The sequence below is a fragment of the Arachis hypogaea genome, chromosome 4 (genome assembly GCF_003086295.3).
Source record: "Arachis hypogaea cultivar Tifrunner chromosome 4, arahy.Tifrunner.gnm2.J5K5, whole genome shotgun sequence".
In the NCBI taxonomy this organism is placed as follows: domain Eukaryota; kingdom Viridiplantae; phylum Streptophyta; class Magnoliopsida; order Fabales; family Fabaceae; genus Arachis; species Arachis hypogaea.
The window spans coordinates 105,866,149-105,927,096 of NC_092039.1; the positions used below are offsets into that span (position 1 = coordinate 105,866,149).

Consider the following 60,948-nt stretch of genomic DNA (forward strand, 5'->3'; position numbering starts at 1 on the left):
GCGTGATCGATGCGATCGCGTCGATTGCACAAACGGCCATCCACGCGTTAGCGTGAATGACGCGAACGTGTCGTATGAAAATTTGGCTCCCAAGCCATGCGAACAGAAAGTCGCGCGGGCGCGCGGCTGGCTTCGCGCGAATAGCATAAAATCCAGGGCACGCGATCGCGTGCCTGACGCTTCCGCGTCGTTTTGGAAAGGTGCGACCCGCGCGACCGCTTGCTTGACGCGTTCGCGTCGCTTGCGCCACACTAGTTCGCCGCCAAGTTTTCTTTTTCTCTCTCTCCTAATCCTAATTCTCTTTTATTCTTTTATCCTTTTATTTTTCTCTCCTCATAATATTTGTCTCTTCTATTTTCAGTTCTTATTTGCTTGAGGACAAGCAAACCTTTAAGTTTGGTGTTGACGCTGCGCTTATTGGTTTTCTGGCATAAAAGGGAGGCGAATCATCTTCATTGAGAAGCACAACCTGAAGAATTGAGCGACAGCTAGGATAACTAAGGTGGTTGAGTTCCTTTCATTTTTATTCCTCCCCTCTTTTTCTATGTTATGTTCCAGTTTTCTGCTATTTTACTTTGTCTGTTGCATGATCTTTTATTAGTTAGAATCATAGGATTAGTTTTCTTTTAATTTCTTTAATGCTGAAAAGGTGTTTCATGTACCACTCACTAAACTTGAATCTAAAAAGAAAAGAAAAAGAAGTGATGTATTGCATGAGAAATTGAGTTTAATTCTAAGAATAGTCTTATTTACTTAAATGTGGTGGTATTTTCTGTGATTTTTGAATGCATGATATGAACAGTGTATATTTGAATTTGAATCAAGGGATGTTAATGTATAATGAACAGGAATTTAGAGAATTATTATGACTTCTCTAAAATAAACAAAAATTTAATCCTTGAAGCAAAAAGAAACAGCAAAAAAAATAATTAATAAATAAAAACAAGGTCCAAGGCTCTGAGCATCAATGACTAGGGAGGTCAGACATGATTAAAAGCTCAAAGAGTTGTTTCCCTAGTCATATACTTGTGGTGTGATTGTGTCAAATAATCCTTGAGACAGAACACTTAGAGTCGAGATCAATTGCATTTAACAGAGTATGCCAAAGGCTTTGAGCACCACTGTCTGGGAGTAATTAAAAGAAAAATCAGAACTCAAAGAGAGTTCCCCAGTTAAGTGCTTGTGGTGTTTCTGTGTCAAGTAACTCTTGAGAGAAAACATTTAAAGTCACGGCTAGGCTCAAGGTGCAAAGCACCAAAGAAAAATAAATTAAAGTAATTTTTGCTGTGTTCAAGGATTAAACTGAAATGTAAAGATCAGAGAATTCATAATATCATCCGAATTCTAATTCTTAATGACAATAACATTCTTGATTTAAAGGAGAGTGAGATGCCAAACCTATTCAGGATTACAGTTATAAACCCCACTATAAAAAGAGACATGAGCTTAATCGAACTCTCACTCTCATGCAAATTCACATCATAAGCTTATATTAGTTTTGGTTGCTTGAGAACAAGCAACAGTTTAAGTTTGGTGTTGTGATGCGTGAGCATCTTATCTATCTTTTCCTAGTAAATTTGCATCTAAATTGTTGAGTTTAATTTAGAATTAATTATATTTTAGCCACTATGGATGCTATTTTGAGTTTTGTGCAATTTTATTTATTTTACGTAGCATTCGGAGGGATTTGATGAAGTTTCTGCAGAGAAAAAGAAGAAACCAAAGAGATGACCAGCGAAGATCGACGCGGACGCATGGCTCACGCGACCGCGCGGAATGCAGGAAAGCGCAATGACGCGATCGCGTGGACTGGAATCTGCACAAATGACGCGAACGCATGGATGACGCGGACGCGTCACATGCGCGATCTGCAAAAATACGAATGACGCTGGTCACGAATTTTGGGCTGTTTTGACCCACTTTCCAGCCCAGAAAACACAGATTAGAAGTTGCAGAATGGACAAATCAAGTGGTCCCCAACCATCAACTGAAGATCTGTTAATTAATTCGAATTCAAATTCAAATCTTATCTTGGAGGAAAAGATATTATTTTTAATTTTTGATTTCAAACCTACTAGGATTAGTAATAAATAGAAACTCTGTACATTTAGACAAGTATCAGATTGTTACCACAATCCTTATTTTCTACTCTGAACCATGAGCAACTAATCCTCCATTGTTAAGGTTAGGAGCTCTGTCTATTTGTAATGGATTAATTCATTTGATCTTTCTAATTTATTCCATGCTTTGATTTATATTTCAATAATTGTTTTCGCTCCTTATTTTATGAACATGGGTGGAATGGAAGTATGACCCATGTTCTAATTGAGTTCTTGTAAAACTTGGAAAAGCTCTTTACTTGAACAACAGCTTGGAAACATATTATCCTAAATTTTAATTATTTGGATTTAATGGGATACGTGACATATAATCCCCTTATTTTTGGGTAATTAGAATTTTTGTGGCATATAAACTGAAAATTAATTTTTACCCTCTAATTGGAATTAACTGACCAAGGAATTGGTAGTTAATGAATTTTAGAGGAGACTAGGAAGGTCTAAGGAATTAGGGCTAGTCACATATAGTTTGCCATGAAATTATATCTTGCATGATTAAATTAGTTAGTAATAAAAATTAATCGAAAAAATAGATAACTCTGAAACCTTAACTATTTTCTACATATTTTATTCCCAACGCATTGCTGCTTTTGCTTTCTGAAAGTCTAACATTACTGTTTAATACTTTTGAACTTCCAACATCCTTTTCTGCTTGCCTAACTAATTCTATCAAATATTATTGTTGCTTAATCCATCAATCCTCGTGGGATCGACCCTTACTCACGTAAGGTATTACTTGGTACGACCCGGTGCACTTGCCGGTTAGTAAGTGTGGGTAAAAAATTCCGCACCAGCTAGCAACAATAGTAAAAAATATTTATGATTATGAATAAAATTTTGTCGAAACGGACCTGATGAGCGGATAATTTGTATGCTTTTTGGCATTGTTTTTAGTATGTTTTTAGTATAATCTAGTTAGTTTTTAGTATATTTTTATTAGTTTTTAGCTAAAATTCACTTTTCTGGACTTTACTATGAGTTTGTGTGTTTTTTTGTGATTTCAGGTATTTTCTGGCTGAAATTGAGGGTCCTGAGCAAAAATCTGATTCCGAGACCAAAAAGGACTGCAGATGCTGTTGGATTCTGACCTCCCTGCACTCGAAGCAGATTTTCTGGAGCTACAGAAGCCCAATTGGCGCGCTCTCAATGGCGTTGGAAAGTATACATCCTGGGCTTTCCAGCAATATATAATAGTCCATACTTTGCGCAAGATTTGATGGCCCAAACCGGCGCTCAAAGTCACCTACAGAAATTCCAGCGTTAAACGCCGGAACTGGCATAAAATTTGGAGTTAAACGCCCAAACTGGCATGAGAACTCGCGTTTAACTCCAGAAAAGGTCTCTACACGAAATTCCTTCATTGCTCAGCCCAAGCACACACCAAGTGGGCCCGGAAGTGGATTTTTCTGTCATTTACTCATTTCTGTAAACCTTAGGACACTAGTTTACTATTAATAGGATCTTTTGACATTGTATCAGTACCTTTTGATGACCTTAAGACATTTTTACACATTTTCTTCCACAGCATGAGTCTCTAAACCCCATGGTTGGGAGTGAGGAGCTCTGCTGTGTCTTGATGGATTAATGCAATTACTACTGTTTCTCATTCAATCATGCTTGCTTCCATTCTAAGATAATACTTGTTCTTAATACGGATGAATGTGATGATCCGTGACAATCATCATCATTCTCAACTATGAACGTGTGACTGACAACCACCTCCGTTCTACCTTAGATTAAGTAGTTATCTCTTGGGTTCTTTAACCGGAATCTTCGTGGTATAAGCTAGACTGATGGCGGCATTCAAGAGAATCCGGAAGGTCTAAACCTTGTCTGTGGTATTCTGAGTAGGATTCAATGATTGAATGACTGTGACGTGCTTCAATCTCCTGAAGGCGGGGCGTTAGTGACAGACGCAAAAGAATCGCTGGATTCTATTCCGGCCTGATTGAGAACCGACAGATGAATTCCGCTATGCTGTGACAGAGCATATGCAATCGCTTTCACTGAGAGGATGGGAGGTAGCCACTGACAACGGTGAAACCCTACACACAGCTTGCCATGGAAGGAGACTGGCGTGTTTGAAGAAGAAGACAGTAGGAAAGCAGAGATTCAGAAGATGGAGCATCTCCAAACCTCAACCTATTCTCCATTACTGCAAAACAAGTAATCATTTCATGTTCTTTCGCTTTTCACAATCAATCCTGATAGTTTCTAATATCCTGACTAAGATTTACAAGATAACCATAGCTTGCTTCAAGCCGACAATCTCTGTGGGATCGACCCTTGCTCACGCAAGGTATTACTTGGACGACCCAGTACACTTGCTGGTTAGTTGTGCGGGATTGCAAAAGTGTTATTGCAATTTCGTGCACCAAGTTTTTGGCGCCGTTGCCGGGGATTGTTGAGTTTGGACAACTGACGGCTTATCTTGTTGCTTAGATTAGGACTGTTTTATTTTTGTTGGTTTAGAGTCTTTTCGTTGAGTCTAGTTTCATATTCTAAGTTTGGTGTCAATTGCATGCTTTTGTTTTTCTTTTAATTTTCGATTTTTGCATGTTCTTAGTCCCTTTTTGATTTATAAAAATTCTAAGTTTGGTGTCCTCTTTGTGTTTTTCCCTTAAAAATTTTCGAAAATATTGTGTTTGATTTTCTAAAAGTTTTAAGTTTGGTGTCTTTTGTGTTTTTCTCTTTCTTCTTTTTAAAAATCAAATCTTCTTCATAAAAATTTTTCAATCATATCCTTTTAATTGCTGTTTTCAAATCTTTTTAATTAACTAATTGATTCGGTTTTCAATTTGCTTTGATCTTATTCTCTTTTTGATTTTCGAATTTTTATTTTAATTTTCTTTTATTTCATTTTATTTTTCGTTAAATAAAAAAAAACAACAAAATTTATCTCTTTGCAATCATTATCATTTTCCTCTTGTCCATTATGGACTTAAGTGGGATTAATCAGTCCAAAAGGACTCTGGGGTCATATGCTAACCCCATTACAGCTGCATATGGGAGTAGCATCTGTACACCTCCCATCAAAGCAAGCAGCTTTGAACTAAATCCTCAACTCATTATCATAGTGCAGCAAAACTGCCAGTATTCCGGTCTTCCACAGGAAGAACCTACTGAGTTTCTGGCACAGTTTTTACAAATTGCTGACACAGTACATGATAAAGAGGTAGATCAGGATGTCTACAGACTATTACTGTTTCCATTTGCTGTAAAAGATCAAGCTAAAAGGTGGTTGAACAACCAACCTACAGCAAGCATAAAGACATGGAAACAGTTGTCAGACAAGTTCCTGAATCATTTTTACCCTCCTAAGAGGATGACACAGCTAAGGCTGGACATCCAAGGCTTTAAACAAGAGGATAATGAATCCCTTTATAATGCCTGGGAGAGGTATAGAGGTATGTTAAGGAAATGTCCCTCTGAAATGTTTTCAGAGTGGGTACAGTTAGACATTTTCTACTATGGGCTTACAGAAAAAGCTCAGATGTCTTTAGACCACTCAGCTGGTGGATCTATACACATGAGGAAAATAATTGAAGAAGCTCAAGAGCTTATAGACACTGTTGCTAGAAACCAATATTTGTACTCTAGCAATGAGTTCTCTCCAAAAGAGGAAGTCATGGCAGTAGTCACTGACCCTAGTCCTCAAGAACAGATAACTGAGCTTAATCAGCAATTGCTCCTGATGACAGAACAATTAGCAGACTTTAAAGAGATGCTCCATGAAACTAAAGTTGCTAACAAGAGCATAGAACTGCAGTTGAATCAAGCAAAACAGGAAATATCTAAACAGATAACAGAGGAATGTCAAGCAGTTCAATTGAGGAGTGGGAAGACCCTGAATAACACTGCTCAAAAGAGTAAAAAGCCAAACAAGGAACAATTGACAGAGGACAACCAAACCACTGTTCAAAATCCCTCTGAGGACAGTAAGAGCCCAGAGAGGAATGTTATTGGCGTTCAAACGCCAGAAAGGGAAGGAAAGCTGGTGTTAAACGCCCATTCCTTGCCCAATTCTGGCGTTCAAACGCCAGAAAAGGGAGAGAAGTTGGCGTTTAACGCCCAAACTTCACCCATTCCTGGCGTTCAAACGCCAAGGGAAGATCAGACACCTGAGAGTGCTGACAGTAATCCCTCTAACAAGGCTTCTTCAACCACTTCTGTAAGGAATAAACCTGCAGCATCTAAGGTTGAAGAATATAAAGCCAAGATGCCTTATCCTCAAAAACTCCGCCAAGCGGAGCAGGATAAGCAATTTGCCCGCTTTGCAGACTATCTAAGGACTCTTGAAATAAAGATTCCGTTTGCAGAGGCACTTGAGCAAATACCTTCTTATGCTAAGTTCATGAAAGAGATCTTAAGTCATAAGAAGGATTGGAGAGAAACTGAAAAAGTGTTTCTCACTGAAGAATGCAGTGCAGTCATATTAAAGAGCTTACCAGAAAAGCTTCAAGATCCAGGAAGCTTTATGATACCATGCACATTGGAAGGTGCCTGCACCAAGACAGCTCTATGTGATCTTGGGGCAAGCATCAATCTAATACCTGCATCCACTATCAGAAAGCTTGGGTTGACTGGAGAAGTCAAACCAACCCGGATATGCCTCCAACTTGCTGATGGTTCCATTAAATACCCATCAGGCATAATTGAGGACATGATTGTCAAGGTTGGGCCATTTGCCTTTCCCACTGACTTTGTGGTGCTGGAAATGGAAGAGCACAAGAGTGCAACTCTCATTCTAGGAAGACCCTTCCTAGCAACTGGACGAACTCTCATTGATGTACAAAAAGGGGAAGTAACCTTGAGGGTCAATGAGGATGAGTTCAAGTTGAATGCTGTAAAAGCCATGCAGCATCCAGACACACCAAATGACTGCATGGGCGCTGACATTATTGACTCTCTGGTAGAAGAGATCAATATGGCTGAGAGCCTAGAATCAGAGCTTGAGGACATCTTCAAAGATGCTCAGCCTGATCAAGAAGAGCTAGAGGAGGCAAAGGAATTTTCGAAAATTCCTCAAGAGGAGGATAAGCCTCCCAAGCCTGAACTCAAACCACTACCACCATCCCTGAAATATGCATTTCTGGGAGAGGGTGATACTTTTCCAGTGATTATAAGCTCTGCTTTAAATCCACAGGAAGAGGAAGCACTGATTCAAGTGTTAAGGACACACAAGACAGCTCTTGGGTGGTCCATAAGTGATCTTAAGGGTATTAGCCCAGCTAGATGCATGCACAAGATCCTATTGGAGGATAATGCCAAACCAGTGGTTCAACCACAGAGGAGGCTAAATCCTGCCATGAAGGAGGTGGTGCAGAAAGAGGTCACTAAATTACTAGAGGCTGGGATTATTTATCCTATTTCTGATAGCCCCTGGGTGAGCCCTGTCCAAGTTGTTCCCAAAAAGGGAGGCATGACAGTAGTTCATAATGAAAAAAATGAACTGGTTCCTACAAGGACAGTCACAGGGTGGCGCATGTGTATTGACTACAGAAGGCTCAATACAGCCACCAGAAAGGATCACTTTCCTTTACCATTCATAGACCAAATGCTAGAAAGACTAGCTGGTCATGACTACTACTGCTTTTTGGATGGCTATTCAGGCTACAACCAAATTGCAGTAGATCCTCAGGACCAAGAGAAAACAGCATTCACTTGTCCTTCTGGCGTGTTTGCCTATAGGAGGATGCCTTTTGGTCTGTGCAATGCACCTGCAACCTTTCAGAGGTGCATGCTCTCTATCTTTTCAGATATGGTAGAGAAATTTCTGGAAGTCTTCATGGATGACTTTTCAGTATATGGAGACTCATTTAACTCCTGTCTTAATCACCTAGCACTTGTCTTGAAAAGATGCCAAGAGACCAACCTGGTTTTAAACTGGGAGAAATGTCACTTTATGGTGACTGAAGGAATTGTCCTTGGGCACAAAATTTCAAACAAGGGAATAGAGGTGGATAAGGCAAAGGTAGAGGTAATTGAAAAATTACCACCACCTGCCAATGTTAAGGCAATCAGAAGCTTTCTGGGGCATGCAGGGTTCTACAGAAGGTTTATAAAGGATTTTTCAAAAATTGCAAAACCTCTGAGTAACCTGCTAGCTGCTGACACACCATTTGTGTTTGACACACAATGTCTGCAGGCATTTGAGACCCTGAAAGCTAAGTTGGTCACAGCACCAGTCATCTCTGCACCAGACTGGACATTGCCATTTGAACTAATGTGTGATGCCAGTGACCATGCCATTGGTGCAGTGTTGGGACAGAGGCATAACAAGCTTCTGCACGTCATTTACTATGCCAGCCGTGTTCTAAATGACGCACAGAAGAACTACACAACAACAGAAAAAGAGTTACTTGCAGTGGTTTATGCCATTGACAAGTTTAGATCCTATCTAGTGGGATCCAAAGTGGTTGTGTACACTGACCATGCTGCTCTTAAATATCTACTCACAAAGCAGGATTCAAAACCCAGGCTCATCAGATGGGTGTTGCTTCTGCAAGAGTTTGATATAGAAATAAGAGACAGAAAAGGGACAGAGAACCAAGTAGCAGATCATCTGTCCCGAATAGAACCAGTAGCTGGGGCGTCCCTCCCTTCTACTGAGATCTCAGAGACTTTCCCAGATGAGCAACTATTTGCCATTCAGGAAGCTCCATGGTTTGCAGATATTGCAAATTTTAAAGCTGTGAGGTTCATACCCAAGGAGTACAGTTACATGCAGAGAAAGAAATTAATTTCAGATGCCAAGTACTACCTCTGGGATGAACCATATCTCTTTAAGAGATGTGCTGACGGAGTGATCCGCAGGTGTGTACCCAGAGAAAAAGCACAAAGGATCCTATGGCACTGCCATGGATCACAGTATGGAGGACATTTTGGAAGTGAGCGAACAGCCACTAAAGTCCTCCAATGTGGCTTCTACTGGCCTACTCTCTATAAAGATTCCCGAGAGTTTGTGCGTAACTGTGACAGTTGCCAAAGAGCTGGTAACCTGCCTCATGGATATGCCATGCCTCAACAAGGGATATTAGAGATAGAACTGTTTGATGTATGGGGAATTGACTTCATGGGGCCATTCCCATCATCATACTCAAACACTTACATTCTGGTGGCAGTGGACTATGTGTCTAAGTGGGTAGATGCGATTGCTACACCCACCAATGATACTAAGACCGTACTGAAATTCCTCCAGAAAAACATCTTCAGCAGATTTGGCGTTCCCAGAGTGCTAATCAGTGATGGGGGCACTCATTTCTGCAATAAACAGCTGCACCTTGCTATGGTTAGATATGGAATTAGCCACAAGGTGGCAACTCCGTATCATCCACAGACAAATGGGCAAGCTGAGGTCTCTAACAGAGAGCTAAAGAGAATCCTGGAACGGACTGTGATGGCCCGAAGAAAGGATTGGGCAAAGAGCTTGGATGATGCTCTGTGGGCATACAGAACAGCATTCAAGACTCCTATAGGAACCTCTCCATACCAATTGGTGTATGGGAAGGCCTGTCATTTGCCTGTGGAACTGGAACATAAAGCCTATTGGGCAACCAGATTCCTAAACATGGATGCACAGTTAGCTGGTGAAAAAAGACTGCTCCAGCTAAATGAGCTAGAGGAGTTCAGACTCAATGCCTTTGAAAATGCAAAAATCTATAAGGAAAAGGCAAAGAAATGGCATGACAAGAAGTTGTCAACCAGAGTCTTTGAGCCAGGACAAAAAGTTCTGCTCTTCAACTCTAGGCTCAGACTGTTTCCAGGAAAACTCAAATCCCGTTTGAGGGGTCCGTATGTGATTACAGGAGTGTCACCATATGGATATGTTGAGCTTTAAGATATTGATTCTGACAAGAAGTTCATTGTTAATGGACAGAGAATCAAGCATTATCTTGAAGGAAATTTTGAGCAGGAATGCTCAAAACTGAGACTTGAGTGATTCTCAGTGAAAGTCCAGCTAAAGACAGTAAAGAAGCGCTTGCTGGGAGGCAACCCAGTCATTAGTAGGTTGTATGATTGGTTCTTACAGAGGCAAATATCAAAAATGAAGGAATTCACAGAGTTACAGAAGGATTCAGCTCAAAAAGCAGAGAAAATGAGCTTACTGGCGAAAAAATGCCAGTAAGGTGCATTTTGGGCGTTAAACGCCAGAATGGGTACCATTCTGGGCGTTTAACGCCAGGAATGGTGCCATTTTGGGCGTTAAACGCCAGAATGGGCACCATTCTGGGCGTTTAACGCCAGGTGTGCAGCATCCTGGGCGTTCAGAAAAACGCCCAGTGAGGAAGGTTTTCTGGCGTTTAACGCCAGCCAGGGTACCTGGCTGGGCGTTAAACGCCCAAAAGGGGTGCCAAGTGGGCGTTAAACGCCAGAATGGGTGCCATTCTGGGCGTTTAACGCCAGAAAGGTGGGGGGACCACATTTTTGTTTTAAACTCAAATTTTTTCAAACTTTCCTCTTTTTACCCATACTCTTCCACATAAATGCACTTCAACCCTTCATCATTCACTTTCAAATCTTCACAAATCAAAACCATTCTTCAAATCTATTTCAAAATAATCCCAAATCTTCTTCAAAAACTCACCCTTTTCTCAATTTCTTTCCATATCTTTTCAAATTTCCTTTCAAATCTCTCTTTTGTTTTCGAAATTCTCCTCCCCCCACTCTATAAATGAACGTTCCTCACCCCTCCTTCCTCACACCATTCGAATTTCCTCTTCCTCTCTCTCTCTCTTCTCTTCTTTCTTTTCTTTTTGCTTGAGGACAAGCAAAACCTCTAAGTTTGGTGTGCTTTTCCGTGATCACTAAGCCAAGATTCATCAAGATCATGGCTCCCAAGGGAAAACAAACCAACTCAAGAGGAAAGAAAGAGACTAATCCAAAGAATCTTTGGAATCAAGAGAAGTTCTTAACCAAAGAACATGAAGACCATTATCACAAAATAATGGGTCTGAGGTCAGTGATCCCGGAAGTTAAATTTGATCTGAAAGAAGATGAATATCCGGAGATCCAAGAGCAAATTCGAAACAGAGGATGGGAAGTTCTAACCAATCCTGAAATAAAGGTTGGAAGGAACATGGTTCAGGAATTCTACTCAAATCTATGGTTAACAGATAAGCAGAGAATGACTGGAACTGCTTACCATACCTACAGAACCATGGTCAGAGGGCAAGTTATGTACTTCCATCTGGACAAAATAAGAGAAATCTTCAAACTACCTCAACTGCAAGATGATCCTGATTCCTTCAATAGGAGGATGGTGAGAGTAGATAAAGGGTTGGATCAAGTTCTAGAGGACATATGCCTCCCTGGGACTAAGTGGATAACCAATTCAAAGGGTGTCCCAAACCAACTCAAGAGGGGAGACCTCAAGCCAATTGCAAGAGGTTGGCTAGACTTTATTGGGCGTTCCATATTGCCCACTAGCAACCGTTCTGAGGTCACCATCAAGAGAGCAGTGATGATTCATTGCATTATGCTTGGAAAAGAAGTGGAGATTCATCATGTGATTGCCTGTGAGATCTACACCATTGCAAATAAGAATTCCACTGAGGCCAAACTGGCTTACCCAAGCTTGATTTCCTTGCTCTGTAAAGAGGCTGGGGTGAAGATGGGAGTAGATGAGTTCATACCCATTGAACACCCAATCACCAAGAAGTCAATGGAAGGACAAGTGCAAGACAACTCTATCAAGAGGAGGGCGCAGGAATTCCTCCCTGAGTTCCCAAGAATTGACTACTGGACCAGCCTAGAAGCATCTATTAACAAGCTGCAAGAGACTATGGAGCAACTGAAGGAAGAACAGCAGAATCAGAACTGCATGCTCTGCAAATTGCTGAAGGAACAAGAGAAGCAGGGGCGTGAAATCCAAGAGTTGAAACGCCAAAAGTTCTCCTCTCAAGCTGAGGGAGCATCCACTTCTCAAAATCAAGGTTGTTGAGTCCTAACTCTGTGAAAACCTCTATCATTAGGAGCCTCTGTTTTTCGTTTTTTTTATTGAGTTTTGTTTCTATTTTTCGTTTTTTTTGTCTTATTCTATATCTATTTTTGAGTCTTGTTTTAATTCATAATTAATAAAATATAAATTTTATGCCTTAAAGATATGAATGTCCTATGAATCCATCACCTCTCTTAAATGAAAAATGCTTTAATCACAAAAGAACAAGAAGTACAGGATTTCAAAATTTATCATTGAAACTAGTTGAATTAGCTTGATGTGGTGACATTACTTTTTGCTTTCTGAATGAATGCTTGAACAGTGCATATGTCTCTTGAATTTGTTGTTTTTGAGGATGTTAAAAATTGTTGGCTCTTGAAAGAATGAGGAGAAAGAGAACTGTTATTGAGGATCTAAAAATTATTAGAATGATTCTTGAAGCAAGAAAAAGCAGTGATACAAAAAAAAATTTCGAAAAAAAAAAGAAAAAGAAAGAAATAAAGTTGTGATCCAAGGCAACAAGAGTGTGCTTAAGAACCTTGGACACCTCTAATTGGGGACTTTAGCAAAGCTGAGTCACAATCTAAAAAGGTTCACCCAATTATGTGTCTGTGGCATGTATGTATCCGGTGGTAATACTGGAAGACAGAGTGCTTTAGGCCACAGCCAAGACTCATACACTAGCTATGTTCAAGAATCATTATGCTTAACTAAGAGAATCAATAACACTATCTGAGTTCTGAGTTCTTATAGATGCCAATCATTCTGAACTTCAAGGGATAGAGTGAGATGCCAAAACTGTTCGGAGGCAAAAAGCTACTAGTCCCGCTCATCTAGTTGGAGCTATGTTTCCTTGATATTTTGGAGTCTATAGTATATTCTCTTCTTTTTATCCTATTTTGATTTTCAGTTGCTTGGGGACAAGCAACAATTTAAGTTTGGTGTTGTGATGAGCGGATAATTTGTATGCTTTTTGGCATTGTTTTTAGTATGTTTTTAGTATAATCTAGTTAGTTTTTAGTATATTTTTATTAGTTTTTAGCTAAAATTCACTTTTCTGGACTTTACTATGAGTTTGTGTGTTTTTCTGTGATTTCAGGTATTTTCTGGCTGAAATTGAGGGTCCTGAGCAAAAATCTGATCCCGAGACCAAAAAGGACTGCAGATGCTGTTGGATTCTGACCTCCCTGCACTCGAAGCAGATTTTCTGGAGCTACAGAAGCCCAATTGGCGCGCTCTCAACGGCGTTGGAAAGTAGACATCCTGGGCTTTCCAGCAATATATAATAGTCCATACTTTGCCCAAGATTTGATGGCCCAAACCGGCGCTCAAAGTCACCTACAGAAATTCCAGCGTTAAACGCCGGAACTGGCATAAAATTTGGAGTTAAACGCCCAAACTGGCATGAGAACTGGCGTTTAACTCCAGAAAAGGTCTCTACACGAAATTCCTTCATTGCTCAGCCCAAGCACACACCAAGTGGGCCCGGAAGTGGATTTTTCTGTCATTTACTCATTTCTGTAAACCTTAGGACACTAGTTTACTATTAATAGGATCTTTTGACATTGTATCAGTACCTTTTGATGACCTTATGACATTTTTACACGTTTTCTTCCACAGCATGAGTCTCTAAACCCCATGGTTGGGGGTGAGGAGCTCTGCTGTGTCTTGATGGATTAATGCAATTACTACTGTTTCTCATTCAATCATGCTTGCTTCCATTCTAAGATAATACTTGTTCTTAATCCGGATGAATGTGATGATCCGTGACAATCATCATCATTCTCAACTATGAACGTGTGACTGACAACCACCTCCGTTCTACCTTAGATTAAGTAGTTATCTCTTGGGTTCTTTAACCGGAATCTTCGTGGTATAAGCTAGATTGATGGCGGCATTCAAGAGAATCCGGAAGGTCTAAACCTTGTCTGTGGTATTCTGAGTAGGATTCAATGATTGAATGACTGTGACGTGCTTCAATCTCCTGAAGGCGGGGCGTTAGTGACAGACGCAAAAGAATCGCTGGATTCTATTCCGGCCTGATTGAGAACCGACAGATGAATTCCGCTATGCTGTGACAGAGCATATGCAATCGCTTTCACTGAGAGGATGGGAGGTAGCCACTGACAACGGTGAAACCCTACACACAGCTTGCCATGGAAGGAGACTGGCGTGTTTGAAGAAGAAGACAGTAGGAAAGCAGAGATTCAGAAGATGGAGCATCTCCAAACCTCAACCTATTCTCCATTACTGCAAAACAAGTAATCATTTCATGTTCTTTCGCTTTTCACAATCAATCCTGATAGTTTCTGATATCCTGACTAAGATTTACAAGATAACCATAGCTTGCTTCAAGCCGACAATCTCTGTGGGATCGACCCTTGCTCACGCAAGGTATTACTTGGACGACCCAGTACACTTGTTGGTTAGTTGTGCGGGATTGCAAAAGTGTTATTGCAATTTCGTGCACCAGGACCCCAGATATCAAAATGTAATAAATCAAAACTTGCATTGGCTTTGTTAAAACTTTGAGAAAATGAAAGTTTCTTTTGCTTAGAAATATGACAAATGTCACAAGCCTCATCATGATGCATAGAGATAAAAGGAAATTGTTTATGTAAATGATTAAGTCTTTGCCCAGAAAGGTGTCCTAAACGAAAATGCCATATATTGAAAGGTGTAAAATGGGTGGAGATTGGATGGAATTTATGGAGTATGTAGTGGATAAATTTTTACCGAAATTGGGTTCAAAGACATATAATCCCTCTCTCATTCTGGCCAAATCAATCGTTCCCAAATTGTTGCTCTGGAAAGTGCAAGAAGAAGATGAAAAAGTGAGTTCACATGTGAGTGCTGAAGTAATTTTTGAAACAGAGATAATATTAAAGTTGAAATGAGGTAAATAAAGAACATCATGAAGAACCAAGGATGGTGAAAATTGAATGATGCCTTTATAAGAAACAGTAGTTTGAGAACCATTTGGTAAATAAACAATAATAGGAGAAATTTGTGTGTAAGAAATAAACCAAGACAAATTTGATGCAATGTGATCTATGGCACCAGAATCAATGATCCAAGTATTCAAGAATGAATCTCGATTTGAAGAATTGTTAACAATACAAAAAGTATTGAAAGAGCAAAGATAATGAGTATTTGAACTTGACAAAAGTTCAAGTTGGTTTGAAGGACGAGATTCTTCATTGAAAGGAAGTGCCATAAAAGAAAAGTGTTGGGCTGACGAAAGGTCCAAAAGAGGCTCCGGATGAAGTTGCTAGTGTGCCCTTTCTCCTTGATCCATGGATGTCAGCAGAGCTCAAGAGGAGCTCTGATACCATAATAAAACGGAAAGAGTACGCAAAGATAATAAAATTGTGAAAGGATAATAATGAAAGAAAAGAAAAGATGAAATTTTTATTGATTGTTGATTGATTGAATTGTTCACTATGAAGGTAAAACTAAGTATGTATAGAGCATTGGCCTATGAAAGATAAAAGTAAATAAAGATAAGATAAAGATAAGATAGAGATAAAGATAAAGATAACTATAAGATAAGATAAAGACTAAAATTATGATTGAATTTGTGTATTCTGTTGGGCTGAATTTGTGGGCTGTGAGACATCTTTATTGTTGTCATGGGCTAAGGTGGAAGAGTGATTTAATAATTTTGATTTTAAAATTATAAAATAAACTTTAAACCATCTAATTATTAACTAAACTCGTACAAAACACTCAAAGAAATCATCCTCGGCGCACATGAAAAACCTCAGAGGCGCACATCGAGAAGTCATCCTCCGCCGTGGTTCATCCGCGCCACCTTCCTCTTCCGCGCTCATCCTCGACGCTGCCTTCCTCCTTCTCGGTACTCATTCACAACGCCACAGTCCCCTTCGTTAACACTCATCTTCGTCGCCGCCTTCCTCCTCCTCGTCACCGTTCGTCCGCATCAACGTCGCCACGCCGAAAACTTACCTAAGGTTTGGATGGGTCTGTGACACCATTACTTTTTTTTATTATTCTGTATAAGTTTTTTGTTTTTTTTGAAATAAAAAATCAAATAAGATGGCCTGAAGAGCTTTTTATATATATTGCAATGTTAAATTATTTTTGCATGTACAATCTTTGTATTTTAGAAGTGTTTTAAAAATATTTTCTGTATAACTTTATAGTTTTAGATATGTTATAATTACTTTTTAATGTTTAAATTCAAATTTTAGATTTATGATTTTGGATGTGTTTGAAAAATATTTTTTGTATAACTTTATAATTTTAGATGTGTTACAATCATTTTTTAATGTTTAAATTTAAATTTTAAATTTATGATTTTGGATGTGTTTTAAAAATATTTTTTGTATAACTTAAAATTTTAGATGTGTTACAATTAAAAAAAAACTACAATTGAACATATTTTAGTTTGTGTATATAATTATATTCGATCATTCATCACTAGAAAGTCGTAGAACAGATCTTGCATTTTATCAAAGGTGCAATAAGTAAGGGATTAATTTTTTTCTAAATGCACTGACTTTGAATTTTTTTTCTGTAGATACAAATTGAAATATTGTAGTAGAATAGAAGAAAGAAGAAAACCGTGTTACAGAGAGAAGAAACGTAGAAAAAAGGAAATAATAACTAACTATGAAGTGGGTAGAAAGTTAGAGAAATTTTAGTTTTTAAAATTTAAATTAATTTTAATTATAAATATGTATCCTACAAAATAGGAATATGTTTTAATTAAAAAAATAATTAAATAATATTAAAGGCTGACCAAAGGCTGAATTTTATTGTACAAGTAGTATTTTCCTTTACTAATAGTCCATGCATCACTGGCTACTTCTTCTAATTATTCCCATTGCCACTTCTACCTTCTGGGATTCTTTGGATGCTAAAAATGTACCCATCTACAGTTGTAACATGAGAAAAAAAATACAATTAAATTCGTGTGTAGTTGTCTTTTACATGATTTTGAATAGTTTCAAGTATATATAATAGTACTAGTTTATTTATTCTTATCATTGACACCAAGATAGACTTTTATTGGGAATCTTTTCCTAAAAATTAAAAGTAGAAAAGATGAGAAAAAACTGGAACAAAAAACAGAGAAGCTCTACCTATAATCAAGTAGAAGAAGATTGCGAGCCTTGTCCAAAAACTAATGGCATGTGTCTGATAAATGATGTTTTATGAGTATCTGCATGTGCACACACATAAGTGACATAGATGAATATAATTAAATTGAAGAATTTGATAGATGAATATATTCATCAAGTGGCATAATTGTCATCTATGTTAACACACTTGAAAAACAGTTTCATTCATTTAAAATATGGGATTAGTGGACAACTCTATCGCAGTTAACACACTTGAATCATGAACGTGTTGTTGCATGAGAATGAATCTAAAACATATGCATGTGTGCCTCTGTATTATTATTCTTGACATGCGTCTTGTGTTAGATACATATTGGACTAATGTGATCTAAATGTGTGTAACAATTAAAAAACATGTAACATACAAGATTACAAGATATTTTGACACAAAAAAAAAGATCAGAAAAAGTTGAAGCCAGTGTTAAAAAAAATTAATTATAAGTGTAGTGTGATTTTAAGTAATGAATTAAATAAGACTTATATATACAGGGGTGGGTGACCTAGTTGAAAATATGGTTAGGTAATGTTCTATGATCAACTTTCAATGGAATAATATGATATGAATGATGATATGATACGAATGATGCAAGATATGATGATTTATATCTAAGTACATAGTACATATGCATATACATAAAATATATAAATGGCAAGTGAATGAGAAAGACAAGATAATAATGAAGTGAATACTTTACTAAATAGAGAGAGTGGAATTAGAATCTAAATTTCCAGCAAGTGTTTTAAGTTCCTCAGTGGATCGAATGATTAAATTAGAGAAATAGAAGAAGCGGCAGTTACTAAGGAGAAAAATAATATAAAATATATGCATGCATCAACACATAAGAAAAATGTATATTTATAATATCAATATGGTACACTTTTGAGTCAATATGATGGCTTGTTCTTTTCGTGTTGACTATAACAGTTGCATTACTTTTATGTTCTCCAAATTTTATTTCGAAACAAACAGGACTAGTAGTGGTATCTAAGAAACTGTCCACTCATAAACCATAATCATAAAACTAACAATTTTTCGAGGCACGCATCTATCTTGACCTTACTAAGTTCATACATATTGAGAAGAATTTCTTATTACATAATGCCATTTAATAATGTAATAAGGACCAGTTAAAATCTAATTGAAATGAATTTGTGCTATGGTAATAACTTGGTACTTTGCCAAAGAATAATAAAGTGACATAATTGATGTGTAAATTAATGGAATTTATTAGTCAACATGAGATGAAATATTATATATCACCTAAAAAATTATGATTATGTCTCTTAATTGAAGAGAAAGAATGAAAAATATGTCTCTTTTCCGATTTTCATTTTGTAGAAAGAAATTTATGGAGCTATTTGTCATAGAAAGTATATATAAGCATGACTAAATAGCTCCATGAATCTAGAGTGATATCTAAATATGTTTAAAAAAACTTAAAAGAAGTCCTTCTACTGTAGCAGAACTATTCCAGCAGTAAATTATTAGAGGTTTTGCAACGAAATCTACTTTTCTAAGAGTACAAACAAAGCTTTTTATCTACATTGCATGTGAAACAACACCATCATAGATAACAAATTCAGCATGTATAGCAGAAGAGCTAATAAGAGTTTGTTTAACACTCTTCCAAAAAAATAGCTCCTCCATTTAACACCAACAAAATTGTATACATGTAGTAAATTACATTGAAGTCCTCAACTCTTTGGAGGAAAAACATGTTAATAACTTGGGTGTTTCACTGCTTGGAATTTAATCAAAGTATTAGTTGATTTTTATTTACTCTCAGGTATCAAACCCTTTTACTATATAGTTTGGATGCAAAGTTTTTCTCCACCTTGTATATCAAGTTACAACCATATAAATAAAGCTTCTCTTTTTTTTGCCCAACAGAAATTATTGTTAATTTAGGCCTAACATTGTATAGGTTTGTGAAGAACATTGTTGACATCCAGAAAAATTATTAGAAAAACCTTAAATTATGATATTAAATAGTTAGGCCCATATGTCATTTGCTGTCATAGGCATAGCAGATTAATCACAACGCATGAAGTTGAACATTCCAAAAGGATATATAAAAAACTACTGAGTGATAACCAAGTAAAATTGATATAAAATAAGAAAATCTTGTGTCCCAGACGGGCATTGTTTTAATTTACCTATTTATCTATTATCTATGATACATAATCTGAACTCATCATAGAAAAATTCTACTGATAGAACTATTATCATGAATACGCCAAATTCAAACAGCACAATATAGTGGTAGTGTATCTAAAACCATAAATTCAAACAATAATTATATTAATCAATACACAATATTCAAGCAATTAAACAAACGTAGAGACACAAATGAAGAGAAATTATGAAATTATACTGAACTAATAAAGCAATTAAACACATTATCAATTTGAATAATGAGAACAAAGAGAATGTAAATTTTCACTTCAAATAAACGCAAAGACACAAATCAAATTATATTCAAAAGTAAAATAAAAACAAAAAGAGATGGATTAAAGTAAAGAGAATGCACATAAGAGTTACTTGTTACAATGAATTACTACGGTGGCGTCAATGGAGTCAATGAAGGGCAAATGTGACAGCGGAAGCAACAAAGGTTGGCGACTATGACGGCGAGGGCAACAACAAACTGCAACTGCGACGTTGAGGGAAACAACGATTGCGATTGCAACGGCAATATTGTTTGGTGTCTAGAGCAGCAAAGCGAATCTGATTGGATCTGGTGCGGATTTGACCTAGATCTGAGGCAGAGCGTGGAAACAAGAAGACAGATATACGTGTAGGACAACAGGCAGGGATCGTCGGTGATGGCAAGGCCTGTGACGATGGTGGTGGGTGGTTGTCAGTGGAGAAAGTTGAAATGGAGTGGATTTTCAAGGAGTGCGTTATCGGAGACAAGGATTCTCTCGTTCTTCGATAGGTTTGCAATTTAAGAAATTAAATAAAATATTATAATAAAATTTTAGGGGCAATTAAATAATTTACAATATTAATTTAAAAAATTAAAACTAAAAATAAAAATAAATGATAATTTAGTGGCAATGGCAATAATAATAATTGCCATTATAATATTATAATAATAGTGTCAAATATATAATTGTCACTTAAAATTTGTTTTTAAAACTTTTTTCATGTATTTTTAGCGGAAATAATAATAATTGTCATTATAATATATAATATTAACGGCAAATATATAATGGTCATAAAAAAGCTGTAGCCATTATGTTATTGCTGCTAAAACTCATATTTCTTCTAGTGTAAAATAAGTATTAGGAAGATTAAGATTGGACTGTGAAATAAAACCCTTATGTGTCGCATGCAAGAGAGAACCATCGGTAGTGTTGACAGAAGGTGCATTTGTGGTGGTAGACAAAGATGAAAAAGGATTATGCAAAGGAGACATATGATTAAAGTAACCAGAATCAAAATACTATTTAGAATTACCTTGAGCAGTGGAAAGAGCAATAGAAGTATTACCAGAAAAGGAGAGAAGTAGTTAAAGAAGAGACTCAATGTTGGATGGAGAGACAGAAGGTGGATTGAGAGAAGTAGAGTTGGTGGATTTAGCAGCAACAGCAGCTAGGGATGGCAAACGGGCCTAAATCCGTCGAGCTGGGCTGGAAAATTGCGACCGTCACACTTCGAAAGTCTGCATAACCCGCACCGCTTAAACCGTGGGCTTTGGCGGGACGGGGCGAGGCGGGCCTCCCCGCCGGACCTAGAGCTTTTTTTTACCAATGTTAGTTTTTTATTTTGTTTCCAAAAATTTGGTTTATGATTATGTTTATTACATATTTATACTTATAAAGATTTTAATGTTTGTGAATTTAGAAATTATAATTTTTGTCTTTAAAAATTATAAATTTATTAAAACAGTTGTGAAATTATATATATTATTTAATATTTAATACTAAAAAAAAGAGATTTGATGGGCTTGGCGGCTCGACGTTAGGCGGTGCGGACAGGGCGGGCTTTTCCGTTTGCCACCCGTAGCAGCAATAGCAGAAGTAGGCACATTCTGATTAGTGTAGTTGGGACAAGAATGATACTTGTGGTAATCTGAATGTGGTGGGCGAGTAGAACAGGTAGCAGTCAAATCTCCCAAGAGCTTGTAATAATGGCAGAATAGTGTTGGGCAATTGTATCTCATGTGACCTTTAATTTCTACTTGCATTTGCGACATTCAAAAAAGGGACAGTCTAAGAAGAGGTGTCCAGAATGGTTACAATGCCGACAAAATTTATCCTTTCTATATGTAGTAGCAAAGACATCCGATTTTTCCATAATAGTAGAAACAAAGGCAAAAGAGAGAAAAAAATTGTAAAATCAGGGCAGAAATTGAGAATACGGAGTGTAGAATCGAAAAGAGCTCACCAAAAAATCTTAGAGAGGGCCTCACTGTCTGCCACATCAGCTGAGAAGGACAGATGGCAACGCGTGAGAGGAGGGAGAAAACATGTCAGCGCTGACGCGGCGAGGAGGTGGCATGCGAGTTTGGTCGGGCCAGAAAGGGTCGCAAGTTGAAAAGTAGGTCCGTGTGGTGTGTCTCGGCGTGACACGTGGTGCTCTGCAATGCCGTTGATCCTAGGCGTGGATCCAATAATGCTGGAGGCGTGTGGAGGGAGGAGGAACCTGAAGCGAACAACGATCTTCAAGCGGTGCGTGATGGCGCATCCGGCGGCCCCTGGTGACGATGCTGGATCCATTGAAATCGTGACGACGAGACGAAGACGGTAGTAACAGCAGTGACAAACCAAAGTGTCGGGAAAGGATCAAAAAATAAAGACAAAGAATACTGTTGGAAGGAAAAAAAAACAAGGAGCTATGAAAGAATTTCCATGGAAAGAAAAACCTATGCTCTTGATACCATGTTAGAAATAAGAGACAAAACTCGAGAAAGTATGGTGTATTATTGAGTGTATGTTTAAAGGTATAATGTACAAGGCGATGGTGAAGGCACAGTGAGAAAAGCTTTGAATAGGCAAAAAGATACTGTTGTCTCTGCCTTCATTGAGAGATAGAGCAAAGTTCCCAATGAATTCTCGCACCTACGTGGGCAAGAGATTTCAAATTTTGTTGGTTCATTGGTTGAGTTTGTTACCAAGAATACAGAAGCAATTCAAATCATAAAATATGAACAAGAAAAAACATGAATAAGATAGGTTACTAATAGCGTGAATTGAAAATTTAAAAATTCACCACAAAAATTATTGTTATAAACGAAGTAGATATAAACAAGAATTTAAATATAATAGATTATAAAAAAATATGTTTACAAAAAAAATAAAAAATAACCTAAAAATTGATATATTTGTCTCTCTATAACAAAGATGTAGTCGTTTTTTTAAATATTATAAAAAAATCTCTTTAATAATTTTTGTATTAAAGATATTTTTAATAATTAAATCTTTATTATAATTTTTGTAATAATTTTTTCAGAAAGATTAAGGCACAAAATTCAAAAAGTCTCAAACTTGCATTGTATTCAAGTTGAATTATTTTATCAATGGTGTGTTTGGATTTGCGTTGGAGAAGAGAGAAGCCTATTTGAGTTCCTTGAATGCTTCATCTTTATGTTTGGCAACATTTTTATCCTGTAAAAGCAGAAATGATTTCTGTTTTCAACCCTGGTTTACCAAAAGTTAAAAATTTTAGCTTTTCTGTTGATCTTTTCACGTTGGATTGAATTTTATGTTCTATGTACCAATTATGTCCTTCATATTCATATGTTTATTGTTTTTTATAATGTTTTTTCCTAATACTCTCTTATGTATATTATTATTTTTTTATAAAATTTCTTATTTTTTATGAATTTTTTTATTGTTATTATTTTTTTTGTATGGAATATTTTTTTTACTTTATATTATGATTCTATTAATCCTATTAGATTACTAAAGAATACAAAAAGAACTAAAAAATATATTAAAATTTATTTAAATATTTAAAAAAATTATAAGATAACATAAAATAATTATTTAAATTCATGTCCTTTTCTGTAATTTTTCATCTAAAAGTGATTTTGAATAATGTAATTCAAATAATATTTAGTTTACTATAATCCATTTTAAATAAAAATGACCAAACATAAACCACATTAATACCAACTCACTTTTGATCAAAATCAATTTTACAAAATCAATTTTATACAAACCTCCGTTTGTAAACTGTAATCCAAACACACACCAAGTGATTGATAGATAACTTCAAGAGCTTAACAACCATTTTACATAAGTAATTAAAATACTGAGTTTCTTCTTCATATAACTTGTTTGAATTCAAGTGACTTATTTCTTGCAATTAATAATAAAAAGTTGATTTGTTTAGCTGAGTTTGTATTCAGATGAGTTTTCTTCTACTCAACTTTTGATATTAGATAGTCAACTTGAAAATTTTATATTGGATATGTATCTTGATAATCTATTCTCAAATATAAATGAAATCAGTACACTATCTCCAAAATTAATGGAGACAAAAAGCATATTGTTTATTTAATATTGGTATTTCTCTTGTTGTACTTAGCTTTAATTATATCCATGACAACGACATCATTTAAAAGAATATTTTTTGCTATGAATATTATAAAGATTTAATTTCGTAATTGAAAAAATGAGTGGTTGAATGATTATTTAATTTGATTATATATATATATATATATATATATATATATATATATATATATATATAATATTTAGTCAAATTGATAATAAAATAATTATTTAATATTTTTAAAATATAAAAATAAGAAGAGAAGTATTTTTAAAATTAAAAAAAGTTAAGTATCTAACCATATTTACCAAGGTTCTAAAAATCGATTTGAACTAACGAATCGAACTATAAACGGCTATCAAATACGGTTTGAAGAGAAGCCAAAACGGGAGGATTGGAAAACCGACATTAGATTGTCGAATCGGTCGAGAATCGGTTGATCGAATCGAACCGTAATCCGGCCGATTTCAAAAAATTCCCAAAAACGACAGCTTTTTCCTTTCCAACCATTACCCCTCTACTCTCCAGTTCCACAATGGGTAGAAGCAGAATGCGAAGCAGCACTCCCTCTTCTCTAGTTCTCCTTCATCTCATCGTCATCGAAGTCATTGGCGCAACTTCTGTCCACCCATCGGTGCAACTTTCGTCTAATCAACATTCAGCCACCGTTGTTTGAGTTTCGAAAATCAAAATTACTGTCGCCGATCTCGCTTGCTGCCTCTATTGCGCAACCACTTCCAGCTGATGTCAATTTTGTACCACCGCATCAACCACTGTTCTTCTCTATTCTGTTCTAACTTTTAGTTCTAGATATTAATTTTTTTAATAATAATAATTGTTAAATAATTATTGTTAGTTAAATTTGCTGTTATTACTGACTTAATGAGTTGAATAATTATAGAAATCTATTAAAAGACGTGATAAAGATGCCTCAATTGCATATATGCAATGGGCTGGACAATTTTTTGCTACTTTGAATAACAAAACTCCTAGTAAGCTTCTAACTTTAGGGTGTTGATGAAGGTATGTTGGGTTAGGAAGAATTGCAGAAGCAAGGTTTTAATACATCTGTAGACTCGTAGGAGCGTTTCTAACACTAATAACGAATTGGTTATCAACATATGCCTATTTTATTTATTATTTTATTATAAAATAATTATTTCGATTAAATTAAGGTTGAATTGGTCAAATTAATAAAATAATAAATTAATAATTAAAACGATTTAATCACAGATTTAATTTCGAGAACCTTGAAATTATTTAAAAATAATTTACATAAGAATTTTAGGCCCAAAAAGTTAGATTAATAGCATCCAAATCAAATCCAAACACGCAATTGTAATTGGTCATCGTTACAAAATAAAGAATAATCTTATCCAAACACGGCACGTTGACTATTGAATTCGGAATCTTCTAGGCCCAACAAATTAACATTACAATTAATTATTAATTATACTTAATAAGAAAAGATTATTCAATACGCTACATATATGTTTCTGCATTCATCATGGCAAATCCGCCACCACCACCGTTTCCGACGATCGCAATCGTTGACCCTCAGTACTGTGCACCATATCCAGTTGCACTTACAATAAAGAGAGAGAGGACTTTTACGGAGAAATACACGGTCACAGACTTAAACGGCAACGTCGTTTTTACGGCTAAGACACCTTCCCTGACTTTGCGCGAGCACCGTTTCTTGCGTGATGCTTATGGAAACCCTATTCTCTGTCTTCGCAGAACGGTAATTGCTTCAACCAATTCCATTTCTTTTTTCGGATCTGCCATGTCTATACATTTTTCCCCCTTTTTTTGTTTTAATTTTATGGAACGATAAGTCAAACCAAGTTTCATTTAATCTGTTCTCTTTTTTTTCGGTAGATTTGAATCTTTTAAATTTTATTTTTTATTTTAAAAAAATATTCAAAACCTTTTTCTAATATTCCTGATTATATTAATTGAAGTAAGAGCATCGATCTCTGTTTTTTTTTTTTTTTATTTGAAACCGCTTTATTGTCAATATAAATTTCTTTTGTTACTTTAATTCGAACTATGTAACGATATTTAGGGAAGGAAAAACATGGATCCAAATCCTCAGCTCTTTCATATGCAAAGTTTAATTTATTTTATTTGGTTGTTGAACTTCGCTATGCCACAGCCTAGTGACTTACTTTCGTGTGTGCGTTGTGTTTTATTTTTTTTTACGATTTTTATAAACATGAAATAATCAATAAATTTGAATTTAAGGTTTTATATTATTAGGTTAAAATTATGAGATTAATTTTGATGTTTTAATTATGTAAAATATTTTATAAAATTATTTAATTATATCTATTTTTTAAAAAATTATTTATGCAATTAATATAAAATAATTATTTTTATTAATATAATTTTGTAAGTTAAATGTACATATAAAATTATTTTATATTTATAGTGTATTAAAATTAAATTCTTAAATTATTTGTCTTTTTCCTCAATAATTTAATAAAGTATTTTTTTCAAATATTCGGAGTGAATATTAATATTGATCTTAATATTTTTCATCGTACTTGTATCTTAAATATTTCAAAAGCACAATGTCATCTTTACTTTTAATCCTGTTAAAAATATTATAGAAGTCTTCTCAAACTCTTTTTTTTCTTAAATTTAGTAGAAATAGTTATATATTAAAATTTTGTTATCAAATTAATTATATATATAAAATATATATTAAAATATAAAATATACATTAAAAATAAATTATATATATATCTAAGTATATTGTAGTTAATTTAGTGACTAATTTTTAATGTATATATGTATTATTTTTGTTAAATAAATATAGGAACTTAATAATACTGTAAGGTGAGAAGAAGAACATAATATTTTTAATTTTTTGAGTTAATTTTTTATGTTTTAATTTATTTTATTATTTTTTAACAAATTTTTAAATATATTCACAATAATAATATTATAGAAGTTTGTCATAAACAAAATCAATTGTATATATCATCACTTTTATTAGTAATTTTTTGTACGATATATAAAAGAAAAAAATTATTATAGACAACATTAATATTTATCCTAAATATTAAGAATGAACATAATTTTATCTTTTAAGTTTTAAAAAGGACAACTCATGAGATGGAAAGGTGTATTATATATATGTGAAGTATTTATGTGCTCAGATGATAACATATACGTACGTGATATTTAGATTTGGAGCAATATTTAGTGAATAATTTATTTTTATAATTAAGTTTAATTAAATATTTTTTATTTTTATTTTTAATTAAGATTTTTATTTATTAATATTTAAGTTATTAAACTAATCTAGTTGAATTTAATTTTAAAAATCACTTGATCATGTAACATCATTATTAAATTTTTATTAATTACTATTAGTTAGTTAACCACCTAAGTGTATATAATGATAACAGTAATGATAATTTTAACAAGACTCCAAAATAGAATATAATTTTAACCAAAGTTGAAATTAAACTTCAAATTAAGTAGCTAACAGTTTTAATTTGTTGTTGGATCCACCAGCTATTGGGAACAGATAAATGGAAAGCATTTAGAGGTGGAAGTACACGCGAAAGGGATCTAATCTTCACTCGGGAGCGATCATCATGGTTCCAGCTAAGAACAAAATTGAATGTGTTCTTGGCAAATAACACATCAGGAGTTTGTGACTTCAAGATCAAAGCAAGTTTCTCTGAACGATCTTGGGTTGTTTACATCGCCGAATCTGACATGGTTGCTGCCCGGGTAGGTTTATTTTTTCGACACATAATTATTCATTTGTTTTAACTCACGGTTTAATTTTTTTTTTTAAAAAATGACTTATCGATTTTTTTTAGTTAAAAAAAAACAGAATTAAAGTAGTAAAGCTATTGAGAAAATATTATGTTATTAATAAAACTACTTTGTGAAAGAAAGAAATTTACTCAAATACTCAATATTCTTAAGAGGTTTATTTCGGTTAGAAGAATTTACCTAAAAAATCAATATTCTGTCAATGTAAAAATTATCTTTTATAAACAATAATTTTATCCTTTTATTTTTCGATACACAAGTTCCCAATGACATATATAATATCTTATATAGGTAACTTTGATATGTCACTTAAAAAGAAATTATTGTTGTGAAATAAATAATTAAAGAAGAGAAAATAAATATAAAATAAAAAAATATAATATAATAGATATGATTTATATATTTATTTAATATATGTAGTAACGTAAAGAGAGAAAGAGAAATATTAGCAGTATAAAGAAATGAGGATTATTGTTATTATTGTGTGTAAATTGTATCTGATGATACTTTTTATTTATATATGTAAAATGTTTTCATTTTCAATTCTTATTAATTTTGAATTCATTTTTGAAAAAGTGATTCCTTCAAGAAAATTAGCCGTCCAAGTCATAAGTGGTCATTCATATTATCATCTTTATCACAATACTCCTTTTGACCATTTAGGATTATACCTCATTAAAGTCTTACTAAAAAAAAATCTAGTGAGAAGAAAATTTTAGTGAGGAAAAAGAGTACAATATCCTTTGTAATAATAGAGATTGTCTTATTAAAAATCTTGTCAAAAAAATTCAATAGAAAAAAAATCTGACTAAAAACAAGAGTACAATCTTTCCTTCTTATCAACATCAAGGTTCTGAAAACCGAACCGGTTATTGAACCGGTCAAATGATCGGTTTAACGATTTAATGGTTCAACCGAAGTTGAATCATGGTTGAACCGGTTTAATTATTCAATAAAATCTTTAAGAATTTAATTATTTCTAAATAAAATTTAAAATAAATTTTTTTAATTAACTTCTAACAAGTTTTTACTGAGATAATGAGCAACAATTCTCAAAACAAATACTCAGAATCCAAACCCAGCAAACTAATTATGTAGAAACAAGTTTCTAGAGTTTCAGGAAACAACGAAAAGAAGAGTACTTGGGAGTATTTGAAAAAAAATTAGAAACTAATTAATTGTGACTAATCAGTAACAAACAAAAAAGTGAGAGAAGCCCACATCAAAATCACATACACATAGGTCATAAGAATTCACAACGCATTTAGGACACAATTGATAACCAAAAAACAAATGCAAACAAATTAAGTTGTATTATTTCAAGATTAACTTGTTCTTCTGTCATTGTACATAATCACGTAAATTCTACATAAGTCACACACATAAAGCAAATAAAGATCATATTTTGTCATTTTCACTTCTACAAAGTTGATAAGTCACCTGGAAAGAAGAATTGTTTGTGGAACAAAAGGAGTATACACTGTTTCTCTCTCAGCTGCAAGACGTTGTGCCTTCTGAAATTTTTTCAGCACGGCCTTAAAATTTTTTGCGGGTTTGGCATCTACCATCTTCTTGCTTGCTTGCAAAACAAAAATTTTGAAATTAAAGGCGTTGAAGTTCATGTCTCGATCATGGGCTAGATAGGGTTAGGGTTCTTCGGAAGGGGATTTTGAATTTGAAAGAGAAAGACAGAGGGAGGGTGCTGTGTGTAACAGCGACGACGGCGATTGCAAGGCTTCTGACAGGGAGGAGTCGACGGGAGGGAAGAAGCCACGACGACATCGGCAACAAGGTGAGCGAAAAAAGCGAAATGGACGAGTTTGCGCAGGCAAAGGGAAGGAGACGACGGCGGAGAGGGGGAATGCAGTGGCTGGGTAGGAGAGCAGCAAGGCTGGGAGACGGCTGGGAGAGGAAGAAAAATGATTTCAGAAGGGAGAGAGTTATGCGTTTAGGTTGGATTTGGGAATGGGGATAGTGGGCTTTCGGTCTTTTTTCTTTTTTCTTTTTTTTTTCAGGCGTTAAACGACGCCGTTTCTGAAACAAATGATAAAACCGGACTTTTAAAAAATCTGCTAAAAAACTGGACGGTTCTATCAATTCATCGGTTAACCGTCGGTTTGACCGGTTTTTTACCGGTTTTTTATCAAGCGGTTTTTAACCTTATCCGTATCGGTTAGGTGACCGGTTCCCGGTTAATCCGGTTGAATTGGCCGGTCCGGTTCGGTTTTTAGAACCATGGTCAACATTATTTAATATCTCGAATCGGCACATCCCAATATGATGTACCAATCTTTCAAAGGAGGATTTTGGAAGTGACTTAGTAAATAAATTTATCAGATTATCGCTTGAGCAGATCTATTGGACATCAATTGTTCCTTGATTTTGAAGATCATGAGTGAAGAAGAATTTGTGAGAAATATGTTTTGTTTTATAACCTTTGATGTATCTATCCTTAAGTTGAGCAATATATGCTGTTTTATCTTCAAACAGAATAGTTAGAGCTATCTTATAATCAATCAGTCCACATGATGACATATTATATTGGATCAAATTTCTGAGCCAAAAACACTCGCGACTAACTTTACGTATTGCTAGTATTTTAGCATTATTAGATGATGATGCTGCAATTGTCTGTTTCATGGACTTCCATGATATAGCTGTACCACCATATGTGAACATGTATCCTGTTTGAGATCTTCCTTTGTGTGGATCAGACAAGTATCCAGCATTTGCAAAGTCAACTAATTGTGACTTGGATTCATATGGATAAAACAAACCCATATCAATCGTTTTATGAAGATATCAAAAGACTTGTTTGATTCCATTTTAATATTTTCTGGTTTGAGAGGAAATATACTTTGCTAGTAAATTCATCACAAATGATATATCGGGTCGTGTATTATTAGTAAGTTACATTAGTGCTCCAATGACACTGAGATATGATACTTTAGGATAAAGGATATCTTCATTTTCTTCTTTAGGATGGAATTAATCATTTTTCACATCTAAAGACCTTAGATCATTGGGGTCCTTAAGGGATGTGATTTATCCATATAAAATCTTTTCAAGATTTTTTTTTGTGTATATTGTTTGATAAATAAGAATTTTATTTTTTGTATGTTCGATCTACAGGTCGAGACAAAATTTAGCCTTTTCAAGATCTTTCATCTTAAACTCTTCTTTTAGAACTTTTATAATTGTTGGAATCTCTTTAGGGGTTTCAATGATATTTAAATCATTAACGTACACAGCAATTATAATGAATCCAGATGCAGCTTTCTCTATGAAAATATATGGACATATATCATCATTCTTAAATCTATTTTTAGTCAGATACTCAGTAAGACGATTATACCACATTCGTTCAGATTGTTTTAGACTATATAAAAATCTTTGCAATTTGACTGAGTTACTACTGTGAATATTCATTGGATGGTTTAAATATCTTTAATCCTTCAGGGACTTTCATATAAATATCACGATTTAATAATCTGTATAAGTAGTTTGTTACCACATTCATTAAATGCATATGTAGTTTATTGTATGCGGATAAACTGACCGAATAACGCAATATTATTGCATCCACTACAAGGAAATATGTTTTTTCATAATCTATACCGAGCCTTTGTGAAAAATTTTGTGCTACAAGTCGAGCTTTGTAGTGTACAACTTCAATTTTCTCATTTCGTTTTCTAACTCGGCCTTCATAACTTCTTTCTATTTTGGCCAATTATTTCGTTGTTGACATTCTTCAACTGTTCTTGGCTTAAAATCTTTACTTTCATGCATGATATTTAATGCCTCATTATATATAAATATTTCATTGACAATCATCTTATTTCGGTACCATTTTTCTCTTGTAAAGACATAATTTATCGAGATCTCTTCATTTTCACAGTTTTCATGTATCTGAACGTCTTTTGACGTCAAAACTATATAAGAATTTTTGACGAGCTATCGTTATTATGTTTTTATCCTTTTCAGTAGGAATAATATTTATCTTTTTTCTTTTTCGAAGATTGTTGTCTTTGAAATCGACAAGTCTACCACGCTTCTGACATGAATTTGTTTCGATGGTTATTTTTTCGACTGAAACTTGAATTTGAATTGGAGTATTTTCAGCTGGTATATAGGATTTAGTAACCTTTTCGTATTAGAAAATGCATCAGGCAATTCATTTGCTATTCTTTGCAGATGTATAATCTTTTGAACTTTTAGTTCACATTATCCTGATCGAGGATCTAAATATATCAAAGATAATGCATTCCAATTAAGTTCCTTTTTAGGAAGTTTATTCTCTCCCCTTAATGTTGGAATTTTTGATTTATAAAAATGACAATCTACAAATCGGGCTTTAAATACATCTCTAGTTTGTATCTCAAGATACCTCACTATAGATGGAGAATCATATCGAACATATATTCCTAATTTTTTGGGATCCCATTTTGGTGCGAGAAGGTGGTGTAATAGGAACATATATCACACACTTGAATATTCTTAAATGGAAAATATTTGGTCGCTGATCAAAAGCTAATTGTATAGGAGATAACTTATGGTAATTTGTTGTCCTCAAACGAATAAGTGTTGCGGCATGTAAAATAGCATACCCCCAAGATGATGTTGGAATATTTGTTCTCATAAGTAATCGTCTAATAATTAATTGGAGGCATTTCATAAGTGATTTTGTTAATCTATTTTGTGTGTAAATATGAGCTACTGGATGTTTAACGCTTATTCCGTTAGCCAAACAATAAGCGTCAAAGGTTTGGGAAGTAAATTCACCAACATTATCAAAATGAATTATTTTAGTTTGATTTTTTGAAAACTGTGCTTTTAATCGAATAATTTGAGCAAATAATCTCACAAACGCCAAGTTGCGAGAAGACAATAAGCACACATGTGACCATATCGAAGATGGGCATATTATGATCATAAAATATCTAAAAATTCACATAGTGGATTAATAGGTCCACATATATTTCCTTGAATCTTTTCTAGGAATTCAGGGGACTCAAATCCAATTTTTATTGGTGATGGCTTTATAATTAGCATTCTTTGAGAACATGCAACATAACAAAATTCACTAGATTTAAGAATCTTCTAATTCTCTAGTGAATGTCCATAGGAGTCTTCAATAATTCTCTGCATCATAATTATCCCTGGATGACCCAATCGATCATGCTAAATTATAAATTCATTTTGGCTGGAAAAGTTCGGGTTTACAATGACGTGTGATTCAATTGCACTAATTTTAGTATAATATAACTCAGATGAAAGTGAGGTAACTTTTCTAATATAGCCTTTTTATTTCAATAATGAGTTGTGATACATAAGTACTCATGATTTTTCTTATTCATTGTTTCAATATAATATCCATTCCGACGAATATCTTTAAAACTCAACAAATTTTTTAGAGACATGGTAGACATAAGTGCATTGTTTATTATGAATTTCGTTTCTTCGGGAAACAAAATTATAGCTCTTCCAGAGTCTTCTATCACATTGCCTGAGCCAATAATAGTATTAACATATTTTCTTTTGGTGCAAGATGTGTAAAATATATATTACTTTTGAGAATGGTATGTGAACTTACACTATCCGTAAGGCAAATATCTTCACTATATGTTCTTGTCATTTTCTTCAAAGGCAAATAATAATAATAAAATGAGTAAAAGTATTTGCGCAGTAAAATTATTTTCTTGATTGAAATCGTTTTTCTAAGAAGTATTATACTACATAATATCATATACTAAATTTTATTATTATTATTTTAGAACTTGGCATATTTAGTAATTTTAAAATTCATAAACAAATATTTTATTAAATATTATTTATATACATCATACTTGAATTTCAAATGCATAAAAAATAAAATTTAATAAAAAGTTTCTTACATTATTTATTTACATGAATACTTAACAAACCTACATATTAAAATTTTTCATCATTGATCAAATGGCTAGTATTTCTTTCAGGATCCTCAAAGAAATCAGATACTTCATAATAAGTGGTGTAATTTTCAACATCTTTTGAAATAAAGTTCGCGACAAAATGAGTGCTTGATAAAGATCGACTAGGTGCCTTGGGGTACGATAGATACGCAACCAATGGCCCTTTATACCACATTGGAAATATTTATCCTCTATTGATTTATTTTGTCCGTTGTTTCTTTTTTTATCCCACTTCTGGTGAGATCCTTTCTTGTGAACATAATTTTTTTCCTTCCATAATTTTTCTTGTTACCAAAACCTTGTCATTTACTTATTCTGGGATAATGATTTGCCATATTTGCTTTAGGGAATGGGGCGGCGTCAGTTGGGTATGTTCCATGATTTTTTAAAATAATTTATTGTTGCGTTTAGCAACAAGAAGGCAAGAAATTAGATTAGAATATTTTTTAAATTCTTTTTCTAGTTACTGCTACTGCAGGAGCACATTCGAGGAATGGAAGGTCAAGAAAGTTTTCTCTAACATTTCATTATCAGTTATCTTTTTCTTACATAATTTCATTCGTGAGGTAATTCGGAACATTGCTGAATTATATTCATTTATGGATTTAAAATTCTGTAGACGCAAGTGCGTCCACGCATATCGGGTTTGAGGAAGTACCATTGTCTTTTGATGATTATACCTTTCTTCAAGGTTTTTTCACAGATCAGCAGGATCTTTTAGTGTGAGATATTTTTTTTTTTCATTTCTTCGTCAAGATGACGATAAAGGAAGATCATGACTTTGGTTTTATCCTTGTGGGATGCATTATTTTCAGCCTTAATGGTATCTCCAAGATCCTTTTAATCAAAATGGATTTCAGCCTTAGTACCCATTACTTATTTCGGCATACTAGATGCCGAAATCCATTGAATCTATGCCGAAATCCATCTTGATTCAATGGATCTAGGAGATACTACTAAGGTTGAAAATAATGCATCCTAGAAGAATAAAGCTAAAGCCATGATCTTCTTTCGTCATCATCTTGGCGAAGGATTGAAAAATAAATATCTCAAACTAAAAGATAATGCAGATCTGTGAAAAAATCTTGAAAAAAGGTATAATCATCAAAAGACAGTGATACTTCCTCAAACCCGATAAGAGTGGACGCACTTGCGTCAACAGGATTTTAAACCCATAAATGAATATAATTCAGCAATGTCCCAAATTACCTCACGAATGAAATTATGTGGGAAAAAGATAACTGATAATGACATGTTAGAGAAAACTTTCTCGACATTCCATGTCTCGAATGTGCTCTTACTAAAAACAGCAGTAACTAGAAAAAGAATTTAAAAATATTATGAGATATTTTGTTGCCTTCTTGTTGCTGAACACAAAATGAATTGTTTTAAAAAATCATGAAGATGCCCAGCTAACGCTGTCCTATTTTCTAAAGCAAATATGGTAAATCATTATCCCAGAATAAGTAAATGACAAGGTTTTAGTAACAAGAAAAATTATGTAAGAAAAAAATTATGTTCACATGAAAGAATCTCATCAGAAGTGGGATAAAAAAAAGAAATAATGAGCAAAATAAATCAACAAAGGATAAATATTTCTATTGTGGTGGAAACAAATTTTGTTTCAAAAGATGTTGCTGAAAATTACACCATTCATTATGAAGTATCTGATTACTTTGAGGATCTTAAAAGAAATATTGGCTATTTGATTAATGATGGAAAGGTTTAATATGTCGGTTTGTTAAATACTCATGTAAAATAAATGATGTAAGAAACTTCTTATTAAGTTTTATTTTTTATACATTTGAATTTCAAGTATGATGTATATAAATAATATTTAAAATTACTAAATATGCCAAGTTCTAAAATAATAATAATAAAAATTTTAGTATATGATACTATGTACAATACTTCTTAGAAAAACAATCAAGAAAATAATTTTACTGTGCATATACTTTTATTCATTTTATTATTATTATTTGTCTTTGAAGAAAATGGTAATGACATATAGTGAAGATGTTTGCCTTACGGATAGTCCAAGTTCGCATACCATTTTTAAAAATAATATATATTTTACACATCTTGTATCAAAAGAAGAATATGTTAATACTATTATTGGCTCAAGTAATGTGATAAAAGGCTCCGGAAGAGCCATAATTTTATCTTCCGGAGTAACAAAATTCATAATAAATAATACACTATTGTCTACTAAGTCTTTAGGAACTTGTTAAGTTTTAAAGATATTCGCCAAAATAGATATCATATTGAAACAATGAATGAGAGAAATTATGAATACTTATGTATCACAACTCATGATTCAAATAAAAAGGTTATATTAAAAAAGTTATCCTCACTTTCATTTGGGTTATATTATACAAAAATTAGTGCAATTGAATCACATGCCATTGTAAACCCAAAGTTTACGAGACTAAATGAATTTATAATTTGGCATGATCGATTGGGTCATCCGGGAATAACCATGATGCGGAGAATGATTGAAAACTCCCATGGACATTCACTGAAGAAACAGGAGATTTTTAAATCTAGTAAATTTTGTTGTGCTATATGTTCTCAATGAAAGCTAATTATAAAGCCATCACAGGTAAAGATTGGATTTGAGTCCCCTGAATTCCTAGAAAGGATTCAAGCCGATATATGTGGACCTATTCATCCACCATGTGGATCGTTTAGATATTTTATGGTCTTGATAGACGCATCTTCGAGATGGTCATATGTGTGCTTGTTGTCTTCTCGCAACTTGGCGTTTGCGTGATTACTTGCTCAAATTATTCAATTAAAAGTACAGTTTCCAGAAAATTCAACCAAAGCAATTCGTCTTTATAATGCTGGTGAATTCACTTCCCAAGCCTTTGATGCTTATTGTATGACTAACGGAATAAGCATTGAACATCCAGGAGCTCACGTTCACACACAAAATGAGTTAGCAGAATCACTTATTAAACGCCTCCAATTAATTGCTAAGCTTTACTTATGAGAACAAATCTCCCAACTTCGGTTTCTGAGCATGCTATTTTGCATGCCGCAATACTTATTCATTTGAGGCTAACAAGTTACCATCAGTCCTCTCCTATGTAATTAGCTTTTGGTCAGCAGTCAAATGTTTTTCTAAGAATATTCGGGTGTGCGATATATATTCCCATTGCACCACTTTCTCGCACCAAAATGGGATCCCAAAGAAAATTGGGGATATATATTAGATATGATTCTTCATCTATAGTGAGGTATCTTGAAATACAAACTATAGATGTATTTAAAGTTCGATTTGCTGATTGTCATTTTGATGAATCAAAATTTTCAGTATTAGGGTGAGAGAATAAGCTTCCTGAAAAGGAACTCAATTGGAATGCGTCATCCTTGATGCATTTAGATCTTTGATTAGCGTAATGTGAACTAGAAATTTAAAAAATTATACATTTGCAAAGAATAGCAAATGAATTGCCTAATGTAAAGACAAAATTCCTTGAAAAAAATAGGTAAATACTATTCCTGTTGAAAAAGATAAAAGACTTAGTAAAGACACCTGCAGTTGTCCAAAATTTTGATATAGTTTTGACGTCAGAAAACGTTTAGGTACCTGAAAATTGTGAAAATGATGCGATCTCGATAAATTAGTTTTTACAGGAGGAAAATGGGACCGAAATAAGACAATTGTCGATGAAATATTTCAATATAATTTGGCATTACATATCATGCATGACAATAAGGATCTTGAGCCAAGAACAGTCAAAGAATGTCGACAAATAAATGATTGGCCAAAATGGAAAGAAGCTATGAAGGCTGAGTCATACTCATTTGCAAAATATGAAGTCTTTGGACCTGTAGTCCATACACCAGAAGATCTAAAACCTGTTGGATACAGATGGGTATTTATGAGAAAACGAAATGAGAAAAATGAAGTTGTACGCTACAAGGCTTGACTTGTGGCACAAAATTTTTCACAAAAACCTGGTATAGATTATAAAGAAACATATTCTCCTGTAGTGGATGCAATAAGATTGCATTATTTGGTCAGTTTATCCGCATACTACAAACTACATATGCATTTAATGGATGTGGTATAATTGTCTTATTGATTATCTAGTCAAAAATGAATTTAAGAATGATGATATTTGTCCATGTGTTTTCATAAAGAAATCTGCATTTGTATTCATTATAATTGCTGTGTGTGTTGATGATTTAAATACTATTGGAACCCTTGAAGATATTCTAACATTTATAAAAATTCTAAAAGAAGAGTTTCAGATGAAAGATCTCGGAAAGACTAAATTTCATCTCGATCTGCAGATTGAGCATACAAAAAATGGAATCTTTATTCATCAAATAACATATACAAAAAAGATCTTGAAGAGATTTTATATGGATAAGTCACATCCATTAAGTACCCCAATGATCATAAGGTCTTTGGATGTGGAAAAGGATCAATTCCGTCCTAAAGAAGAAAATGAAGATATCCTTGGTCCTGAAGTACCATATCTTAGTGCCATTGGAACGCTAATGTATTTTGCTTATAATACACGACCCGATATATCGTTTGATGTGAACTTAATAGCAAGGTATAATTCCCCTCCAACCAGAAGACATTGGAATGGAATCAAACAAATCTTTCGATATCTTCATGGAACGGTTGACATGAGATTGTTAATGGATCCAAGTCACAACTAGTTAGCTCTGCAGAACATGATACTTGTTTGATCTACATAAAGGGAGATCTCAAACAGGATACATGTTCACATATGGTGGTACAACTATATCATGGAGGTCCACAAAACAAACGATTGCAGCAACATCCTCTAATCATGATGAAATGCTAGCGATACATGAAGCAAGTTACAAGTATTTTTGGCTCAGGAGTTTGATCCAATATATTCTATCATCATGTGGACTGATTGGTCATAAGATAGCTCCAACTGTTCTGTTTAAAGATTGTACAACATGCATTGCTCAACTTAAAAGTGGATATTTCTCCCAAATTCTTTTTCACTCATGACCTTCAAAATCAAGGAATCATTGATGTCCAACAGATCCGCTCAAGCGATAATCTGGCAGATTTATTTACAAAGTCACTTTCAAAAACCTCCTTTGAAAGATTGGTACATCAGATTAGGATGCACCAATTTCGAGATATAAAATAATGTCGGCAAGAAGGGGAGGCTGTACACTTTTTTCTTGGTCAGATTTTTTTTCCATTAGATTTTTTTACAAGGTTTTTAATGAGGCAGTCCCTATAATAAAGGATATTGTACTCTTTTTCCTTTAGTAAAATTTTTTTCCATTAGATTTTTCTTTAATAAGGTTTTGATGAGGAATAATTCTAAATGGACATCCAAGAAAAAGTACTGTGATATGGATATAGATGTGGATACCCATTCAATTAATGATGTGACTTTGATTCATTATATGGGCAACTGAGTTTTCCTATGAAAGAATGAAACTCCAAAGTTAAATTAAATTTAAATGAAGTTGAAAAAGTAAGCATTGTGTGTATAAATAGTGAGGAGGCGTCAAACAATACATGTACAACAAAATTCTCTTTTCTTTCATATATATAATATAAACTCTCTCTCTTTCTTTATCTCTTTGTGAGTATAAGCTACAACATATATAATATTAGTAAATATATATAAATTACTTCAATTATAATGAGATAATAATATTAGTGAACTTTAATATTAGAATCTTTTATTTATGCTTCTTTATTTTATAGTTATTTTTTCTTCCTTTATTTATTTATTTATTTTACAACAAGCAATATTATATGAATTGTTATCATCGTAGATAAAGAAGAAATTCGGTGGTATATTTAGCAGAGAGAAGTTCATCATCACCGTGTCGTCCAATGTTGACTATGCGTTCATAGTGGCCTTAATTATCACCTTTGACAGCGATAGCAGCTAACGAAGCCTACTAGTGTTTTTAGTTTCTTTCTTTCTTTTTTTATTGGGTATTGCCAACAGTAATGGTTAGGATTTCTGTTCATAAATGTATGATAAATATATTTAAAATTTAAATTGTGTTTTTTCATAAAAACATTTTTAGTTAATAATTAGTTATCAGTTTTTACTAACGAATTTAATTTATTATTATTTTTTGTCAGATGAATGTAATAGCTCTAACTCTAAGCATTTTTATGTCACCAGAAAACATTAAAGAAAAATAACAAAAAAGAAAGCAAAACAACAACATCTATCAGAAAAAATTAATCGTACTATCTGTACATTAAAATCAGTCACTAAAATTAGTTATTAGTATAAAATATATGTTAGAATACAAAATAATATTAAAAATGAGTTAAACAATACATGTATTTATACATGAATACATAGTAACTAATTTTAGTGATTGATTTTAATGTACAAATAGGATTTAAAAAAAACCCTACTACTTAGTAGATAATTAAATTCTTTGTCATAGCCACTTAAAGCTTTTCTCAAGGTTCCAACCACTCAACATAATCATTAACATCGCTTTTCTCCCCTCTCTTCACAATCAAATCCGTAGCTATGGTAGCTTCATGCCTAAATAAACTGAAATGAACTTCCCAGTTCAAAAGCAATAGCTTTTTTCCTAATAATGTCTCGATCTTCGCTAGTCCCCGACGATGGTAAGAATTGGAGCAATAGAAAGTCTCAGGGACCGGAAAATATTTAAAACCCTAACCATCATTCAGCCAGCAAGTATTTTTATACCATCATAATAGGAAAGCCTCGCGCGTTGTTAAAAAGATACGATACGATGACACAAACGGATCTCTTTCACAGTCCTTTCCAAGGCACTAGGCGGATATCTCATCTTCTAGCCTCTTCGATGACAGTTAGCATGGTTCTGCAGTCACAGTTCCGTTGACAAAGATTTTGAAGTTCCACCTCTTTAAGATCGCGGCTCCTCTACTTGAATTGTCCGATTTTCAAATCGTCAGTGCTGCTGTGTTTTGCACTCTTCTAAGAGGAGAATGAAGGTCTCAATTAATGGAGGTTGTGACGCTCTCACCGGTTGCTGACTTTCTTACTCTTGCATAGAAATTTTCTTCTTTGTTGCTCATTCCTTCTCAACTGCAGAACAACTCATAATTTCACTCTCTCACTCCATGTCAATGGTGGAATCAGTTTTAGAAGAAATGAATATTGAAGTAAGCAGTTTCTCCCTCTTCTAATTTCATGATTTTTGTAATGATTTTCATATTGTATCAATGAACACAATGTGATTATGATTATAAATTTTTGAGCTCGCAGAGCATGCTGTTTATGTTTTCATAATAAGTTTAAATTGAATATACATAATTCAAATTATACATTATTCGATTTTGATTTTCATAATGTAATAATACACAGTTAACGCAAACCAACTGTTTGATGAAATGACCACAGAAAATATAAAAAATGTTAGTGTTTATTATTTGTTGTTTTGATTTTTCAGTGTAATTTCAGTTATGTACTGTTGTTGTCTTTCTATTTTTCAGTGTAAGACACCATGTTGAAACATCAAACATACTGAAAATTTACATCCATTGAACCATAATCTAGAATTTTTATATTAAAAATGAGACATGTAATTATGATTTATGCATTAACCCCCATACAGTATTTCACCTAGTTTGGCCTCCTAACAACATAATAGTTTATTAATTTATATGAATTAAGCATAGAAATAAATAAGAAAGGAAAATAGATAATAAGACAAGATGCATGCTCAATGAAACTGATATATCCTTAGCTGCTAAGAACCCAAAGTAGAAGTAAAAGCATCAAATTTGTAACTGTTTGTAACAATTCAATGAATGTGCAAATTGGTAGCGACTTCTCACTCTGTTTTGCTTTGTGTTACTTCTTCTTCTTCTTCTTCTGTTCATACCTCACTAGTTTTCTCCACTTGTTGGCACAAATATTTTTCAATGTAATTACTATATTATTAAATTCTCCCAAATTATGAAATTCAAATCTTCAAAACCAGCCAAATTTGGTCATGAAGGAATATTTGTTAGCAGATAATTCCATGTGCATACATTCAAATCTTTACAGTTTTTAAGTTCTAGTGTCATTTGTTAAAAGGATTGCCATAATATCCATCCTCACGCATTGAATTCTCTATGTATCTAAATCCAAGAAAAAGTAAATCATGCTATTGCATTCCAGTTCCTTTTACCGTTGTGGCACTTGATGCCTATCCTACAGGCTATGCTAAGAAAGTTGATATTTCTGATTGATTTTGTTTAGCTATTTTTGGATTTATGTTGACCATCTCATTCTTTTTTTCTTATTTTTTTTATGGAGAAGCATGCAACACTTTGATGTTGGCCTTTTATTTTGAATGAATGAAATTCAATGATGCTATGCTAGATCATATAAGTTTTAATGATAAATACATTTTTAATTGGCTTAAATCTTTGGTTATGATAGATCATAGAAGTTTGTTAATGATTCTTATTTATGCAAAAGGATTTTGTTAATTTAATACCTAAGAGTAGTTGAGATACTTCACTCAATACATTTTTCACCCACTTTAATGAGATTTTTCACACCTTACTCAACATACTTTGCATCCATCTTAATGAAATTTTGCACACATGAATCAAACAATTTGTACGCACTTTAATGAGATTTTGCAAACCTTACTCAGAACAGTTTGCACCTAATATAATGAATTTTTTGCACACATGAATCAGATTGTTTGCATCAACTTTAATGAGATTTTGCACACCATACTCATCACAGTTTGCACCCAATATAATGAGATTTTGCACAAATGTATCAGACAGTTTGTACCCAGTTTAATGAGATTTTGCACACTTCACTCAGCATAATTTGTATCCACTTTAATGAGATTTTACACACATGAATCAGATAGTTTGCACCCACTTTAATGAGATTTTATTTTACCATCTGATGTATGCTTACTTTTTTACAAGATGTGCCCAAGGTTGGCATGTGTTTTGGAACCCTTTATGATGCAAATCAATTTTATCAGAATTATGCCAAGCGCGTTGGTTTTATTACTAAGATAAGGTTTACCCGAAGAGTTGGTAAAGATAAGGTTCTTAAGAATCAAATGATCACTTGTAATAGGGGAAAAACGTAAGTCTTGAATTTTACCAATAGAAAAGACCAACCTAGAACCAACTTTAATTGCCCTGCAATGATTTCTATTAGGTTGAATAAGGAGGGTCTTTGGGTTATATCCAATGTGTGTTTGGATTATTCACATTCTTGTGATCTAGAGATGGCAAAATTATTGACACGTAATAGGGAGATGAGTATGCACATGTGTCGAGTCATTGAGGAGAATGATGAAGCAGGCGTGACACCAAGCAAAACATATCAAGTGTTGGTTGGTAAAGTGGGGGTTTTTTTTAGATAAACTTAATAGAAAATGATGTTAGGAACTATCTTAGCAGAAAGGTACGCAATGTTATGGAAGAAACGGATGCTACGAAGATGTTGAAGTGTTTTACACAGATGAAGGATATGAACTCTAATTTTTATTTTGATGTTAAACTTGATCAAAATAAGTGTCTCAAAACTATATTTTGGACTGATGCTCAAAGTAGAGAAGCATACGAGTACTTCAGTGATATAGTTTTGTTTGATATTACTTATAAAATCAATTGTTACAATATGCTATTTGGTTCCTTTGTGGGTGTTAATCATCATGGTAACTCAGTGCTTCTTGGGTGTGGTTTGTTGACTAAAAAAAATTCAAGCTCGTTTACTTGGTATTTAATGCTTGGCTTAGATGTATGTTTGAAAAGGCTCCTAAAAGCATTATAACATATCAATGCCTCAGAATATGAGCTGGAATTAAGAATGTGATGCCATAGGCACGTCATAGGTTATACATTTGGCACATTTTAAAATAGATTCCAGAAAAATTCAATGAATACACGAGATATGAAGAGTTACAAGGTGATTTAAATAATATTATTTGAGAGTCTACTCCAGAAGATGATTTTCAAAATCAATGGGAGGATGTCCTGATTGAATATGGTCTAGAAGATAACAAGTGGCTATCAGGTACTTCTTTACATATGAATTTTTATATTTTGCATATAAAAATTAGTATATTATTAGTATTTTGAAAATATCAAGTGGCTATCATATTCTATTTGCTAGAGTTCTAACATGTCACTACAAGAAAAATTACTTTTAGTGGCAAAATAATAGTCACTAATACATTTACCGGCAATTAGACATTAGCCATCTTATGCTTTGTCGCTAAAAAGTTTTAGCAGCAATTATAACATTTACCGATAAAGACCGTTTTAATGGCCACAAAAAGTATATAACTTTTAGCGGCCATTTTCTTGGCAATTTACATGGCCACCAAAAGTAATTCTAAGATTGCCATGTTATTCACTTTTAGTGGCCATTACTATTGCCGCAAAACTCATTTTACCAACAATTTATATGACCACTAAAAATAATTCTAAAATTGTAATATTATTCACTTTTTGTTGCCATTACTATTGCCGCTAAAATTTTAAGTCTTTTTTTAGTTATATTATACTCATTTTTTTAGAAGCAATGAACTATCTTTTTTCTAGAATCAAGTATATATTTTTGCCAACAATAATTATTATGCATAATATAAATATGCTGAAATTAATTACTACAAAATGAGATATTTCATTAAATTCAAAATATTGATATACAAATTTCTCTTGAAAAGTAATAAACCATGTTACAAATCTAAACAACAAAAAAATACTACAAGCTTATAACTGTTATATCAATGTATCAATACAAGTGTTAACAATGATCTAAAATTATACCTTTAAAAGTAGCCTACTAACTTAAGTTTTTAGCAATTAATCTAAGAATTTAAAAGTACATGAGAAAGGAAAATCATGAATTATGAATATACTAAAGAATCCAAAACTATAAACCTACTAACAAAGCGAATAGTGAATGATCAAAACAGTGTCATAAAATATTGAGTAAACAGAAGAGCTTCATAGTCACCAATTCATTGAAAAGGTCTTAATGTTGTTCACAATGCCAACAACCACAATCAATAAACTTGATTTTCTCAGCGAAAAATGCCTCACTTGATTGCAATTTTCCATCCTTGTTTGATAATTTGTTGAAGGCAGCAGTTGAGAGCTCTTTAGTGCTGTTTAACTGCTCACAAAGATTGTCAAGCTTCTACTGCATTCTTGATAGCGGTGTTCTTGTGTATCTTCTGTACTTGTCTTTTAATATGTATCTCAACACATATTGTGGAAAGAAGCACTGCATGGAAACACTGCAAAATGTCAAATTCTTGTGTTGTTTTCCTGAACTAATGATGCAAGTTAATGGGAAAAGAATACACACACCAAGTCTTGAATATAATACTACTGGAGGCACCGCTACTGCTCGAGGAAGAATATATAGAAATGGTCGTAACTTATATAATACTACTTATCATAATCCAACGCATTACTTTAAATAAGGAACGAAAATTAATCCAGAAATCTCATTAAACAATAATAATCTAGCACTAGTATTTTCTATGGAACTAGTCACATACAATAATATATAATATTCATATACAATATACATGCCCCTTATTTCATTACCCTTCAAATCCCAAAGGCCCTCTAATTCTTTGGGCTCGGCACATGAGAAAAAAATATATATAATTAAGAAATTCAGAAAAAAAAAACACTTTAGACCAAAAAAGAAAAAGTCATATAATACTACTTATCATAATAAATTAGATACATTGTTCAACTAAAAGGTAAAGCACAGATTATATACATATATGTGCATAATGTATATATACAAACCTGCACCCTATCCCAAAGTCGTTTAAGTTGACCTTTTGGCATGCAAAGTAACAAGCTTCTAAACACACATGTTCTTTTTATCTTTTTTTTTTATATCAGTAAATGACTCCAATCACATAGAAGCTGCAGATCACATAATCTTCAAAGTTTAATTGGGGAGATGATTGAAAGTGCCAGCACTCAATCATAACTTTTATCAACTTTGAGACATAACTTTATTACACCTTCAATTGAATGAGTTCCTTAAAATGAAGCCTTGTTGTCTGATTTTATTCAACCAAATGCCAAAAGTTAGGTTATTGAGCAAATTTGATCTTATAATGTAAACCAAAAGACTCATGACAATTATTATTTTTAGCACCTTCTTCTTTATTTTACTACAATTTTTGTTTTTCGTTTTCTCAATAAAGGAATCTGATTTTGTTCTGTTTTAATTAGAAATAGAAATGACTCACTTTCATTCTCTCTCAATACCACAAATCAACTATCATATTGACACTACATTCTTCTCTGGCCTGCTAAGATTCGATCGGAAGGAGACAGAGTATTAAAGGAAAGTTCAAAAGATGCCTATAAATAATGAATTTTCCTAGACAAATATTTAATTGACTATATATGCATACAGTCAAAATTTTGCAATTCATAGTATTTGCGCATTGATTATCTTTTTAAAAGAAATTATAAGAAGCCATATTCATGTAAACTTGTGGTGAGACAATTACCCTATTATCCAATATAGCATCTCCATTGAATGAAGCTTCATCACAATATCTCAGCTTAACACGGTTCCAATTGCAGAAGTATGGTACACCAATCCATGACATAATTAATATTAATTAACAAAAAAGATGAAAAAATTATATTTTATATTTTATCCTCTTAAATAGTTATGATTAGAAGCATGGCATTTCTAGTGTCTACCGACAAATGAGGTGAAGCTAATGACTGAAGAATCGTGAATGGTAAGTAAAAGCCCACAAAAACAAACAAAATCATGATTTCAAAACAAGAAAACAAGCACACGAATAGTTTATTTAAGTTTTGAATCAAATGCAAATCAAGCATCCCTACTACCATAGAAAGTGAAAATTCAAATTGAATCTTAAAAAGGAGACATAATCATGAAAAGGAAACACAAAATTCTAATAATATCTTATTCAGATCATGATATGAATTAAACTAATCAAATTGAGAAGAGTGAAGGTGAAAGGAAAAGGAATCAATCTACTACCTTAAGCTCAACGGACTTCTTAAGGTTCCATATCTGCCTGTTCTTCTTGGACTCAGAAACCGCAACAACAATAACCGCAACTAACAGAAACCTCTGAACAATAGAAGCTTTTGCCATTATAACATGTGAAATAAATGGTTCTCTTCTTCAAGCTTTTGCCAAATTGAAAGAAATGTGAAATAAAATAAGATGGAACTTCGAAGGCGATGTTGCCCTTTTTATTCCAATGCCCAATTCACAAATTTTAAAAAGTAAAATCAACGGCAATTGATGGTCAAAACCACTATTCTTTTACAAGAAGAGAAATGGAAAAATTATCAAAATATTGGGTGGTAGGGAGGAAACGAACTAAATAGCCTGCCTTCCCTTCCCAAGCTGAATTGCAATTCTATTGTTAGTATTTGCACATATAAAAGGATACTGAAACTAAGACCTTAATCAGAACAGAAGAAGCTAACAACACCAAGTTTGACAATCATAACTAAAAAATAACAAAAACATCTATGATGAAATATTCATGAGAGACTCTAATCATGTTAAATAATTCTATAAGACATAAGAAAGTATGTTGCAGTATTACGTGGATTATGATACAAGCAAAAGAAAAATCATAGCATAGAACAAAGCTTTCCTCACCCAATTATGTGAAACCAGGCTTTGGCTTGCTTTAGTAATATGTCCACTACTTCTTTCTGGCTCATATATAGTTGTAAGCATCGTTCAATAAGATTTTGAACCTGCAATGAGGTAAATAAACCCCAAATCATGAATAGCAAAATATCTCGAATTTATAATTTGAACTTAACACTTAAGGGAATAGTGAAAGATTTGGAAGAGAGGTCCAAACCACATGTTAATCCTAAGAAAAACTTACTATTCAACAGGATAATCAGTTAATCCAAATCTAAAATATTAAAACCTCATTCAATAGAAATCTCAAATTACATAAAGCCACAGATAACCAACCCCTTATAATATGCTATTACTCTAAATTTCCCTCTAGCATGACAATATGGGGTTCTTTAACTAGGAAATAGTTTTCCATGTAAACCATAACTCATAGCCAATATGTCAAAAGTAAAGTAGAATGCAGAGGAATAATGAAATCAAATTAAGTCAAAAATCACAATACGATATTAAATGGTAAATAACTTGAAATTGAAACAAATCATAACCAAGAGGACAAGGAAATTAAAATTGAAAATTACCTTTAGTCCTGCTAACAGAATGGAATCTAAGTGACCACCAGAAGCACCTATAATATATTCATAGCCAAAAATGAATAAGCTCTGTTGCTTGTAATATACAGAAAATAAGAAGTTCATCACAGTAACAAAATGAGAACATGGGATGAGATTGTCACCAACTACATTCTCACGAAACAAATGAAGATCTGAATGCTATTCATAGAATATACAACCTAAAACTATTTAGTGTCACAATAAGATCAATATGAAATTGTGAAAACTGTAGTGAAGACCAAAAAGTGAATCATAGATCATAAAAGCAACATTGGTAGAACTCAAAATTGTGAAATTTGTTACTATTATCTCTTTGGAGTGAAGATCCATGAATTCAATGCTGAAACTATCTTCCCTCTTATATTCTAACTCCAATGTGCCCTAAGTTGCTAGCAACCGCAAATTTGAAATCCTATGACATTTGCAAAATTAACACAAGTATTCACAAAATTAAAAGCGAAACATTAGCAGTAGCATTTTCAAATTTGAAAGCAACAACACTTGAAATTGCTGATAAATAAAATTAAGCTAGAAAGAGAGAGAGGAGAATTGGCGAACCTTGTTGCAAACAGCGGTGGAGTTTAAGGAGAGTGAAGATATGCAGATAGGGAGAAGATTGGAGAGTAAGGGCTCAAGTTTGCAATCGTCGCAGAGAGCCAAATGAGTGAGCATCTGATCAAGAACCTCCTTAACCTCCATATTGGACTTTCCTGCCACCATTAATGATGCTTTTAAGATAGGAACCGAACCTAGCGATGGAGATCTGAGACACGAACGAACAAAAATAGCGATGCGGATCTGAGGGGGGAGGATGGAAACATGAATAGCGATCAATTTGAATGAGTGTGAATGAGTGAAGGATGATGGACGATTGTCGGCGATTGTAAGGCCTGCGGTGGTGGAAAAAGCTTGAGGAGTTTCTCTTTAGGTTACTTGATTTAGGTAATGTAATACCCTACCATACAGAGTCTTATGCTTAAGTCATAATTCTGAGATGGCAAGGTATTACGACCTCTAAAATAAAAATTTAGTAAGTATAGTAGTATGAATGATTGATTATAACTAGGAGCCTTTGTAGAAAAAGGGGTAAACAAAAATCGCAACTCGAAAGCGCAACACTCCGATCGATAACGTAACGAACAAGGATAACCACGCGAGATTATATATATACAAAGGAGTGTCAAAAACAGGAATATCAAGACTCAAAATCCGGCTGCGAAGATAACCGGTCCGAGCATAGCAATATATACAAATGATAAAATAAGGAAAACCCCAAAGGAAACCCAAAAGGGACACAAAATACAGAAACCTATTCTCCAAAATCTCCCATAAGAGGAGTCATCACAGTTTGTGTTATTTAATGGAGATAAAAGTATCTAAGCAAAACATATAAACCAAAACAGAGTCCCCAAGAACAAAGGATCTTCGCTAATCCAGAAGTCTCCAGCAGGCCTCAACGAGAAACCTCACGTCCTGCATCTGAAAACCACAAAATCCACATGGGTGAGAACCAGAGGTCCCCAGCATGGTAACAGCTTCCACATAATAGAGGAAAATCGAAGGCAATCCTAGAACTTCCTCCAGATAATTCAAAGCTTATAAACAAGCTAAACCATAAATGGCATTTGACTAAAGACTCTTCAGTCTAACTAATACTTCCCTTTCCAATTCCTTCAGACCTCCCAACTACCAGCAGGAGTATAGTGTAGCAAACACAGTTATATCAAACAAGAAATATACAAATAGGAACAATTAAGGCATTTAGACAGTTAGCAAATAATATACAGTCAAATAGGCAATCTCAAACAATTCATATAGTATGCATATGATGAATGCCTATCCCTAGTGGTTGATGATATCATATGTCGGTTATAGAGCCAACCCAACAAGTCCTGGTAGCTAACCATTGGACTGTCCCTCTGTCGCGCATCCCAACTCGAGTTATACTCATCATAAACTTGATCATAATCGTGATCTATATCCATCACCTTCACTGGTGAATATTTACGGGGGCGAGCTCATCCGGGGCTTTCACAGTGCCCGGCCACCCTTACGACATAGGGTCAAAAGAGCTTCGAGTCTCAACCTAGAGCACGTGGTGGCTAGCCACTACTTCCTTCCAGGGAAACTCTCATCTCCAACAGTGAAAGTGCAACATTCACAATTCATTCAACAGCATATATGCATTTATACTTAGCCGTAGTCATGGCTTCGCCGTAACACGGCAATAATCTAGCCATCCGGCTCACGGTTAAATCCATAACCAGCCATATCATTAACAATTACAGCCTTTTGGCCCATGGCATAACAAGCACTTCCACCGCCATCCTCCGCCTCTCACATAATCATCCTTGATCCTCATTGATCATTCATTTTTCCCTTGCTTCACTCGCAAGTTACCACATCCCCTAGCTCCTTTCCTCATTGCTAGGCATATCATAATGATCTAAGACATATGTGGTGAGATCGGAGGCTTAGAAGTATGAGATTTGGCTTTTAAAACTCAAAAATCAACTTTGGGATGAAAACAGGGCCCCGCGTACGCGCACTCCACACGCACGCGTGGATGGCCACAAAACTCATCGACGCGTATGCGTCATGCACGCTAACGCGTGGATTGAAAAATACCCAAGCGACGCGCACGCGTCAGCCACGCGTACGCGTGGGTGCTCTTGTGCCCCAGGCACAAAACTGGCACAGTTCAGGCACAACCCTCTGGAAAATAGTTGGGCATTGGGTGTAGCACATCGGCGCGCCCGCGCACACCACGCGCACGCGTGGATGGCGTTTTCTGAAAGAACGGCGCATACGCGCCAAGTGCGCCTATGCACGAGGGGTCATTTTGCTAAAAATTTTCTAAGTTAAAAGCTGCAGAATTCACAGATTCAACCCCCAATCTTCCAACGGACATAACTTTCTCATTTTAAATCGTTTTTCACCTGTTCTTCGAACGGCATGGACATCCCGGATCCAGTTTCATTTCTAAATAGATTTGACACAAAACATAGATCCGTAGTCCAAGTTATGTCCCATCAAAGTATGCCCAAAAACCATATTTTTCATACAAAACCACAAAGTGCCATTTTCAAAACAAGCCATTTTCAACTCTTTTCAAAATCAATCAAAACATGCCAATTTCATCCCTTTTCTTTGAAATCAATCAAAATATATCAAATTCAACATCAAGCCTCCTCAACTCACACATTGACACTTTACCATAATTCACCAAACTCACTGTCCCATCATTTTAACCCACTTCACCCAAGTGGCTCAAACTCAAACACATTGACATATCATATACTCTTCCTCATGCCAATTTTCAACAATACCAATTCCAATAAATCATCATTGTACACAATCAATATCATACTCACCATCAACATGGTTCCACCCACAATTCAACCATAATCAATCATCAAGCATATATCACAACATGCATATTTCTCATACACCATACCATTAAGGCATCAATAATCATCATCACATATATGACCACATCATATATTTTAACCATTCAACAACATCAACAATTCAATGCCTATCTTAGGGCCTCTAGCCTAAGTATTTCCTACCACATTACATATTAGATACGAACACTGAGACCATACCTTAGCCAATTTCCCAAGCTCAACTGGAGCACTTCCAAATCACTTATCCACAAGCTCTCAAGGTCTCAACACCTCCAAGAACAGATTTTTCACCACCAACTCCCTTTTCAAGCTTTTCAATATCACTAATCAAGCTCCAATATTCACACATACACAACCTAAGCCACAATCATCATACCTATACACAACATCTCAATACCCAAACATCATAGAACAACAAATTACACTAGGGTTGAGAATTTTACCATACCCAAGGTCCAAGGAGACAAGATTAACCTTCTTCTTCAAGAGAGTTGGGTCCTATAACATCAAAGAGCCCAAAATCTCAATATTTTTGCTCATGAAACTCGAAAACAAGGCTGGAAATTCGAAGAGAAAAACGTGGCTTACCTCAAGATTAATTGTATGGGTTTTGTAGAGCTCTTCGCAGTGAACGCGTGGCTGCAAACGGTGCGGCAATCGGGGCTCTAGATCAAAAGTTATGGTGGTTTGAAGATCAAGTGAGAGATAGAAGTTTGAGAGTGTTCGTCCCCCATTCTTCCCCCTTTTCAGCGTGTTTGAGTGTTTTGTGAGGAGAGAGAGTGCTGAAAACTAGGGGTTTTAGTTTAGTTATGTTGGGCCAATGGCCCACTTTGGGTTCGGTTGGCCTGGTTTGGCCCGTTCGGTCCAATCTTGGTCCGAATTCTATAAAATTGGTACCAAAATTCTCGTCTTAATCTCCTCTATCATATTTAGTCATAAAAATCATATTTTGGGCTTTCTAGAATAAATTTCTATTTATAGGTTAATTAGCCATTAATTAACCAAGTTTTACAGATAACAGAGTTAATGGTCATCTAAATTAAGAAGATGAGATAATAAATATATAATAAAGAATTAGCGGTAATATTGATAATTACCACTATTGATTTAGAGAAAATAGGATTAAAAATATAAAAATATAATAATTTAGTGGCAATAGTAATAATTACCATTATAACATATAGCAATAACGGTAAATATATAATTGCCACAAAAAGATATCTTAAATAAAAGAAATAGCGGCTAGTATTATAGCCGTTAAAAGTTTGTTGCTAAAACTATTTTTTTTTGTAGTGTGCGTTTGAATATGCCTCTAGTACAATTTTATTATTCTAATATTTTCTAAGCTTTAATGTGTTATTAACATATTTATAACAACATTTTGCATCCACTTTTGTAAAGTTTTCTCACAAGAATTTTTTTATGTATATTTGCTTACTATGATACATAGATATTTATGAAGAAAGACATTGATAGGTTCTAATTTTCTTGACCATTTTTTTTGGGCTAGTATGAGATCCACACAACCAAGTGAGAGCATGCATTCGTATTTTGATAAATTTTTAAATAACAAGAAGTTGTTGATTCAATTTGTCAAACAATATGACAATTGCCTTGGATGGAAAGAGCAACAAGAAAGGGAGGCTGATGTTGAAGACTATAAATTAATAATACCTTATGCTACTAATTCCTCAATAGAGAAGCAATTTTGAAGATGCCTATACTAATGCAAAGTTAAGGAAGTACAAAAGCAATTTAGAAAGAAAGTGAATTGTATTTTGCACCTTATGAAAGTAGTTTCTACATCTAAAGTGTATTCTATTTTGGAAGATGCATCTACTTCTAAAGAGAGGGTTTATAAAGTTAACTACAATGTGAAAACGAATGATATTATATGCAAGTGTCAAACGTTTGAATCAAGAGGTATATTATGCCGTCATAGCTTAGTTGTCTTAGGGCATGAACGTGTGAAAGAAATTCCAAGAAGATATATTTTGGATCGTGGAGCAAACTTGTGAAACGGAGACATAGTAATATTAAGAGCAGCCATGATCCAAGTTTGTTGAACCCAAAAACAGAAAAATTTGATGATTTATGTTCCCATTCGAACAATGTTACTCAATTTGCATCTCAATCAAAGAAAACAAGTGATATCCTACATCGTTATCTTGATATGGCTATGGCAGAATGTCAAAAATATGTTTCTAACTCATATCTAATGCCAATGAATTAGATAATTTTCTTACATTAGAAGATGGTGGTAAAGATGCATTGTTCATTTTTGTAGGAGGCTATATAATAAGCATTTAAAATATTAAAAGCCCTCCTTATGTGTCTACTAAAGGTCCTCCAACAAATACACTTGGATCTGAAAAAGACAAAATGATAAAAAAAAAGAAGACCAAAGCAAAGAAGAGAAAAAGTGAGATAACTGAAAAAGAGGTAAATACATAAATCCTCAGTGGTCTTTTTTCTTCGCAAAATGAAAAAAATTAACACAAATATGAAATATAAAAATTAATACAAATACATGGAGAGTAGTTTTAGTTTTACTCACCTATCTATATTTTGAAATTTTCTTTTTCTCAAAGAAGCTGTCACCATTTTTCCCAAAATCAGTGGAAAGAGGTACATAATTTTTTTTCTTTTGGCCAAGTGTCTCCAATGTAAGAATATCTCTCCCTATATATAAAGATAACATTAGATTATAAAGTTTAAACACTCTAATTATGAAACTGGAAAAGTAGTTTATATACACACTAAAACAAAAGCATCATGCAACAGACATCCAAATTAGGTGACCTTAATTTGTTGAAAAAAAAAGACCATATAATTCCGAACATGCATGTTATAATATAATGTTAGTTCTAAAACATAATACACATAAAAATATAAAAAAATAGAAACATGTAATAGTGAAGAAATTTAACCATACTGTTTATCTGATGTCTTGGCAACATTGACATGATATCTTCCTTAACAAGCATTGCTCTAAGTATGTCTTTTAAGATGCATAAAGTCTCATCTTTGTTCAACCTATCATCTGTTGCCCAAAAGTATATCTTATCCTTATCTATTTCTGTTAACTCAATTTCCTATGCCACCTGTTCTTCTCCCTTATTTTGTTTTTCTCATCTATTACCTTTTTTTTCTATTTTGTTTTTCTCATTTATCACCTTTTTTCTTCCCCTATTTGTTTTCTTCATCTATCCTTAGGGAGAATGATGGAATTGATGGTCGCACACGTTCTTGTGTCTTCTTTATTGGAGAAGGTATATAAATATTCGAGTCTTCAATTTCTAAGAATGCTTGGACTGCGCTTTGCACTATTTCTCTCTATTCAAGTTTTATTGCATTATCTAAAGCATAAAAATAGAACATATACACATAAATTATATTAACGTATGCATACAAAAATGAGATTCAAAATAGAGAGAAAGAGGAATCTAAATAATAGGAATGTGGGTGCAAACTATGCTAAGTCATGTATGCAGAATCTCATTAAGGTGGGTACAAATTGTTTGATGTGTTGAGTGAGGTGTACAAAATCTCATTAAAGTGGGTACAAACTGTCTGACACATGTGTGCAAAATCTCATTAAATTGGGTGCAAACTATGCTGAGTAAGGTGTGCAACATCTCATTAAAGAAGTTACAAAATCCCATATATAATCGCATAATTCACAGTCAAAACAATGTGGAATGCTCATAATAACAAGTAGTATTACTTAACAAAAATTACACTGAAAAATCAAAATAAGAAACAACAAAAACTAAGAACTATAATTTATACCCCTATTACTAGGCCTCATTAATTTGTTTGGTTCAGCTTCTTCCACTAATTTTATTAGCGATCTCGTGCTGTTTTCATCTTTTTTATTTTCTCTTACCTATTAAATCAATACAAATAATAATTAGATTTTCACGACAAATAAAAAAAGAAATCCTAACTTTAAAGAAGCACATACACTATTTTTACCTTGTTTTGACATCCTTCTCCCCATCTTGCTTTGCATCACTATAAAGAAGCACACACTCTATATTTTACTTTACATTCTCTTTTATCACAAAAGATAAATCAAAATTAATTTTTATCTTTCTTTATTTTTTTTCTCATTTGACACATTGGCTTCTTCCTTTAATATTTTATTGTCATTATTTTTTTCATCAAATCTATAAACAAGAAATCAAACCAATCTAAATCTATATAAACTTAAAGGTGGTCTTAGAACAAAAATTACTGAGCTTTGAAGCTAGCATAAAGATAATTAAAAAATATTAGAAAAATTTAGTAGTACGAAAGGTTTAATTAGTGGTAATTATAAAGAGTGTTTGTAAGCTTCTGTCCTTTCATTTATAACACCCCAAAACTTTATTTGTTTACCTTTTTTTTTTCTCCTTAATTGTGTTATCATCTTTATTAATCTCCTTCGTCCCTCTTTTCTTAGTGAAATTAGTTGGTGCTCTTGTTGTGTTCTTTGTAAATTTAGCATCAACAATACTTAACTAAAAGGGTAACAATATCCGACAATAATAATCACACAAATAAATATTTTGTAAGAAAAGAGAAGAATGTGACAAGATAAAAAAAAGCTATATTGAATTAACAAGATAAAATAGATAAAACAAGCCATTGGCCTTTGCTTTGATGACTCTTGTATCAACTTCTTGTCAAGTTTTTCTTTATCCCAATAAACAATTCATGGTGGTGGAGACCCCATATAATTTTTCTTATTTTCAAATGCATCTTTGTGGTAATAGATAATTTACAAGCAAAATAGTAAATGTAATAATTATCATCAAAAGAGAAATCGAAAAAGGAAAAAAAAAGATAAGTACAATAGATTGATTACCATCAAAACATATAGACAACCATCAATACTTAATGTATTTTTTATCTTGAATTTTTTAACCCCTTTCAAAAGTTCATCATGCACAAATCTTGCCCAATCTTGTGATGTTCTCTACATCAACAATGGCACGTAAGTGTTTTCAGATGTGACACGGCTACTTCTTAATGTTAAAATGAGTTAATAATTGTAACACCCTAATATTCAAATCGTTATGCTCGAGTCATAAGTCAATGATACTACGGTGGTACGACTCTCAGGTGGATTTTTAATACATAAATATAGGTAATTTCAGAAAGAGTATTAATCGAGAAGCCTGAAAAGAGTATAAATAAAATCGCGAAGACATATCACTCACGTTTCGACAGCAAAAAGATAAATCGTGAAGCCGAAAGCGATATACGGACAAGGCATAAAGGAGATTAAGAGATAGATAACAGATAGATATATATAACATAAGTAAATAGCCACTAGTCGCGACCCGCGAAGTTTAGGCCGGCTAGGGTACAGTATGAAAGTAGTTGACAACAGTATATCGTAATCTCTCCCAAAGGAAACATGAGAACCTCTATAGGCAAGTTCAAAAGAGTTCAATACATAATATAATCTTTTCAAGACAAAGGTGAAGAGATTCTAAGCAAAACACAAAGTAGAGAAAATAAGGATCTTCGCCGTCTCTCAGACGACCCACAACTCACTTTTGAGCACTTGGACCTGTATCTGAAAAATAAGAGATATATACGGAATGAGAACCTCGTGCCCATGGATTCCCAGTACGATAAAAGTGCCAAATAAATACAATGCGCTGCAATAAAAACTCACTATGCATCCTAAACTTCTTCACCAATTATCCATCCTAGGTTCTCGCTAATCCATGAATAGAAAACTGTCATAAGGGAGTGCTAAATCTAATTCATGTTTCACATGTTTCCCAACTCGCTGACTCTTCCACGAATCAGACTCAGAATCATAAGAAAAACCATCACCAGTTGTTCTTCGTCAGTAATTCTATATCAATACATCATACTCTCACCTGGAGCTAGTGAAACCACATCACTGCGTCCACCCAGGGAGCTCAAATTATCTCATATAATCATCTTTGATCATCATTGATCATAACTTTTCCCCTCGTTTCATTCGCAAGTTACCACGTCCCCTAGCTCCTTTCTCATTGCTAGGCATATCAAAATGATTTAATACATAAGGAGTGAGATCGGAGGCTTAGAAGTATGAGATTTGGCTTTTAAAACTCAAAAATCAACTTTGGCATGAAAACAGGGCCACGCGAACGCGTCCTCCACGCGCACGCGTGGATGGAAAAACAGCAAAGGGACGCGCCCGCGTACGCGTGGGTGCATTTGTGCCCCCACGCACAAAACTGGCTCAACTCCGGCACAACTCTCGGGAAAAATGGCTCGGCATTGGGTGCAGCGCATCGACGCGTACGCGCACACTACGCGCTCACGTGGATGGTGCCTTCTTGAAAAGCGACGCATACGTGTCAAGCACGCCTACGAGTGGAGGGTATTCTTCTAAAAATTTTTCTAAGTTAAAAGCTGCAGAATTCACATATTAAACCCCCAATCTTTCAACGGACATAACTTCCTCGTTTAAAATCATCTTTTGCCCGTTCTTCGAACGACATGGACACCCCGGATCCAATTTTATTTCTAAACGAGTTTGGCACAAAACAGGGATCCGGAGTCCAAGTTATGTTCCATCAAAGTATGCCCAAAAACCATATTTTCATACAAAACTACAAAGTGCCATTTTTAAAACAAGCCATTTTCAACCCTTTTCAAAATCAACCAAAACATGCCAATTTCAACCCTTTTTGAAATCAATCAAAATATACCAAAATCAACATCAAGCCTCCTCAACTCATGCATTAACACCTTACCACAATTTACAAAACCACCATATAACCATTTTTACCCATTTCAAACAAATGGCTAAATTACAAACACATTAACATGTCATACATCCTTCCTCATCCCAATTTTCAACAATACTATTTCCAATCAATCATCATTATACATAATCAATATCATACTCACTATCACATGGTTTCACCCACAAATCAACCTTAATCATTCATCAAGCATATATCACAATATACATATCTCTCATGCATCATCATACCATCAAGGCATCAATAATCATAATCACATATATGACCACATAATATATCTCAACCAAAACCAAACATACCTCATCTATAGAATTTCACCCAAAATTACCAAATTCCACACTTCAACTCCTCAAACCTTATTATTCAATAACCAACCCAATCATTCATATATTCATTATCTGATATTCATCCAATCACTTGTGTCATCATACAATGCACACATCAACTTACCTTCCTTACCTCTTTCCCGCCTCCGGCCCAAGATTCACGGCCTCCAACCCAATTTCACAATTTAAATGCATAAACCACAAATCAATACTCATTACCTAATACATCAAATTCTCAATACACCAAGCATACAAGGCCACAACATTCTCAACCCAATCATTAATTCACATTACATACCAACTATGCATATTAGCACCAACCATTTACACAATCCAAACTTAATCCTAGGGGCATCTAGCCTAGGAATTCTCATCACACCACACGGTACTTAAATAAAACTTAAACCGTACCTCTTGTAGCCAAACCAATTGAGCCTCTTCTATGGAAGTCTCCACCAACCCTTAGCTCCAAGCCTCACCAAAGCTCCATAAGCAACACTAACCCCCAATTGTGCATCAAAATCACCAAATACACTAACATAACCAATTTCACATACATAAATCAACCTAGGACTCATAGAAATGACAAATCACAAGGGTTTGAGCACTTCTTATCTCAGTTCATATGAAGTAGGGATAGAACCCACTTAGAATCCATGTTGGAGTATCTCTAAACACCCAAAATCACAAGATTTCAACACTAACTATCCAAAAACGTGTAACAGTGGGGAATTTCAAAAACTGGTCAGAGATGAATGGAATACTCACCATAAAACTTAGATAGAATTGTAGAAGATGAGAAGAGCGATGCGTGGCCGCAAACGGCTCATCAATCGGAGCTCCGTAGCTCAAGTTATGGTGGTCTGAAGATCAAAGAGAGTTAGGTTTCCTCTCTTCTCTTCTCTCTTCTCAATTCAGCGCCCTTCTTCTTATTTTTAGGGTAAAATGAGTTGAAATACTCATAAGTAATGTTTATATATGTTGGGTCTTAGGCCCACTTAGGCCTGGTTCACTTATTTTGTCCGTTGGTCTAATTTTTTGGCCAAAACCCTTTAAGATTAGCACTCTAAATCGCACTTTAAATATTTCTACCTCCCCTAATTATAATTCCTCATTTCTTAATCTTATTTACTCATAATCAATTTTCTCAGCTGCAGTACCAAACAGATCTTAGCCAGTACTGCCGGTCAAAATTTCATTGCGCGCTTTTACGCAGAAAACTATGTTTTTCGACTCGAAAAAATTCACTGAATCCAAATATCATATTTAAATCATCAAATTCCAATTGCCAAATCTATTTAACTTATTATTTAATTAATTTCAGTTAGATCAGGTATTACAATAAAAAACATTATAAATACTCTCCTAAAGTAATCTCTCTCGTTAGATGTTGAAATATTACATTCTCTTGAATGTAATATTTCTTGTAGCCATGGGCTTCTCACATACTTGAACGGGGCAATCAATCTTTCTGGCTCTGAAGTACATTCTTCTTCTTTTGGAAAGCTTTTACTAATTGAAGGTAATCCTAGAGCTATCCCAATTTTATTTGTTGTCACATCGATATCCCCCACCACTAATTCCAGTTTGCTTGTTGTTGTGTTATATGCTTTAGCAAGTGCGAGAGGAGGCTAGGTTAGCCGAAAGATGGTTATCGGTTCAAGCACCAGTTTGACTTGGGGCGGTGGTGATTTAGTGGCATGGGGGGCAAGGTTGCTTTATTATCTATTCCATTAGGAACTGCAGATTTTTTGGTCCATCACATTCATGCATTTACAATTCATGTAACGGTATTGATACTCCTAAAGAGCGTTCTATTTGCTCGTAGCTCACGCCCCTAGGTATTCTCTACCTACCCACCGGTGTCGGTTTCGAGTACAGGTACCCTTTTGTTGAAGGTCGTTCGAGCTTTTCCTGGGAGTATGGCATGGGTTACTTCAGCGCCGTAGCGCCTGGTACTCGAACATTGGCTCGAGGCATTTTCTCTACCTCTTCTTACCCTGAAAAAGCAGGGGGCACCTTGCGTCCTTGAACCGATAACCATCTTTCGGCTAACCTAGTCTCCTCCGTCCCTCGGGACCAACAAGGGGTAGTACAGGAATATTCACCTGTTGTCCATCGACTACGCCTTTCGGCCTGATCTTAGGCCCTGACTCACCCTCCGTGGACGAATCTTGCGGAGGAACCTTTAGGTTTTCGAGGCATTGGATTCTCACCAACGTTTGCGTTACTCAAGCCGACATTCTCGCTTCCGCTTCGTCCACCACTGCTCGCGCGGGTCCTTTCCTCTAAGGCGGAATGCTCCCCTACCGATTCATTTTTACATCCCACAGCTTCGGCAGAAAGGGGCCTTTGGTTTGCTTCCTTTCACAAAAACTCAGCTTTTTTTTTAACTGACAAAAAAAATTAGTTCTCACTTTTCACATTTTTGTGTAAATTTTATAAGTAGCAAGACAACTTAAGCCAGCAATAGCAAAAACAACAAAACTGGACTACAACCAATAATCAAGATCTTAATTATGAGAAATCTAAACATATCTAAAGACACAAGTTTACTGTAAAATTACTTTCTGAATAATAAGAAGCAAGCGCACCCTAAATAAGTCTAAGAATGGTTGCATATCATGCACCAAAGCTTCATTATTATAAATTGTCTGATAGATAAGTACAAATTGAACTATTGAAGAGAACAAATAAGTAAAGAAATGTTATAAAATTAGATAGATAAAATTCAGTAGG

The 60,948-nt window shown here is 34.2% G+C and overlaps 1 protein-coding gene and 1 long non-coding RNA gene across 3 annotated transcripts; one reads left to right on the forward strand and one right to left on the reverse strand.

Annotated features, from left to right (window-relative positions):
* Nucleotides 1-24,997: 24,997 nt before the first annotated feature.
* On the forward strand, nt 24,998-39,543 carry LOC112797134 (protein LURP-one-related 15). 2 transcript variants are annotated; one of them, XM_025839914.3, is made up of 3 exons: nt 24,998-25,453; nt 27,238-27,459; nt 39,255-39,543. In XM_025839914.3, the coding sequence occupies exons 1-3, from the start codon at nt 25,217-25,219 to the stop codon at nt 39,372-39,374; spliced, it is 579 nt and encodes a 192-aa protein (XP_025695699.1). In that variant the 5' UTR covers nt 24,998-25,216; the 3' UTR covers nt 39,375-39,543. The 2 variants fall into 2 exon arrangements, with proteins under 2 accessions (XP_025695699.1, XP_025695700.1); XM_025839915.3 differs by lacking the exon at nt 39,255-39,543 and adding an exon at nt 33,483-33,797.
* Nucleotides 39,544-44,086: 4,543 nt separating this feature from the next.
* Nucleotides 44,087-48,746, reverse strand: LOC112797135 (uncharacterized). The gene is made up of 5 exons (XR_003199632.3): nt 48,271-48,746; nt 47,680-47,726; nt 47,108-47,208; nt 46,472-46,564; nt 44,087-44,701 (listed from the first exon to the last, which is right to left on the reverse strand). It is a non-coding gene; the product is annotated as an uncharacterized lncRNA (long non-coding RNA).
* Between the last annotated feature and the right edge of the window lie 12,202 nt (nt 48,747-60,948).

Coding starts and splice junctions, on each gene's coding strand:
- LOC112797134 (XM_025839914.3), top strand. CDS start 25,217: ATGGCAAATCCGCCACCACCACCGTTTCCGACGATCGCAATCGTTGAC. Junction 25,454..27,237: donor TTCTCTGTCTTCGCAGAACG/GTAATTGCTTCA, acceptor TGGATCCACCAG/CTATTGGGAACAGATAAATG. Junction 27,460..39,254: donor CTGACATGGTTGCTGCCCGG/GTAGGTTTATTT, acceptor TTATCATCGTAG/ATAAAGAAGAAATTCGGTGG.